Source organism: Saimiri boliviensis, chromosome X (genome assembly GCF_048565385.1).
Source record: "Saimiri boliviensis isolate mSaiBol1 chromosome X, mSaiBol1.pri, whole genome shotgun sequence".
Lineage (NCBI taxonomy): Eukaryota > Metazoa > Chordata > Mammalia > Primates > Cebidae > Saimiri > Saimiri boliviensis.
In genome coordinates this window covers 105,642,387-105,714,475 of record NC_133470.1, presented here as the reverse complement: position 1 = coordinate 105,714,475, position 72,089 = coordinate 105,642,387, and the positions used below count along the sequence as shown (strand labels likewise).

The window sequence follows — 72,089 nt, the reverse complement described above, 5'->3', positions numbered from 1 at the left end:
CCACTCCTTGATGGAGGTAAGTGAATCACTTGACTATGTTAGTAAATGATAATTAAGTTTCAAGCCCAATTCTAACTTCAGAGCCTGCTTCCTTAACCACTACCATATACTGTAACTACTCAAGAGACAAGATAAGACAAACAGTCTAGGTTGCTATTATAGGTACATGTCAGCAACTAAGCTGAGACTTCGGGTGAGGGCTTCTCCCAAACTTACTTACCCTAGAAGCCCATATGGCATTGACCTTCAACTAGCTCAGGCTGAGATAATGATGATGACAAGATATATGAAAGAGAAAGAACAATGTAAGTGTCTGTCTGTCTGTCTTTCTTTCTTTCTTTCTTTCTTTCTTTTTTGAGACGGAGTTTTGCTCTTGTTACCCAGGTTGGAGTGCAATGGCACAGTCTCGGCTCACTGCAACCTCCACCTCCTGGGTTCAAGCAATTCTCCTGCCTCAGCCTCCCAAGTAGCTGGGACTGCAGGCGTGCACCACCATGCCCAGCTAATTTTTTGTATTTTTAGTAGAGACGGGGTTTCACCTTGTTGACCAGGATGGTCTCGATCCCTTGACCTTGTGATCCACCCTCCTCGGCCTCCCAAAGTGCTGGGATTATAGGCGTGAGCCACCACGCCTAGCCAAGTGTCTTAATTTCTAAAATAATTATCCTTGAGGTCACATACACATTGCCCAAAGGTAAGTTGTTACTCAACATTTGGAGCAGTGACCAAGGCCAAACTGGCAACATGCTTTAACTTTCAGGAACAAAACTGTCAGAGCCAGCTAATCAGTTGTGCACTAGCTAGTATTGGTGGTGAAATGCATGCTAGTTTCATATCACTGCAAAAATGAGTGGCTATTGTTTACAGCAAAATATCAATATCAAATATTGCATAAAATGAATTTGCAAGTCAGATATTTCATGTATTGAGATGCTTATGAGGGCATGAATAGTATCAAGAGCAAAAATTGGGACTGCTATGAAAAGTTCGGGGAAGGTGTCCATGATGATGCATGACTTGGTCATCTAGTCATCCACAGGACAAATGGAAATATTGAAAAGGTCAGAGATTTGCTTCATTAAATGTCTTTATGTCTTGCAACTGCAAGAATGATGTCTGAAGAATCCAATTTGGATGAAGAAGCTGATTTGTTCTGGAAGAAACCCTAAACACAAGCAAAGTTTCTATAAAGATGTCAATTCATTTTGAGTGATGAATGAAAACAGAAGGTTTGACATTTGTTTTGAACTTTCCAGGGAAGCTCAACAGAATAAGATGTTCTTGAGTAGAATAGTAACCAGGGAGGAAATATAATTGGACGTATATTGGTTTTCTAGTGTGATTAAGAAATGAAAGTGCTACAATCTTCAGAGGCAAACTTCAGTCTTCCAGAGACCCCAAGATGAGTGGGTGCAGAATCCAACTACGGAAGAGGATAATGGAGTTGTGCTATTTTTCCAATAACCATGAAACTGACATGTAGAATTCACCTCTCAAAGGAAGTCAGTCAGACTAATAGAATAGACATTGTGAAGCACTGGCAGAATTACATGGTTGGCTTCTTGACCATCACAGTGTTATGATTGATATATCACTTGTATAATTTTCGTTGTGCCTAGGCTACTCAATAATCTTTGTGGGTTCAGCTCTGTCCTAGGCACTTGGAACAATCATAGTTTGGCACAGAAGAAATATTAGGAATTCAGACTTACTCTGATCTTGTCATCTTTCGACTTTACTTGGGATCCCACTTAATTTTCTGTAATTCTTCTAGAACCGAAATCTCATATTTGGTCTCCCAATTAACACTCCAGATCCCTGAGAGTAGGAGTCTGGTTTGCCTCTCTATAAGTTTTTTTAATCCTTACTTTAATACTATATTTCTATCCGCTCTTGGGTTTCGTGGATTTCCTCTGCCTATTTCTTGCCTTGACCTCTGTTATTGCCACTTTTCTGTCATCCTTCCAATTTGTCACCTGCATCAGCTTGCTCCATACTTAGACCCATCTTAGAGTTTATGTCTCACTGACTTTTCTCTCTAACCTTCAGATCCTGGCCATCTCTGATTTGGCCCAAGGGTCTGAATAACACTTAACAACTTGTAACTGAAAATGATAGTTGAAGAATCTAACTTATTTAAATGGTACAACTCAACTTAGTCTTCAAAGTTATTTATAATACTAATCTCGAAAAGACTCTTAGCTATTTGTAGCCTGCAAATCTATTCTCAAAATATGAAAGTTAACTTCAGCTAAGGAGGACCAAAAGTCTGTATCTAAGAATCTAAAAAATATACTCAAAAGAAGTCCCCGTGCTTTTTTTTAAAGCATCAATGGAAAAAGTGTGTAGTTTCCCAGGGAACTTCTGTGAAGGGGTGAACTCTCATTTGGATTACAAATTCTGATGGATTCGCCACACAAATATTCCTATTACTTTACCGTTACTGTGAAACAGAGCTTGATATCAGTTTTGTTAAACTCCAATCTTGTATTGAGACCTAAGAGTCCCCACACTCAATTTGTGTCTTCATTCATGTTTATGCCAGCAATAATCTTGCACTGCAGACGAAGTTGGGGATGGAAGGTAAACTTGAGGAGCTTGTAGAGCTTGAGAAGAGGAAGAAACAGACTATAGGTTAAAATTTAAAAATCTTAGGCCGGGCACGGTGGCTCAAGCCTGTAATCCCAGCACTTTGGGAGGCCGAGGCGGGTGGATCACAAGGTCAAGAGATCGAGACCATCCTGGTCAACATGGTGAAACCCCGTCTCTACTAAAAATACAAAAAATTAGCTGGGCATGGTGGCACATGCCTGTAATCCCAGCTACTCAGGAGGCTGAGGCAGGAGAATTGCCTGAACCCAGGAGGCGGAGGTTGCGGTGAGCCGAGATCGAGCCATTGCACTCCAGCCTGGGTAACAAGAGCGCAACTCCATCTAAAAAAAAAAAAAAAAAAAAAAAAAAAAATCTTAAAATCTTAGAGACCCTGACGGGATGCCCTGAATATAGCTTGCCTCTATTTTTGGTTTGTACTACAATTGACCTATGCACCCCACTCTGAATCCCAATTCATTTGGCTGGGCTCCTGATATCTGCCTGACTCTTGGAAGCTCCTTATTCCTCAGGTCCTGGACTCTCTCTGGAGTTCTAATTCTAGGCACACTGCTCTGCAATTTAATTCTAGCTTTGCACCTGAAAATGATTAGTTCTACTTCCCAGAGAGCCACATTGCCTTCCTCCTTCCTAGCCTGGCCCTTTTGTATAGTAATGCGAATGCAGACAGCCCCCTGATGTTGAGGCAGAGGTACTGTTGGCAACTTTCTTTTAGACCAGACCCAAAGCCCACTTTGCGTCTTCTTGTCTCAGACTTGCCTGTTCCAGGTTTCTTCTCCCTCTTTCCTGAGCAGCTGCTGAGGTATCAGCAAGCCATCTGGCGGAAACAGCAGGGTTAAAGTACAAATTGAAACTGGAGCTCTTCTAATCTAGTATGACAGTTTGTACTGATCAGGTTAATGGGGATAATTTCTCTTTGGCTTGTACAGAGACATGAAAATTTAATCTGATCTTCTATTAATTACTCTGTCCAATCATTAACATAGTGTTTCACTAAATAGAGAAAAATCTATTCACATGGCAGAGGCAAGTGTATCAACTAACACAAGATAATAGAAAAGTATTGCCTTTTGTGTCCAGCAAGGAAGCTCTGCCACCACTGTGAGTAGAACATGTACTTTGACACGTTTCTCACCAATAGGGATGGACTGTCCTGAGCCAAACAATCTCTTCCAGTTCCCTCTGGGGAATTACACACATTTGTGAGATGATCAGCAGGGGATACTAAGGTACACTGCGGTTTTGGGAACAGAGTGAAACTAATTGGCTTACAGAAAGATTAAATAATCGCATCTCGAGTTAGAGCAACAAAATGCCCTATCAAGTAAATAAAATGACTCTAGATGGCTCTTTCCCTTTCTTTTACTAACAAGTATTTATTGAATAATTATTCAGTGTTAAGTGGCTGTGCTGGGTGCTGAGGATGTAATGTTCAAATGAAACTGACATAATCCTGCCTTTGTGAAGATTCTAGAGCAAGTAGAGGAGAATTATATATCTATATATTCAGATAATTATTTGATTGCAGATGTGAGAAATTTATAATGAAAGAGAGTCTGGGTGCTCTAAAAGTATATCATAAAGGGACTGGATATGCCCCCGAAATTAGCCAGGTGGAAAGTGGGGTGAGAAAAAAAAAGAAAAATAGTATGTGTGAAGTTACTGGTGAGGCAAGTGGGTCAGGAACTTATAGAAAGCCAGAGGGGGAGGAGTTTAGAGCACAAGAAAAACAAAAAAAGATGAGACTAGAGATTTAGGCAAGGGTTTATATCTTTGTGGACCATGAATGGGTTCTAGATGGACTACATGTCCTTAGAGGTTGTGACAGGTAATGGTGGCTACATCCATGGAGCATTTGGGCTTTATTTTAAGAGCAATGGGAAATCATTGAAAGTTTCTAGGTTTAGTTGATCTTGGGCTAGTAGATATTTTTTTTAAGTTTCCCAATGGCCAACACACTAAGCAAACTCCTCGACCTGTTCCAGAAACCTGGACTCAAAACAAAACAAAAGACATGTGTGGATGGAGCAGGCAAGGCGTTTCCAATCTGCATCTGCACAGAAGTCTAAGCAGAATCCCTGAGAGGCTGAAGAGTAATTACATTTCCACTCTGGATCTGTGTCTTAACCACAAGGAGTGTGTTCTGCAGGCTCTATTTCATAATTGAAGGTAATTACAGAAGTTAAAACTAGATTAGAGACAATTAGACCCTATACAACAGGGAACTCTGTGGGTGGTCAGGAAGGGAGCAGGGAGAAGCAGCTGGAAAAGTATTTCCCCAAGTGCTTGGCATCCTTTGACTCACTGTAAGCAGAGGTTTCTGAGGTGTCTGTCTATGCTCCTGGTATCTTTTTACAACTGGAGAGTGTTGGCAGGTGAAATGAAGTAAACACACACACACATACACACACACACACACACACACACACACACACAAATCATTGACAGTCAGTCAAGACTACCTTTTTCCTCAAGCCAAAGGGTTTCACAGTTCAAGAGCCAATAAATGGGAGCAAAGGGAAAAAGAACGTAAGGATTGCATTACAATTAACTTGACATATTATTTGAACAACTATTTTTTGTCTTGTTCTGGATCTAGAGACTGTGGAGGAGGCATGCTAAGCATATGATCTTGCCTTTAAGGTGCTTCCATGTCTATTTGAGAAGTTTGATATGGCTGGAGCATATATCAAAATGGGAGAAGGGGAATGGTGAGGGGTGATCTCAAGAGATGGCCAGAGGCCAGGCTGAGGAGCTCTGACTCCATCCAGGAGCACTGGGGAACCAAGGAGGACAATAAACAGGGAAAGGACAGGATTGTATGTGGACTCTAGAAAGATCCGTCTGGCCACTGTGGGATGCATAGATGGAGAGTATGGCAAGGGGCAATGTAGGGAGGCTCAGTTGAAGCTGCCTGTGTAGGGAACTGGGGGTGTCTATGACCATGGAGAGGGTGGTAGGGAGGAGAGACCAGTGCAGAGAGAAACAGGTCAACTTATTTTAGTCTCCTTATTCAGTACACACCCATTGCTTTGATTAGTCATTGATTCATTTAATCAACAAATAATTATTTTGCATCTACTCTGTGCAGAGCACCATGCTAAGGAAAATTAAGAGGAATTTTATTTCAGTTTGTGATGGTCCTGATTAAGTGTTCAAGTGAGTGGACTAGTCAATCACCCCTCTAGGATGTTAGAGACAGTTCTTCTGATCAGTGGTGAAGGCGGATGACCTCAGAAATTACAGAAGGTGAGGTGCAGCAGTTGGAATGCACATGAGCACTGAGGAGAGGCACAGTAAAGGGCACTGCTAGAAAGAAGCTAAGAGGGTGTAATAGGAAGGACTGGAGGATAAGGGATGGGTAGGGTACAGCGACTATGTGTGTGTGCAGGTATGTTTGGGGAGTGTGTGTGTGTATACGTATAGACACAAGTATATAATGCAACCAGAAAACCTTGTGACCAATAAATATTTCTATAACATATGTTACCCCCCCCCCACAAACATGCGTGCATGGAGGTAGAGAGAGAGAGAGAGAGAGAGAAAGAGAGAGAGAGAGAATTATGTGCCATGTAGCTGTGGCTACAAGCTTGAGTCATTCTAATTTCCCCTTAAAAGGTATCTATATATGGTAGTGTAGCCTGATGGAGTCAGTTTTGTCTTGGTAAACTTAATCTTATCATGCAGAGTTAAACCTTAAGATCCCAAGAGCATTAGACTGTAGGGCCTGAAGGAGGGCCCCTGGTCTAGTCATTTCCCTCAGAATGAGGAAGCAGCAGTGGTCTGAACCCCCAAGTACTCAGCATACTGCCTGGTCTCCTTCAGAGAAGCACAGGCTTCTGGGAACAGGGACTCCCTGGGAATGACAAGGGCCCATTGACTCATGAGCCTCCTAGCAATTTTTTTAATGTCCTTGCTTCTCAAGTTGTACATGATGGGATTGATCATGGGGTTGAGTACAATGGAAGCTCAAGGAAAGAGATACTAAACAGAAAGAAGTACATGGAAGTTTGGAGATTTCAGTCAATGGAAATGACTCTAAAGATGAGAATGTTCCCAAGCAAGGTCACTATATAGATTCCCAGACATATCCTCAAAATGACAAACTGTAACCCATGGAGACTCCCAAATCCCAGAAGGAGGAATCCTCCTTTAGGTCCTAAAATGTAATGCTCTTGGGATCTTAAGGTTTATCCCTGTGTGGTAAGATTAAGTTTTCTTTGATCATGGTCAGATTAGTCATATCTGTGAGATTCAAGCATCAGATGTGAGAAAAGAAAACAAATCCAGCTAATTGGAAAAAGGGTAGTTAAGAAAGGAGAACAATGGGACCAGAAATGCCATCTAGCAAATACTTCAAAGGCCCTGTTTTTTCTTCCCTGGTATATATTTTCTGTTTTGTTCTACTAGGTGTATTTACCTAACAGTCATAGAGGAATCCAAAAGTATGCCCTGGAGACTGAACACAGGGGGCATTTCCTCTGCTCTTTTCTACTCTTTCCTTTGACATAACCGGTGATGAGTCTACCTCTGGGAGTTTCACAGTGGGAGGCAAGCACTACTAAATGGGGACATGGCGTAGAAGCTTCTCTAAACTTGATATTGCCTGAACTTCTGAAACTCAGGTTTTAAGACTCAATAGAAATGTGAGTGCAAATCCCAAAATAACATCAGAACTCAGACCACCCTATCTCCCACTGAACCCCTAAATCAGGGTGGGTTTCACCCAGAACATAATTGGAGGGAGGAGGGGGAAATCAGGACTATTGATCTTAAAGTATCTGTAAGAAAAACAAGAGTTTCTGCCAGGCTCTGGGAATATGTGGCTGATTGCATCCATGGCATCAAATTCCTATGGAAATTGGGAGAAATGTATGTAAAGTTATTCACTTGAAATGTTAGAGAAAAATAATGTTTCATCCTTCATAAACGAAAATGGCATTCCTGACTCACAAGCAGTAGGATGTGCATTTAGAGTTATTTTTCTTTTCTAGCAGTGATGATGGGTTAGAGTGAGTCATGGATGTAGCCTCCCCTTCCCCACATACCCCCCTCCGCGGTGCCCAAAGACCCATATTTGTGAAATGACTGTCTGGTCTTAGTGATAGGATTTGAGATCAGTCTGTCCTATGACCTAAATTAGAGGTAAGTGTGAGGCCTGAGTTAAGGGCTTAGGTCAATTGATGTTCTAGGCTGAACACTCAGTCTGTAGCCAGGGAATACAGCCAAGTCATCTTTGTTGCTTTCTTTTGGGTAATGGCAAAGTGTCCCTAAAAGCATACAGATAAATAATATTTTTGTTAATTAAATCCTATTTTAAATCCACTTAGGGAACTGGCTATTCAAAGGGCTGTTATTAAGAATGCTTCGTAATGTGAAATAATTTCTTCATAATTTACCCTTTTCATCAATCTGGATTCTTAATACACTGCACATGTGTAAGGGCGAGTCCACCTATAGTTGGGAGATCGAGGACATTTTGACTGTCTAAGGTAGTACTGACGATGATTACAGTGTATAAAGAAAATCAATCAGCATTCAGGGTCATCCATGGGGGTGACAGCTGCTTTCTAATTGGGGGATTAAACTGCAGTGTCCTCTTTACCATTTTACTTTGTCTTCAGAGACTGCCAGTCAGCATTCAGAACTGACATTAACATCATTAGATGTATACCATTCAATCCCAAGTCTCCTTAATTGGTAATGGAATAAACTTCATTTTCCCTTTTGGCTTATAGGCATGCTCCCTGGTACCCCCAAATTCAAAGGCACATCAGCCTCCCTTAATTCCTTCCCATCCTCTCTTTTCTTGCAGTGAGGAGAAGTTAATGTAGATGCAAAAGAGAGGCTTCAGCTCAGGACTCTATTGATTCTTTCATTCTTTAATTTATTCACTCACCGTCTTTGGACATAGAGTTTGTATCATCTGTTGGGAGAAGTAGGCATTGGGAAGATAAAACCATGAACAAGGAAAGCATGGCCCCCAACGTTCCTAGAGTTTACATTCTAGTGGTTAAGGTAGATATTTAACATACAATTTTACAAATAATGGTGATATTACTATTGCGATCAATGCTATGAGGGAGAAATTAAGGGTCCTGATACAAACAATAATACGCATGGAGAGGTGACCTAGTTTTAGTGAGATGGTCTGGAAAGGAAGTGATATTAAAATACAGTAGTCAAGGTAAGAGATGCTGGCTTAAATTAAGCTGGGATGAAGTACGATGGATTGGTTTTAGGGCTTTTTACATAGTAGCATTGTTATGTCTTTGTGTACTTGTCTGTATATATATTATACACTAATTAAAATTTTATGATAACAAAATAACATAGAATGTTGATGAATTAAATAAGGAGAGAGCATGAGGCACAAGAAGGAATTAAGGATGAATCCCAGGATTTGGTTTAACCAACTGCATGGATGATTAGGTCTGTTCCTGAGGTGGGAAGATCAAGTAGGTAATTTAGTTGGCGATATGGAGGGAGGAGGCTTTTTTTTTTCTTTTTCTTTCCTTCTTTTCTTCCTTTTTATCAGATCTAGTGGGTTATGATCCATTTCTGGGATTACAGCTTCAATCCTCATATGGATCAGTAAATTGTTGACAGACAGTTGTGGCCCAAAGAGGCAGAGCTCTCACCTTGGCCACAAAACAAGCTATTAAAAAAAGTCTCGCAAATTATTGCCCTTGGTCTCAAAAGGGAAGAGAGTGAATAGGTCAATGTACTCTTTACTCGCCCAAAACCCAGGATTAGTGGTTGCATATCGGGGACATCTCTTTGCATCTGAAACAAGGGAGATCACATTTCAATTGGGACTGTTAGACTCCCTTCTGTGACGTGAGTCTCCAGAAAATCTTCATTAATGGCAGTGCAACTACCTAAAGATTTCAATTATCTGAGGCCTAAAAAAAATGTTTTGTTTCATTTTGCTTTTGTGTGAGACAGATGAGCAAAAAAAGAGCTCAGTCACGAAAACAATTTTCAGAGGATGTCCTGGGGTCAGAATACATTCAGTCCTACTCTTTCCCTCTTCTCCATCCTTATTTATAGCTCCGGCCAATCAGAATTAACGCTCAAAATGATGGCCGGAGGCTCTAAAGGATTCTCAATCAGTAAAGAGTGATTCAAGTACATCATTATATTCGATTTACTAAGTAGGGACAGTAGACTCCAAGATCTTAACGGAATTTTTCAAAGCAAAGATAATGGAAAGCAGCTTTGTTCTTAACCTCCAGTTGCCCAGAATATCTAATTGACCATAGCCCCTCTGTCTCTTTCTTCTGATAGTCTCTTAATCAGGATTTGCCTCAGTACTAATTCTCTTACATCGTTATGATCACCAGAAGCTATTCATTAGCATGAAAAGTTGTTTGGTGAACATATAAAGTAACCCCCACTCCAGAGTTGATGCCCCCCACCAAGATGTTAATAATTCCAGAAATATAATATAGAAGCCAAAACTGATTACCTCTTCTAATGTCAATTCAGGAAAACCTCTTGGAAAGAGTACGGCTGGACAAGGAGCCCGATGATCTGGTTGTACCAGTCAGGTACCCAGTGATCTCCCTACCAACCTCCACCTCTACCCATTAACCAAAAAGAAAGATAAATAAAAAATACATAAGACTCAAGTATGCTCTTGGATCTTTATCCTCCTCAAAGTGCAAATGTCTGATATCGGGGGCAATTGTTCAATAATAAAGATCAGGGATAGCTGGTAAATATAGAAGATCATTTTAGTAGCCCAAGTCTGACTATTTAGTTCAACTCTTGGTCCAAATACATATTACCCTGTTTCTGAAAGTGCTAACTGAGAGAAATTAAGCTGGTGAGAAGGCAAACTACCCAGCGATAGACTTTGAAAGGGCAGGGAAGAGAAGACATCTTTGACTGGTACTATACCGGCTCTCCTACAAAAAAAGAAAGTTGATTTTGTTCGTCAACTCTCTCCAAAAGTAGTGCTTTTCTTGAATAATTCAATTTTGTGCCATGCAGCAGGAAAATTCAGTGGAAAGTTTCTTTTTTTTCCCTGTGAAAACAACTCGTGGAACATAATAGACAGCTCACTTTTTAAAGGAATTGTACATTAATGTGAGAAGCCCCCTGGTGTCCAGCGGAATGATTCTGTTATTTGTGTTTTCGCACCTTGAGACCTGGACACAGGCGTTATTGAGACCTGGAGACAGGCATCTCCGAGACGCCTCAGACGAATATTATTGAGACCCAGAAATAGACCGGAAGATAGGCATTATTGAGACTTGGTGACAGATATTTCTAATTCAACTATATTCTTTTGTGCCAAATACTTTTTTTTCCTGTTCTGTTCCATTTGTCAACACGACAGACAATGAAACAGGCCAGGAAATATCTTGTGCCAAATGATTTGTGACGTGTCGTTATGTGATATACCTAGCCTAAATGTGAAGAATGATGACAATTATCCAGGTAAGTTGTGCAAAGAATAACGAGCTCATACTTTTGGTCCCAACTTTCAGGATATTTCACATAAAAATTTGGGGAGTCTAAATAACCTAGATAAACACTTAAAGTTTGTCATTTAACCTACAAATATAGACCAATTATGGCTATTATGTAATAGCAAAACATCTGAATCAATGGACTTCAAAGAACATTCAGTCAATAGGAATTCTAAGAAAAAAAAAAAAAACTTGGTCTTTACAATGCCTCATCCTCAGCTGGAATGAGTTTACTTTCTAATCAGTTATATCCTTCGAACTGGCTACTTCTGTTCTTCTTGCTCACTGGGGAAAAATTGCACTTGCTAGATTTTCTATGCCTGCTCCATTCCCTTATACCCAAGAGAACTGGAACATCCTGCTCTATCATTCTAATACTTATCTGGTCATATTCTTATGGTGCTAGCCATCTGAAGTGTTGGCAAGGTACCAGCACTCCGTGTCAATCTCATTCTCATTTTACAATATGTACAATTATGTATACCATTGCTTTTAAGTTGTTCCTTGTGTCGTCCCCCTCAAAAAATTGTAAGTGCCTCAAAAGTAAGTGGAATCTCACAATTTTTCTATTGTTCTCCCTTGATTTTCTCTACATATCTAACACAAGAGGTGAGTGCCTAGTAGGAGCTTGGTAAATGTTTATTGGTATCACTTTTTTTCCCATCCCAGCTGAAATCTGCAAGCTCTATTTTGGTCACTGCTGACAGAAATCCAGAGAGATTTTTCTTACCTCTCATTGTCCTTTTCTTCCCCAGAAGAACTGACCACCTTGTCCTCATGGTCTGGCTGCTTCATGCATCCTGAGAGAGAATGCACCTTCCAGAGCATTCTCAGTCTAGTTGCTTCTCTAGCTGCCCAACTTAATATCCTGCCTTAACTTCCTCCCATTAGGGAATCAGGTCCTGCCTGTTCACTCAGTATGTTTTTCTCATGAAAATCAATTTCCCTGAAGCCTGTTTCCCAAGGGTAATATTTTTCCCCTCCCCTGGGAAAGTTAAACAAAATATTTAACTTAACGGAGCATCCAGACTGTCCTGGGCCAAAAAATTTCTCACAAAACCCTGAGTTCTGAAGTTTGTGGGTTCAGAGGAACCAATTACTACTCTGAAAGCCAAACTTCTCTGCCATGGTAATGAACAGGGCCAACCCTCAGCAACACTGTGATATTGGGAAAAATTTTTCTGCAGCTACATTTCCTCTCTCTTTCTTTAGCACTTTGCACCTTAGCTAATACTTGTTTCATACTGTCTCTGAAACCTTTTGCCATTTCTCCACCTATAGTTCAGTACTCCTAGCACTTCCTTTCAAAATATTTCCTCTTTAAAAATACACACTGCAGTTAAATATACATTGATTTTTAAGGCGCTTGCTTAATATAAAACCAAATATAGGCTTGTAGTGGAAATTTTTCACATAGTAGGCACTCAACAGTTGTTGACTAAACAAAATAAAGGTCTAGAAATATAATTAGTTCCTCCTGAGTATGTTCAGTAATGAATCAATAGCAAACAGAAAGTGTTTTCAAACTTACACCTACTCGCCCTCAGTTCAATACTCCTAGGAGGCCCCTTCGAAATATAGGCCTACAATCAGGCCTTGATTTGTAGTTATATTTCTTGAACCCGTAATGAATTTGAGATTTTTTTAAAGAGGAAGTACGGAGCCTCATTACTGAACTAGCTACGAAGGAAAAATTTACTGAACAAATTCATGTTGTAAACAGGAATGCAAGGTGTCATATTTATCCTCCTTAAGAGAACTGAGCACACCTAGTATATGTTGCTGATTACAAATGACTTATGTCTATTCAGTAAAGCAAATACCTCAGTTATTTGATAATATTTTAAAGCTGTTAATTTAAGTTAGTGAATATACTCAAGAGAAAAATGATTGCATTTTAGATTCCCAATGTATTATTTAGTCAGAAAATATTTACTGAATGCCTACTACATGGATAATATCTTGCTATGGATATATCTTGAATTATATAATGAGTGTGCTCCCTAAAAAGTACATACCTTTAAACTTTTGTAAAACTGCTTCAATTTCTAATGCATTAGAGGTGATTTTTTTTTTTTTTTTTTTTTTTGTGAGATGGAGTTTCGCTCTTGTTACCCAGGCTGGAGTGCAATGGCGCGATCTCGGCTCACCGCAACCTCCGCCCCCTGGGTTCAGGCAATTCTCCTGCCTCAGCCTCCTGAGTAGCTGGGATTACAGGGATGCGCCACCATGCCCAGCTAATTTTTTGTATTTTTAGTAGAGACGGGGTTTCACCATGTTGACCAGGATGGTCTCGATCTCTTGACCTTGTGATCCGCCCACCTCGGCCTCCCAAAGTGCTGGGATTACAGGCGTGAGCAACCGCGCCCGGCCCTTGTGATTTCTAATATAAGACATCCTGTAGGAAATTGTGAAAGAGTGAGGAATGTTTTATAACCACTTGTCTGATACCTATGGCTCTGTTTTATAAATTTAAATTTTTAAGATTTTCTCAAATGAGTCATCTCTGTAATTTAAATTGGCCTTTATCCCAATTACTTTAATCTGGTAATGTGGGACCCTACATTTCTCTGGATTTCAGATGGCATCAGGAAAACATACACCTCTACTCCTCTAAAATCTCTTTGGTAAGACAAATTCAGAAAGCACACTACCTTTTTGTCTAGTACAGTGTGACCTTTTTAGTGAAGGAAGCCCTTAGAAGCAAAAGCTGGCTTCATTCTTCTTAGAATGCATCCTTAGGGAGTTCACTAGATGTATTTTTAGGCCCTTTCCCATATATTTGTTTCTTAGGGTAAAAGCGAGGGATTTCAATTGGGGGAGGGGTGATCACACAGTAGAGAAGACAGACTGTAAGATTCCCAATGATGCTTCCCCAACAGAAGACCCAATTCAGAGATGACTGAGCAGGTGGAGAAAGCAATATGACTTCCATTGGTGATGGGGGATCACGAAATGAGGATGGCAGTGTGGATATTTGATACCAGAGATTATAGCAAAGGGCTCATATCCACTGTGCAAGTGCTAAGAAAAAGAGACTCCTCTGTAGTGCGGGTATTGATTTGTACAGGAGTGGTAGTGGAGTGGAGTGGAGTGGAGACGGCACATGCTTTAAAGTTGGAAAGAATTCATGAAATCACAACTTGGCCTCTTATAGTTGGATGACCTTGAGCAAAATTGCTTAAGTTCAGTGGACTTCAGCTACCCCATCTGTAAAATGGGAACAATACCTACCCCATTGGGTTGTTATGTGGTTTAAATGCAAGCGTCTTATGTGCAAAGTGCCTGCTAAAATAGATGTTCAATAAGTATTAGTTTCCTCTCTCCTCTCCTCTCTTGTTTCTTTGGATGAAAGAAAATGATGATCAGCTTCATTCACAGCAGAGAATGGCAGCTGGAATGCCAGAGTGATGTTGCGATTAGGATATAGGAACTGAGAGAATCAAGATGTCTTGCCAAGTGACATGTAAAATTCAAAGTTCACAGAAGCCTTATTTACTAGGCTATACATTTCTTGTGGGCAAAGGGCTGACTCTATCTCATTTCTCTCTGTATTCACACAGTTCGCTGAATGGCAGAAAATCGTGAGGACGCGAATCAAGCTTACAGGTGATCTCACATGGGAATAGCTCTGCACGTAGTAGGACTTATTTAGGAGAAGCCAAGGAAAGAAACTTTGAAAACTGGACCACTAGTTCTCAAAGTTTAGTTGTATACTAAAAGCAAAGTTCAGGCTAGACAATTTTCAAGAGCTAAAGAATGTTATTGATAGAGAGTGCCATTACATAAAGGAGTCTAATTTCCTGCTCTGTATTTTTATCACAGGTTCGAGATGGAGAATTGGATCATAAGTTTAATGAATCCCTCTTATAAGAATTTGTAGTAGATAGGAGGGTGGTTTTCATCAAAGCTTAAGTGGCAAGGACAAAGAGACAAGATCTGAGGTTGTCATAGGAACCTCTTTGCCCTCAAGGGCCATCAGCGGGATTAAGTAATGACCATGGTTCACGCTGGCAAGACTAATGACCAGACAGTTGGATGAGGAACAAGATGGCAAAGAAAATGAGTGGAAGTAGGAGACAGGGGAAGAGAGACAGGAAAGAAAAAAATGTTAATACTATGACTAGCACCTTTAATCACTCCATAGTCATGGATTCCCTCTACATTTTCTTTTCACCGTTTAGGCGTGTGTTCTCCAGTCAGGCAATGGACATTTACTAAGTGCCTCTTCTGTACCATGTACTGTGATAGGTGCTGTGAGCGATACAGATATAATCAGAACATGGTTAGAGTGCAAAGGAGCTTTAGGTCTGGCACAGAAGGTTATTGCTTTATGCAAAGGTGGGATAAAAAAATGGAGAGGGGGGTTTGAGCAAAGTGCTAGAATTAGAAATAGAGAAGTCTTCCTTGAGGAGGTAACACGTGAGGTGTTCCTTGAAGGGTGCAAAGGACTTCAGTAGGTACGACTGGAAGAAGATATTCAAGGCAGAAAGAATAACTAAGCAAAGAGATGACAGAGTAGGATAAAATGATAGTAAACTTTTTCTGTTGTCTGTGCACCAGACAGTGTGGTAAGCAATACCTCATTTCATCCGTATAATAAGCCTATGAAGTTAATAATATTCTGTTATTATCCCTATTTTATAGACAAGGAAACTGAGGCCAGAGAGGCTGTATGAATTTCCAACGTCACACAATTATAAAATGGCAGAGCCAGGTTTTTAACTCAAGCCTATCTGAGCCCAGAGCCTATGCATGCAATTAACCAATACACTATTTGCAAGTCGGGTTATGAAAAGGAGTGAAAGCATAGTGTGTCTACAGCACAGAACCTGTGGAAAGGAGGAATGGGAGAGGAGATTAGAAAGGTAGCTCCAGCCCAACTGGAGCCTCTTTCCTGGCAGCCTAAGGAGTGGGGGCTGGATCTTTTAAACAATAGGAAACCATAGGAAGTTTTTTTTTTTTTTACAGTTTACGATTTCTTTAATTTTTTTATTGCGTTTTAGGTTTTGGGTTACATGTGAAGAACATGCAAGATTGTTGCATAGGTACACACATGGCAGTGTGGTTTGCTGCCTTCCGTCCCCTCGCATGTATCTGTCCTTTCTCCCCATGCTATCTCTTCCCACCTCCCCACCCCCCCATCCCTCCCCCATTTTCCCCAAACGGACCCCGTTGTGTAGTGCTCCCCTCCCTGTGTCCATGTGTTCTCATTGTTCAACACCCGCCTATGAGTGAGAACATTCGGTGTTTGATTTTCTGCTCTTGTGTCAGTTTGCTGAGAATGATGGTTTCCAGGTTCATCCATGTCCCTACAAAGGACGTGAACTCATCGCTTTTGATGGCTGCGTAATATTCCATGGTGTATATGTACCACATTTTCCCTGTCCAGTCTATCATCGATGGGCATTTGGGTTGGTTCCAGGTCTTTGCTATTGTAAACAGTGCTGCAATGAACATTCATGTGCATGTGTCCTTATAGTAGAATGATTTATAATCCTTTGGATATGTACCCAGTAATGGGATTGCTGGGTCAAATGGGATTTCTATTTTTAGGTCCTTGAGGAATCGCCACACTGTCTTCCACAATGGTTGAATTAATTTACATTCCCACCAACAGTGTAAAAGTGTTCCTATTTCTCCACATCCTCTCCAGCATCTGTTGTTTCCAGATTTTTTAATGATTGCCATTCTAACTGGTGTGAGATAGTATCTCAATGTGGTTTTGATTTGCATTTCTCTAATGACCAGTGATGATGAGCATTTTTTCATATGTTTGTTTTAAAGTAGTGGAGTGACCGTGAAAGTGGTGCTTTAGGAAGATTCATCTGTCAGCAGTGCAGAGGATGGATGGGAGAAGGGAGCGATTGGAGGCAGTTAAGAGGCTATTACAACACAGCAGTCCAAGTGTAAGGTAGTGTACACCCTTTTCTTGAGCTAAGAAATCCACAGTTGAGAACACACAGAGGAGAGACATTGTAAAGGGAAAAGAAAACGAAGTCCGTAACTAACTAGATGGAGAGAGAAGAGTGGTGGTGAGGGATTGGGAGGGTAAAAATTAAATAAGGAAACGGAGGTTTGGAACCTTTGTGACTAGAAGAATGGTGATGCCAGTCACAATGTTGAGGGATGGCTACCCTGGAGAGACGTTTCGACTTAAGAATGAAACTGGGATAAATCTCTAAAAGTGATCTTTGCAATAATAGAAATGAATGAGATCAGTTTGAGAAAAGAGAACGGCCAAGGGCAAAAGTTTGGAGAATGCCTCAAAGAAGGAAAAGAGTAGGGGTGACAAGTTGGAGACAGTGAATCTAAAAAAATTCTGAGGAGAATTTTTGTGGTGAAATTAAGGACAACAACAGATACTTGAAGTGTGCTGGAAGTATTGAAAGATCATCTCAGCGTAAAGATGATCTTAGCACATTTGTTAGCTAAAGGAAAATGTTTGTTAACTAACATGTGTTAGTGAAGATGTCGAGATTAAAGATGTGTGGTGAGGTCAGAGGTGACTGGCTGGAACAAGATTCTGATGAAGGCAAGAAGGGATAGGGTCATGCGCCAGGTGGAATGTTGTTTGGGCAAGTATGGTGGTAGTATCTTCCTTGGAAAATAAAATGAGAGAAAAGAGACCGACAAAAGATACAGAAATATTTGGAGATGAAGAGAGGGCATTAAACTGGAAGCATTCTGCATTTTCAGAGAAGTTTGTCCACGGTGCACTGGCTGGTCTTGGTGTTACCAGCAGATTATCTGTAGAAGGGAAGGCAGGTGGACATGGGACTGAGAACTTCAGGAGTGTGTATCTCCCTCAACTGATACAGTATCTGGCACACAGAAAGTGTTCAATAAGTATTATTTGGAATAAATAAATGAGCAAGATCTACAAAAGCCATTAGGAGACATAAACTATGATGTTACGGAAAGTAAATTTTAAAATTGCAGAACAACATCCACTGGAATAGTTAAGATGAGAAAGAAATGATACCATAGTTGGTGAAGACGTGCCACAACTGGAATGTTTGTACACTGCTAGTGAGAGAGTAAATGGGTACAACCACTTTAAAAATCTTTGGCAAGCCATATCTACTAAAGCTAAATACAGCATGCTTTACGATCTAGCAATTCCACTCCTAGGTATATATCCAACATGAATGAGTGCATTAGTTCATCAAAGACAAGAGCAACAATGTCCACAGCAGGACGTAGAAATTATGCATCATAAAGGTTAAATGGCCTGCTTGAGTCCACTCGGGTTACAAATGGTAGGGCTAGGACTTGTACTCTGGGCTTTCTCGCCACACCCTCCAAAGGCTACTGGATACTGTTTATACAGCCAGAACTTTACATATGTTGTTGCTAATCTGCACAGTATTGCAGTATGTATATTATTGCTCTCACTTTAAGATTAGTAAACTGAGGACCGGTGAATGCTTGCCCAAAGTCACTTGCCCAAATGGTGGGTATATATATTTTCTGAGAATCGAGATGTCAACTTAGTTTTACCTGACTCCAAATGCATGCTTTTGCTCTCCCATGAAGGAGTGGAGGCTTTTCTCAAGTTTCGGCAAGTTGCAAGAAGGAGATACGGTGGGCTGATGTAGCTGAAATCATAAGAGGAGTTCAGTGACAGAATCCTGTCTTGCCTTGTCTTCATTGCCCATAAAACCAAAGCCACAGCCAGGTAATGTCCTCCCCCAATTTTCCTCTGTGACCCACTCACTTTATTATAAGGGCCTGGGAGCCAAGGATGACTCTAGGCATAGTGATGAAGTAGTAACCACTCACCTTCTTTGTCACTCATCTCACCTATTGTAGGCAACCTATTAACACATACATTCAACAGACTCATACATACACATATTTGCATGCACACATGAACACACCTGTAAAGCTATTTCCTTAACAATCTAAATTTTCACTCAAGAAGAATTATTAAACATTCAAAGAAGTGTTCATATTCAAGGTGACTTAAGCTACCCATTGCAGGAATACAGATCAAGAACACTCCTCATTCACTTGGGTTCCTGTTCTAATTCCCTATCTCACAGCGGCTGTGTGGCAGGTATCTCAGGCTCTAGGTTCTCCTCACGCTGAGAGTATCATAACACCTCTAATTCTTCTACATCCTAATGTTTTCTTCCTAAAGAGTCCCCTTCCTGACTTTGAATCATTCATTTTTAATAAAAGCAATTCTGGGGTGAGAGATCCTAGCCAACGTGGACTGAGCCCTATAAGACAAGACAAGTTTTGAGGACAAGTTGGATGTAAAAGCTCTGACCTTTTCCAGCTCTTCCTTTGCTCCCAAACCAGAACCTTGCAATACAAGCTTAATTGCTCTCTCTGTCCCTTCCTTCCCCGAAGTCAGGTGTCTCGGGCTCAGAATATGAGAATTAGTTGTCATGGTAACCTGTAACTCTGTCTGATAGGCTCTTCTCTGGTCTCAGCCAGTTCTAGGGCCTGGACATCTGTTTTCAGTTCACCTCTTCTAATGTTCCCAAATCTAAGCCCAGGACCATATGCCAAGTTACACAGTTTCTGTGTGTAGGTGATAAAGAGGCCTTCCCCCGCATCGAAGGCAAGAGAAACAAGACAGAGAGAATGGAATAATAGGAAACAGTGCTTTAAAGAAGATATCAGAGAACGGGGAGGCCAGGATTACTAATTAAAGTTAATACATACACCTACTATGTACCTACAAAAAATAAATGTAAAACGTTAATTAAGTGGTTACTATCTGCCAGCCATGGTAATGTCTTGGCCATTATTTCACTGAATTCTCTCAAATGACCTTATGAAATAAGTGTTATTATCCCCACTATACAGATGAAGGAAATGGAAACTCAGAGAGGCAAATGGACTTGCCTGACATTGCACAGCTATGATTCCCACTTGGTCCTTATCCAAGTTTCCAAAACCGAATCTCTTTGGATTACACTGGTTTATGGTTCATTTCTTGGAAGGAAAATAAGGGCTGCAGACAAGTCTTTTCTCAGACCCTGTGCCTGTGAGTCCTTCACAGCCTTGCCCCAGGAATAGATCCCCCCTTCAAATGCAGCCCCTCCTCAGACAACTTCTCCATAGGCTTCTTCCTTCCTCTTCAGTAACCTCTTTCTATTCTCCTGAGGCTCTCTGCAATTGCCCTCTGGCCAAATCCTTGCTTTTCCCACTTTCTCAGGTAGATCCCTAACCTTTTCTTTCCCAAGGTACATCTTAAATGGCATGCCAAAGGAGAGTGCAGTAGGCTAATTTCCTGACACAGGCAGAACAGAGGACACCTATATTAGTTTTCTGTTGCTGCTACAACAAATTGCCGAACATTCAGTGGTTGAAAGCAATACAAATTTGTTCTCTTCCAGTTCTGCAGGCCAGAAGTCTGAAATCAGTTTCACTGGGCTGAAGTCCAAGTGTCAGCATGGCTGTGCTCCCTCCAGAGGCTCTGGAGCCGCCTTTTTCAGCTTCTGGAGCTGCATGCCTTATATTCGTTGGCTCACAGCCCTTTCCTTTATCTTCAAAGACAGCAGCGTAACATCTTCAAGCACTTCTTTGCTTCTGTCAAGCGTTTTCCTTTGTTCTCAGATTTCCCTTTGCCCCCCTCTTTAAGGACTCTTGTGATTATATTTATGGCCCACCCAAATAATCCAGGGTAATCTCCCCTTTGCAAAATCCTTAACATAATCTCATCTGCAAAGTCTCTTTGGCCATATAAGGTAATATTAAGAGGTTCCAGGGATTAGAACCCGGAGATCATTGCGGACATTATTCAACCTACCACAGCATCCACGAAATACAATTTTACTCTTGTAGTGGGGACCAGTTTCCTTCATTTCTGGAATGGATGAACCAGGAGTTCAGGAGTTAGAGTGAAAGGAATAAGCATAGATAAAGTTAAGAGAGTTATATAAACTTGAATTTTGCTGAAATGAAGTCAGATAGAGCAGGTGGTTTCTGAGACAGGGTTCTTTACTTACCTACTGCCCCTACAGAAAGAGGTAGAAAGGAAGGTAGGACTGAGAGGTGAAAGATTCTTATCTTCTCCTTTCCAAAACAGTTGCTTTATTTGCTCTCCTGTTTCCTGAGTGGCTTCTCTGGCAGAGAGCAGTTGAGAAAAGGGTGGCACACTGGCTCCAAACACAAAATGAGGAGGCTAGAACTTCTCTATAGCTGACCTCTGTTCTCCTTTTCCACCTCTCTCTTTAGTCTCCTCTCCCCCTCCTTGCTGTCAATCACATGCTTGCTGCTTCTTGGGAAGTGAGGTTACAAGGAAGTGAAGCCTGGAGTAATGAACAGGGAGTGAAGAAGAGGAGGAGGTTTCTTTAGGAGAAGCCCTCATGTCAGCCCACTTCAGGCCAGAGAAAAGCCTTCTCCACCAGGCAGTCTTCGGGAGGTGTGGAATTTGGGATAGCTGCCAAGCCGAGTGACCAAGTGTTACAGGGTCGCTCCTTGATAGCCGTTCACTTCTCTCCCTTGGCACTGAACATCGCTTATCTCGTATATGGGGATCTTCAAAAGCCCCCTTCTACAAGTTTCTCTGCATGATGATGACCTTAAGGAACAACTTTAATCACACCTGGCAGATCTGGGCTACAGCTCTGCAAAATGAGTAGAGAATGGGACTTTGGGAAGCTCAGATTTTGAAACCGTAGAAAGACTGGTTGGGATGGGAATGTGCGGGCATGCCTGATCCGGGACTAAATTTTCATGTTCTTGGAGTGTCAACAGTAGCATCACAAACTCAGTGAAGTTTTGATTTATGAGCACCAGATGCAGAGTTGTGAACGACGTTTTTTGTAGAGTTAGCAGCTGGCTCCCCATATTTTGTTTCTGTTCCAGGACATCATCTATTATGTTGCCCAATGCTCCTCCTTATATAAAAACTCATAACAAATTCTTCTCCAAGTTTAGGGCCAGGAAAAAAAGTTTGTTTCTCCTAGTGAGCATGTCTGCTTTCTCCTGCCAGACAATGAAAGTAATGAAAAGGCACCCCCCTCCACACCCCAGCCAGGAGGTTGACATAAACTCTCCAGCTGTATGAGTTTTGAGTCTCCCAAGGGAAGGAATATCACTGGTGATGGGGAAGCCAGAGGGGGCACTCAGAATTCACTCAAAATTGGGTAAGCAGGGCAAGCCACAACTTCTGAAAGGAAGGCCTGATCATCCACATACCAAGACCAAATGGGGAATCCAGAGAATTACCAGGCAATGAGGATGGCACCAACGAATTCCAGGCTGAACTATGTTAGGGAGTTTTCTAGCAGAAAATCAGGAGTAAGGCCTGGCTTCTGGGGTTAAGAGAAGCCAGGAACATGTGGGAAACAAATCTCAGACAGATCTTCCTCTCAAGGATGAAGAAACTCTGGGAACTGGTTGCACTCAGGCAGAGAAAAAAAAGGCCTAGTTGTCCATGGGATGTCTAGAAAAGTCTCTGATCTGATAGCTCTGCAGAAGTACACAGATCCATCTGCAGTGGGGTTCAGGACATATTTGACTTTCTAAATCCCAGTAACTTCCTTGACCAGTTCAATTATACATTCCTGCAACCCTTTTTAATTGTATGGAACCCTTTTTAATTGTAAGAAATCTGTATGAAGACCAGCATGAATGATATTATCACAAGACAAATGTAAGCATCATCTTTTGATTTTCACCTTTGATGCTAGGAAACTCACCTCTAAATTGTGTGCTTGATTGAACACTCTAGAAGCATAATGGGGTCAGCGTGGGGTCAATATATTTCATCACCATCTTCTTCCAGTTGCACTGTTTTGTTCTTTGTTAAGAGATTTTAGTCTAATTGCACCAAGAATTCACCAGTTGTAAGCTCCCTCAAATTCTTTTTCAAAGTAGACAGGCATATAGATATATGATATTTTCTTTGTCAGCTTGTCAAATTTTTCATATGCCCTTTCTTGGGTTTAATGTGAGAGAACTATTGACCTTGACTTCTTAAGCTATGCTTACCATTGTTCTTCAGATTTGTTGCTGTTGGCCATGAGGGGTTCTGGGCCAGCGTTTGTCCTGCTAGCAGTCGATGGAGCTGTGGCTACAAAGTAAAGAAAGTACCTCATTTTGCTAGGTGTTTTTATTACCCTTGGCATCGCAATAAAGTTTCCTCAGGTTTCTTGTCTTGGGAACACCTAATGGCAAGATGCTCTTGATACTTCAGTAACTAAAGCTCCTTTAATGGGATCCATGATGGACCTGGCTTGTTTTGTTTTATAGTGAAAAATGTTTTAAAGAAGTTGCAGTATATATTATGTTGGTAACGATGTCTTAAGCTATTATGGCCATTTGTTATTTTCTGAAAGCAAGAGAGATAATGCTCCCTGATGAAATTCACTGCACTGCAGGTAGCTCTACGTTGGTTTCCTACGCAGTGCTCTATTGCTCTTGTGGACCTGTTTCTCTTTCATCTTTCTTATGTCCTTATACGATGGGATGGGGGCACAGCATTTTTAGTGCTGAGCAATTGGACTCGGAATCCCAGAGAAGTCACAAATAGGAGCGAGCTGAACACAAACGGCACTCCTTCTATGTAGTCCTCTCCTCTGGCCCCTGTTTGCTTCTCCTTGTTTCCAGAGTCCAGCTTCCTTGGGCCACTGATTTTGGTGTCTACTTGAGGACCCTCTCTTTTATTCCTACTCCTTGTCCATGATTCAGGCATTGAAGTTCCCCTTAACCCAATTTCTCCCCAAATTGAAAATGCAAATGTGCCTGCTTTATTGTCTGTATGTGTTAGGTTTCTACAAGAGGTTTTGTGCTAAACACAGTGTTCTGTTTGGGGAAGTATAAGAAGGTGGGGGTGAAGGGAGCAGAATGGTCTCTGAACTGCCACTGGTCAGCAGCTAGAGTGCTTTGCCCTCTTCAGGCCTATGATTGGAATGAAGACAGCAGAAGAGATGGATAGGGGCAGACAGAAGCAGGAAGTACTGTAGGTATTTCATCATGGAGCCAGGGCAAGTTGAACTGGAGATCTAAGAGCCATCTCAGGGAGAGGAAACCGAACTTTCCATCTCATCACAAATCTCTGGCCACAAAACTGTGTTTACAATTATACTGTTAAAAGCACTTCAGCTCCCAGGAATGGGAGAAAACCACAGAATGTGGTGGCAAGGGAGAAAGGCTGTGAGTTTCCTATCTCCCTTCCAGACCAAATCCAAGACACCAGGAAAATGTACTTTTCCCCAAATGCAATGCTGTATGATGTTATACACAGAGATCTAAGGTCAGTTCTACATGGGTAGAATTCACAGACAATGCTGTGTGCTAATAGTTCACCTATAATACTAATTGAAGATGTTTATTTTTCTAGCTTCTATTTTTAAAAGCCACTGAAAGTTTAATAATATGAAAGTTTCAACTTTGACATCTAATGAATTAAGCCCACGTTAGAGGGCTGAAATTTTATAATCACCATCTGATGGGACTCAAGTGTATGAAAAACAGAGGTTTACACGGGGCCAGGCAGGGATGGTGGTGGTATGCAGTCCATGGATCAACAACTGGCTTCTTTTAACAAAAACATAAAAGCTATTTCAAGCTGAAATTCTCAGAAACACTATAGGAAATTAATATAACTGATTGATGTGATCTCATCTAATAGAACTGGGAGTTGAAGCTTTATCCCTCTAGAACAGGTGATTAGAGGCAAATGAGGGGCAGGTTCCCATGGCAACCATTTGGCTATCTCAGACCCGAAGGAGGCCTCTGAAAGGGAAGCTTTGAGAAGGAATATGGGTTTTCAAAGGGAAAAAATATTAGACCTTTGTCTTCTAGGGCCATGCTGAGGTACACAGGGGATTCAGGTGGTGTGAGGGCATATGTAGAGTTGTTCTGTGAGTGCTGGGGACAGATTTTAGATACTGTTCAAGTCCTTTGAAGCTGAAGAATCACTCCTTTGTTTGGTTACTTGTCTCTCTACAACCTTTTGTGAAGGGATACAGTACAGAAAAGGATCAGAGTGTCCATGGACATTTCTGTAAGCCTGCTTGGGTCATGGTGGATGTGGGTATCAGGTGAATCCAGCATGCCCTTCCCCTCACAAATATCCCCTCTCCTCCTTGAGCTAATTCAAGCAACCATTCTAGCCCAAGATGGGACTGAATGAATCTTTGAGGTGGCAGTGCTGTGCTGAGGGAGGAGTAGCAGGATATCAGATGTGAAGGGCTGTGGCTGAAGCTTTCTGTTGACTCACTGTTAGGAGATAAAGGTTCTGTTTTATGGCAGCCACCAGTGGTTAGGGGTACAACTCAAAATCAAGGGTCATTGATTGCTCTTCTTATTGTGAGGAATTTTCTAACTTCCTCTAATTACTCCTAAGCCCACAACCTCTACCTTACCAGCCTCACTCTTCCTTCCTCTCCTTCCTCTTAGAAGTAAAGTATTACAAGTTCTCCTGTTGTTTTCTTTCCCCAGCTTTTTGCACTTTTCTGTGGTTCCAACACCAGCTTCTATCTGCCCCCCACTCTCCTCTCACACACACTCCCTAGGTCTTTGCTGACATCTGAGACATCAGATTTTCTGAAATACCTGTTTACCTGCCCCTGGAAACTCAGAGGCCCTACAGGATTGTAATCTAGACCAATAGTGCCACTGAAGATGAGGATTTTAGGTATAACATTTTCTAAATTCCTACTATGTGCTTTCACACACGCTGACCCACCAAGTCTACAAAATAGCTCAGCAGAGTAGACATTTTGTTGTTCCTATTCTGCAGATGATAAAACTGATACAAGATTCACATGACTTGCCTAAAGGATTAGAACCTGTAAGTGGCAGAATCAGGATTTGAATCCTGGTCTTCTGGCAACCAATTCTGGTTTTTCTTCCACTCCATTAGGAGAGTGTTAGGGCTTGACATGTTCCGAGGGGCAGATGTTACTGTGGTCTCCTAAAGGCTGATGGAGAATGGGAGGGTGATCTTGGAAGACTCATTCTGTTTAACTGTTTTAACCCCAGGGGCTTTACCTTGGTTCTCATTCAACCAGAGAGTAACTGCAAGTAATTCATTTTCAGTCTCCCACAGGAGAATACCTGGTTCTCACCATAGGTTCTAGAATTACTTGAACCAAGAGTTCTCTCCACCCTGGCATTTTGATTTCCATTAGGGCATTCATCTCTTCATTCATTCACTCATTCATTCATTCATTTGGTCAACTTCATTGAGTATCTCTTAGGTGCTAGACACTTTGCAAAGAGTTGAAGATCCATTGATGATGAAGCCATAGTCCCTACTTTTCTGAAGGATTCAGAAACATCGATAGATAATGATAATAAAACATAGTAAGAGTACTGATAAATCTATAGACTGAATTGCTGCATGGACACTTTGACCAAAGTTGGGGATGAGCCAGTTGTGAGGCATTATCTTTGTAGGAATCAATCTCTCCTGGCTCACAGGTACACCCCCAACCCCCCACCTTCCTTCTCTGGATTCCTATGAGTAGTAACACTCAAAGTCACTATTTTATTTTTAAAATTTGGTTGTTGTACAGGAACAGAAAACCAAATACCACATGTTTTCACTCATAAGTGGGAGCTGAACAATGAGAACATGAACACAGGGAGGGGAACATCGCACCCCCTTATCAGGAGTTGGGGAAAAGGGGAGGGAGAGCATCAGGACAAATGCCTAAGCATGCGGGGCTTAAAACATAGATGATGGGTTGATAGGGGCAGCAAACCACCTACCTATGTAACAAATCTGAATGTTCTAGATATGTATCCCAGAACTTAAAGTAAAATAAAATAATGCATAAAAATAAATTTTTTAAAATTGGGTTGTTGTTTTTGGTGGAAGATGGGGAGATATGTTCATCATATGAATCATCAACTGGAGTGGAGTCTTTCAAGAAAAATATAATGCACAAATACTCTTTATTGAATTTCTGGGAAATATTCTAGGAAATTAGCCCACAGCCAACTAATGTAATTCCCTCTAACAGGAATATATCCAATGAGTCTAGAGAGCTTAGATTGCCTTGGTACATAAAGAAGTAAGTAGAATGCATTTTTTTATTAACCTGCTTTGTAAATAAATGTCCTTGTATGAGAACATGATCTTTGAGTGCTGTCTTCTACACAATGCTCTTCCTGTGTCCTTCTCTCTACGGGTGGCTGCCCATGTGCATTGTAGTGACCTTTTCTTCTCTCTAGTTTTCTTCTTTGAAAGCTTGTTTTCTCTGGTTGTTTTTCTTGGAACAGACTTGATATAGAAATTCACACTGTGGTATGAATGGATAAAAACAACTCAATGCTGTATCCCTTATAAAATATTTGCATTTTAATGAAGACCAGCCACTCAATTTGGAGACATGTGTCTTTCTTTTTAAATTTCCATATTCGTAATCAATCTATTTTTCAGAAACTCATGCACCAGGCCCAAAATTACAGGTCTTCTAGACTTAAATTCTAACGGGAAAATTTTAGGCATTGTAAATTTGACCCATCGGGAAATATTTCAGATAGTGGAAGCTTTTTCTCTTCCCTAACAATTTCCAACTCTGGCACAGCTGCTCAAAGTGACATTTATAATTTCTCCTGACTTCCGAGAAGTACTTTTGGCTCAGCTTACCTATTATGCCTTTGCAGTCAGCCATTGAAGACCTCTAGTCCATGCAGAGTGGAACTGAGAACTGAAGATGAATTTTTGTCATTCTTGGGGCATGAAGATAGGATGGGAATTGACCTGATTCTGGTCAGTTGTTGAGACAAGAATAACTTGGCTTCTCCTCATGCATAAGTTCTGTGGGCAGACAAGCTCATATGTCCCCTCACATGTGCATGTGACCACATGTGGTCTTACACATAGTTGAAACTAAAGGGATTATGGGGGGATTGCTGAAATATGGGTAATGATAATAAAGACTCAGTGTGTTTCAGACACTGTGCTAAAGGAGTTTCGTATCCTCAAAATCTCTGTATGAGATAGGTATTATTATTACAGTTTTAAAGATGAAGAAACAGAATCTCACATATGTTAAATAAATTGCTTAAAATCAAAAATAAAATTTAAGAGATTGGGATTTGAACCTCAGTCTTGATCTGCAACCTATACTTAAAATAAAATCACAATATACTACTTTGCATAGGCTTAGGTAGCTAGATGAGGTACAGTATTCTAAGCTGGAGAGAAATACAAGCTTGAACAATGTCCTAGAAATAAGAAGGGACAGGATGTGCTTTAGAGACACTAAGTAGCCTAGTCCAGTGTAACCAGAGGCAAGAGTCCATGTAGGGCAGTAGAGGAAAGAATTCCCACAATGGTTGTCTGGGGTCATGTTATGGAGGGTACAATTGTTGATCCAAAGAATGGATTCTCTCTCCTTTATTTAGTATTTCAATTATTAAAGACCAAGTTTAAGGAGCTAAAGAGGTTTTCAGAAAGTATAAGTGAAAATATTGCCAGATACATACAGAGGACTTGGAGATAAATGAAATACTAAAGTCCTAACAGAAACATATTTAATAAAAGTAATCATTCAGCCCCATAAAACATTAGATGAGGTCTATTGTGAATTGTTTTCCCTATGCACACACAGAGAAAACATCTAGTGTTGTGATTACCAAGGTAATTTGTCTTAAGGTTAATAGGTGGATGGAGAAAATGATGTTTTGTTGTGTTCCATTCTACAGGGGTCAAAAGGTTCTGTTTGGCCTGTATAGCATTTACAAAGAAGGTACTGGTCTAATAATCCGAAAATGACAATCCCGGCAACATCACAAAATGACTTCTATTGTTGGATGGAACAAGTGGGATTCTAGGTAATGGAAATGGCTTCCTACGTGGCACTCCCTGGCCTGGGAGACCAAGGGCCCGGACTCCAATTCCAGTTCTGCGACTAATTAACTGTGTGATGTTGAGACAGTCACTCAGTTGCTCTTAAGCTCAATTTTCTCACTTACAAAATGTGGGAGTTGCAGGAGAGTCCCTGCCTGCCCTCCTTGTCACTTTTTCTTTTCTGTTTTTAAAATGTATTTTTTAAAATTTCACAGGTAATATGTGGATCTTTTCTCATTATAAAAGCATTGAAGAATACCAAAATCCCCCGTCAGCCCCCACTTCATCTCTCTTTTGAGATACAAATTATGTTTGTAGCGTCATTTTCCAGACAATTATTGTGTATCTATAGTCATAGAGATATGTACTTTGTGGGGTTATTTTAAAAATACATGATATCAAACTGTGTGTATTGTTCTGCAAGTCAATTTTTTCAATTGAACTGCATGTCTTGGGGATATTTTCATGTCAGTACATATAAATCTATTTCATTCTTTTTAACTGCTGCATCGTATGCATATACAGTACCATGATTTGTTTAGCTATTTTTCACTGATAAGTATTTGTTTGCAAATCATCATAGCTACAATTCTGCAGTGGACAGCCTTGGGCATCTCCTTGTATACGTGTGCAAGTGTTTCTTTGGGGTATGTTTTTGATGTGGAATTGCTAGGTTTTAATGTTTCAGTTTTATTCAACACTGTCAAATTGCTCTGTAAATTGCTAGCACCAATTTATACACCTGCTGGTAGGTTCATTACAACTTGATCAACACTTGATGTGGTTAGACATTTTCGTTTGCCAGTCTTATGGATGAAGAAAGTTATCTCTGGTTGCTTGGAAGATTAAATATTTTTCCTACGTTTCTTATCCATTTGCATTTCCTGCTTGCCAGTCAGTTGCTCCTTCATATCCCTTGTCCATTTCTTGTAGTGGGTTTTTTATATTTTTGGTATTGATATGAAGGATTATACTTTTTATATTTGTAACGTATGTGCCAATAACTATAAAATCACACATAAATTATAATTATGTTATAGAATACAATTTCATGTAACTTTGCTTGTGGCGACTATCAAACAGAACTTAAAAATTCTTGATTCTGTCAAATGTATCCATTTTTTTATTATTTCTGTAATTTGAGTCTTGCTTAAAATGTCTTTTTCCTATCTGAAATTATTTCTTCCATATTTTCTTCTAATAACTTACAATTTTTCTTTTTTATAGAGCTCCTTAATCCATTGGGAATTTATTTTTGTTTATGTTGTGAGGTAGGGATCTCTGCTGCTGTCTGACTCTATGTCTCTTTACGTGTGTGTGTATACATATATATATTTTATATATACATGTATATTTACATATAATACATATTTATTCACACATATTCTTCCTTACTGAAGAGTTACATTGTCTCCCCACTGATTAGAGACACTTTATTATTAATCATATACTAAATTTCCTTTTATTTACATGGATCTGGTTTAGGATCCCATGTTCTGTTTCATTGACCTCTTTGGCTATTCCTGTGTCAATACTAGACTGTCGGAATAAACTGTAGGTTTCCAACATATTTTGATATCTAATAGAATAAATCATTTTTTGTTTCCTTTTCCAAAATTGTCTTGACTATTTTCATACAATTTCTTTTCTTGGTGAATTTTAGAATCAGCTTCAAATTCTGTAAACATTCCTACCTAGGTTTTGATTGTAATTGAATTTAATATAAACAATAATTTGGATAGAAATGACATTTCTATAACAGTGATTCATCCCATCCAGGAACATTATAAGTCTTTTGATTTATTACGTTCTTCTTTTAAGACCTTCAGTAAAGTTTAGAATTTCCTTAGATAGGTCTTGAATATGTCTTCTTAGGTTTATTCAGGTTTGAGTGTATTTTATTACATTTCTTCCTGAGTATTTCATTACATTTTTCCTATTGTGATTTTTTTTCTGTTACATTTTCAAATATGTTGCTTCATTTATTTTATTTCTTCAAGAAATATTACTTGGGTGCCCACAATATGCCAGACATTGTTGACCCCAGGGATTAAAAAGGAACAAAACAGACTTAAAAAAATTTCTAGTGAGTTTTTGTTGACTCGTTTGACCTTTCCAAGATAAACAGTTGTATTGTCTCTTCCTTACCAGTATTTGTATTTCTTACTTTTTGTCTCACTGAAAGGCTTGGACCTCCAGTATAATGCTGAATAAAGACAAAGATAGTGGGCATCCATTTTTGTTTTCGTATTTTAGGGGAATTCTTCTGTTCCATTACTAAATGTGATTTTTTGCTGTAGGTTTATGGTAGATATCTTTCACAAATTAATTATATGTTATTCTTTTCCATCTTTACCTAACATTAGGAATAGGGTGTTAATTAGGTCCATGTAAAACACCCATGTATGTTCCTGAAGATTCAGCTGAATTTAAAGTCTCATGGGATGACTGTAGCCAATGATTTTTCCAATCATTCAGTGATTGTGATTATATTAATACTTACGGAAACTGTTTTTAAGAAGTTATTTTTAACGTGATTCTACTCATTCATAATTATATGATGTGTTAACTTAATCGAAGATTCAAAAGTTCTAAGAAAGAAAACATGCTTGAATTTTATATATGAACTCCGAGGAACCACAGAATAAATGTTAATAAAACTTTAGTGGCAAGATCAAATAAACTAAAAGGTAGAAACTAAACGTCAAATCAATAAAAGAAAAACCCCAACATATTGGAGAAATAAATTAAAAGAGAGAAAATACTTAAGATTAATTAATGGAAAGTAACAGATTCAAATTTTCAGTGAGGCATAATCAACAACAAAAAGCATAACTTGGGAAAAATGTGTTACAACAGCAAGCTCAGTCTGCTGACTGAAAACAGTAATGTTTTATCAATACCAAAATAAGATCGGCTAGAATGGTGTATGTTATGTTGAGTATAGCTGGTTTCATGAAATAATTTGAGGCATCTATCTAGGTGATTACATAATTTCTATATTTTAGTATGTTAATGTAGTGAATTACATTAATCAATCCTCTCATATTAGGTCATATGTATGTCATGGGAAAAGCCTCATTGGTCATGACTCATGATGTATTTTTAATACACTTCTGGGTTTGAATTCCTAATATTCTATTTAGCATTCTGAATCTAACTTCATAAGTGAGATTGGGCCCATAGTTTTCTTTTTTCTGCTGTTTGTCCAAATTTTTGGCATTAAAATTATGCTAGACTTGCAAAATGAGTTGAAAATAATTCATTCTTTTTCTACACTCCAGAATGCTTCTGAGAGCATAAGAGTGATTTGTTCCTTGAGGATTTGATAGAATTTGTCTATTTAAATTTTGGGGCCCCATGCCTTGCTTTAGAGGTAAATCTATGACTACCTTTCTGATTATTGGTCAGTTCAGATGTTCTACCCTTTCCTGAGTCAATTTTAGCAATTCATATTCTCCAAGAAAGGAATTCATTAAGTATTGATTTTCAAAATTTTATTGTCATAAAATTATACATAATTACCCTTAATGGAAAATTACATATCTTCCATATATGTAGTTATTTTAACTACTGTTCTAAGCATTGTTTACTTATATCTGTTTTCCTTGATCAGACATCCCCAAAGGTTTAGCTATTTCAGTAGTCTTTTCAGATCCATTGTTTCCGTTTTTTTCCCGTCAGCACTATCCTCTTTTGTTTGTTTGTTTTGTTTTGTAATTGTCAAAATTTCTTTAATCATGCTTTTATATTTATGTTCACTTTTACTTTCTCTGAGTTAACCTTGTTATTTTCCTAACATCTTGAGCTTTCTCTTAAATTTACTTAGGCTAGGTTTTCTTTGAGTGCCATTTGGCCATGCTCCATAGGTTTTGCTATACAGTGCTATCACTCTTGTTCTTTTCTAAATAGTTTGCAATGTTAATTTTAATGTTTTTCTTTGACCTGGAGACATTGACAAGGAATCATTTAACAATTATGTAGAAAATCTTTAAAATTTTTTTGATTAACCATTGTTGCTAATTTCTAATTGTGTTAATATGTGTTCAGTGTATGCAGCCTTAATGTTTTGTGCTTTTCTGAATTTGTTGAGATTTTCTTTGTAATTTTATATATAGTTATATGTAGTCAAATTCTGTGCATGTCCCATATGTGTTTATAGACTAACTATTCTCTGCTTGTTGGATGCATTCATGTACATAGCTATTGCATGAAACTCATGAATTTTGTTCTCCAAATTCTTTTCATCTTTATTCTTGTTTCTATTTGACCTGTTGCCAGGTTTCTGAGAGAGAGGTGTGGAAAATTTTTCATTAATGTTGTGGGTTGCCATTTCTTCTAGTTTTCTTATTCATATTTATTTTCTTTATTTCAAAACTGTGTTCTTATGAATAGTCTAATGATTGGTATATCTTCCTAATGGACTGTACCAATATGAAATATCCCTCTTGTCCCTTTAAATTCTTGTCTTTGTTTTATTTTGCCCCACATTAATATTGCTACATCTACTTTATTTTTGTTTGCATTGCCATCTGCTTTTCTCAGTTCATTAATTTTCAAGTTTCACATGTCATTTGGTTTAAAGTGTGTCTCTTTTAAACAGGATGTATTCCAATCTTGCTATTTGTTTAATCTGAGATTATCTTTTAGTAAGGGGATTCAATCTATTCTGGTTTAATATGGTTGTTGAATTTATGATTAACCCTGCCATATTATTTTACCTTTTCTATTATCATGATTCTTGTTAATTTTCTCTTTCTAGTAATTTATGGGATTGGTGGTGTTTCTGTATTTTATTTATTTTTTTTGTTCCCTAGCAGTTTTTTGGAAGGTTTATATTATATCTCATATTCCAGTGGTAATGCTTAATTTCTTAAAATTTACTCAAAGATATATTCTCCATACATTTCTAGAGTTTATGATTATCTATATACTCATCTTAAAAAGACAACAACCACAGAAATATTTTACCTTCCTTTTTTTTTCTCTTAAACCTCACAAGTTTTCATGTTGAGATCATCTAGAATTTAGTCCATATTGCTATTATTTTTTACAATAATAATTGTTTAGATTTAGTTATGGGTTTTTGCTGGTTTCATTGTTCACCATAGCTCCTTTGACTCCACATAATCCCCTTGAATTCAGTTTTTATTTTTCTAGAGGAAATCCTCTAATAATTCACTCGAAGAGGAATAACAGCTGGTGAAATATTTGTTCTTGCATATCTAAAAAATATTTTCCTTTTGCGACAACCCTCAGCCCTCCAACTTAAATTTGAGTCTTTCTTAGCATAATATTCTTGCTTCCAAATTATTTTTTCTCATAAATTTGACGCTAATCCATGACTATTTCCTAACATGAGTATTGCTAAAGAGCAATCTGATACTAGCCTGGTTCTCTTTCCTGTGTAGGTAGCCTGCTTGTTGCTTTGGAAACTTTCACAGATTTTGTTTTCCTTATCCTTAGAGTTCTCAAATTTCACCATGATGTGTCTTAGGTACAGATAGCTTTGTATTAAAGCATCTTTTTCAGTGACTGGTGTGTGATTTTTATTTGAAGACTTTTGTCTTTCTTCAACTTTGAGAAATGGTATGCTATTATCAATGTTTTAGATCAATTTCCCTTTCAATTTTTCTTTGTTCTTCAACTCCTAGTTACTCTGCTTCCTTGGGCATTAGTCCTGATTCGTGAGTTTGGTGACTCTATTTCATGGTGCTGGTTTTCCCCAAATGTTTGTGAATTTTATGTTAGTGCCCACCATGGGTTTTGAGAATCTCTGTTTGCTTCTAGATGACATTTGCTTCTCACAGCCTGCATACTCATCAAGATTTTGAGAAGGGACAGGCCATGCTGCTGAGTGGAGAGTATAAGCAGTTCATCTTCTGGATATGAAGACTTCCTCTTTCTCCTAGGTGTGGCCAACCACTTGGCCTTGCTTCTGCAACCTGTCTTGCTTTTCCAGCCTAAGCATCCAAAATACTTTTTCTAGCCTGAGAAACCATCTGTGCTGCCCACTACCTGACACAGTTAGGCAGAGGAGAATTAATAAAACCACTCAGTTTCTCAAAATGGGGTATCCTAACAAATAATGATTTTCCTGTGGCTTCCATATACCATCTGTATTTCCTGTCTCTGGGCTGGGAGATCAGCTGGAGTCATAGCCACCTTATTCAGCCATCTTCTACTACATATGTTTTAGGTTATGCTTTTCTGCATTCATCTTATTCCCTTCACCTTTTGACTCAAAAGTATTCCTCAGATGTGTGACATGAAATATACTTCTTATTTTAAATTCTCTTGTGAAAATATTAATTTCAAATGTATATTTTCTACCATTTATAAAGATTAGGGGCTGGAGAGGAAGCTGGACATGTGAGCCTAGTCTACCTTTAGTCACTTTCTACAGGAATAGGCCTGCTATAGTCATGCTTTCTTTCTCCTTAATCAGGGGAAAACCTCCAATACAGAAACAACTTTATGAGAAGTACTTCATGCAAATGATGAAACCATGGGCAAAGTCTAACATTTCATGAGATGATGGTTTGTGAGGAATGTCCTGGGCCCAAAGAGAGTGATTCTAATAGGCCACAAAAAATGAACTACAATCACTTTTAAAGTTTGTCGATGTTAAACCCTGAATCCAGATACAGCACAGAATGTACTAAATTCTTGGGCAACATTGTAGGTTGGTTGTTTTCACAGAACATTGACTAAAGAGACCTATGTTTCAAGTTGGGCATGGTGGCACATGCTTTAGTCCCAGCTGCTTCAGTGCCTGAAGAGGGAAGATCACTTGAGGCCAGGAGTTTGAGGCTATAGGGCACTGTGATCATGCCTGTGAATAGCCACTGAACCCCAGCTTGGGCAATATGCCGTGAACCCATCTCCATAAAAAATAAGTAAATATATACATAAGTAAATAAACAAATAAGTGTGCTTGTATTTAAAGCTTCTACTTGAAAGAATCAAGGAAAAGGTAGTTTGAAAATGGAAAGTTGTAAACATCCAAATCTTAAAAATTCATGAATTTAGATCATATTGGAAGTGGTACTGGTGGTGGGGACGGAGAGAGAGTGTTTTGCAGTGTAAGAGTGGCTTCATTAAATACAAAGGGAGAAGTGATTTGCAGCTGAAAATTCCAGATTCACTATAAAATTAACATACATGCCCGATGGGTTTTCATCTAATAAAACTGAGAGAGTGCTTGGTATCCTAAAGGCAAAACAACTTAATAAAATTAATCTATCGTGCTCCTAGTGCTTAGGTACTGCAAGGCTTCAATGATGCATTTTTCATTAAGTTACTGGGTAAATATAATTCTCTGCATTAGAAAGTCTGAGTCCTTATTCTAATTTATTGAAATTAGAAATAAAGAGCTTACTTAATAACTCATCAGTGTTGGGAAGACAAAAGAGAGGGCATCATTCTACGGTGGCCCCTGTGACTAGAAGACCAGTAGTCTGAATCCTTATTGGGCTTGAACCAACAGAACTCTTTCAGGACTCATTTATTCTTCCCAGACATCTTTGTCCCAATTTTAGGGGCTAGACAAACTCCACACTACCCTCATTTAAATCTTCTAATGTGTGTTGAACTCTCTGCCTTTATGTAAGGGGCAGACTGAGCCAGGAAAAACGAGCTAAGCTAGAGCCTGACCTTTGCATTTCTGTCATGTTTTGCAGAGTAATCCCAGCAAGGGAAAGAACAGACCAGGGACAGGGTCAGCCTAGCTAGTGTTATCTTTGTGTGTGTTGGAAGGAGGGGAGAGGGTGAATGAGAAGGCATCTGCTCGGGTTAATGTGAAAAGAACCCTGGGACAAAGGTCTCTAATCCCAAAAGATATACCTCACCTGCCTGCCCCTTCCACCATAGGTTTCCAACATTAGTTAGTCATTCAGTCCCTTGGAAAAATAGAAGTCTCCTTTTAACATGCAAGCGCTCTCAAGAGGTATAAATTGTTCATGTCTCACAAGTCCTCTCAAGCGCTGGAGTCAAGCAAGACTCATGCCCCCAATTGTCACTTATTTTAGGTAAATTCTTAACCGGCCTTAGCCTCAGCTAAACCATCTGCCAAATGGAGATGATAATCTCTGTCTCGAACGTTGTTTTGTTAAGTGAAAAGCAAATGCGAAAGTACCCAGGAAAGGGCCTGACATGTATCAGATGTGTCCTCAGCTTCGGTCACTTGATCTGTATCAATCATCTGAGGAGGGAGGTGGCAAAAGGGAGTGTCGAAGTGGCTCCCAAAGAAGCTAGAGGAGTAGGCCCAGGCAGGAAAAGCAAAATACAGAAAGGCCAACTCTGACTCAGAATTATGTCCAAGGTTGGGTTTTCTGTGGATCAAAGTGCTGAAATTACATGCAGTAGCAGTTCAAGCCTGCTGCTAAGTAGCGCTAGCATGATGGTACGGAAGAGGGCTTTGTGACTCAGCCTTGGTTCTCAACATAGTGGAGAAGAATTCTGCTCATCAGTTGTATGATACTGGACAACTTACTAATTTGACTGAGACTCAATTTCCTCCTCTGTAAAATTAATGTATAATAGTGCTTTCCTTAGAGTTATTGTTAGGCTTAAATGCATTACTGTGCAACACTAAATGTGATACTAATGACAAGTTACGCTTACTGAGTGCTTACTTTGTGCCAGTCTCAAAGTAAGACTGGCACAAAGTAAGTACTCAGTAAATGTAGCTTGTCATTAGTATTACCAGTATCTCCACTATTATTATTATTTTATCCTCTGGAGTTAATTATTTATAAGTCCCAGAGCATTCAGTCCTAGGATCAGATTTCAGATGAATTTGGGAGAAAACTAAAGATCTTTTTCTAGTGTTATCCTACTTCTTATTTCAGTCTTTTTAGGCCTGGTGGCAGCCTCCCACCCCCAAGAGTTCTGTGTCTGATTTCCCTTTCTATTATTTTTATTTTATTTTATTTTATTTTTGAGACAGTGCCTTTCTTTGTTGCCCATGCTGGAGTGCAGTGGCAAGATCTCAGCTCGCTGCAACCTCCACCTCCCAGGTTCAAGTAATTCTCCTGCCTCAGCCTCCTGAGTAGCTGGGATTACAGGTGACTGCCACCATGCCTGGCTAAGTTTTTTCATTTTAGTAGAGATGAGGTTTCACTATGTTGGTCAGGCCAGTCTCAAACTCCTGATCTCATGATCTGCCCACTTCGGCCTCCAGAAGTGCTGAGATTACAGGCTTGAGCCACCGAACCTGGCCTTGTCTCTTCATAAATTATGCCCTCAGAGTTTCTGAAGGGAAGACTGCAACACGAATTCTTGCTAATATATGAATGGGTGTTAACTCAAATCCTGCACCTTCCATTGAATTTACGCTTTTAATAAGGGCTGTCTCTTAATTTTAGAGACTATTAGTTATTTTATTCCCTTCAACTCCAGGGATAGATTAGTAATAAACAAGTGGGTCATGTACAGACTTTTATGGTCAATTTTTCATACAAATTAGTAAATGAAAAACAACCTGTGATGGAAGAAGCTCAGACCAACTTGACCAGGGCATGTGAGAAATGGCCTGGGCCCAGAGAGAGAGATTCTAATAAACCAGGAAAATGACTTTCTTAGGCCCCATTGTTCATTGATGTCAAGTCCAAAAGCACAAGCCTGGGCGCTAAGCAGGCCTGCAAGTTTACGTCTCACACCATTTTAAGACCCTTCACATTAGGGTTTCTTTTTAGCCAGGCAAAATAGGGGCGACGAATTTTTACAATATGCATTTTAAAACATCAAATCCAAAAGATGCTGAGAGGTTCATCTTGGCCTTTTTATTTTACCATTTGCTTCCCCAAAGTACTTTTATTCAGGTAAATTTTAAGTTTGGGGTCGATAGAGGATAAGAAGGCAAATTGGGTACCAGAATCAACTCTTAGTTTTTTTTTTTTAAAGGAAAACATAATACACAAATGCTCTTTCAAGCTTCAATTCTCAGTGATACTCCAAAGAAATTAGCCCTCAGTTGACTCCTGTGATCTTCTCTAAGTAGTTATCTACAAATATATCCAACAGGTCCAGAAAGTTGAGACTGCTGAGGCTGAGAAGACGTGAGTGGAGTGATGTACTTTGTGATTAATCAGCTTGGTATGTTGAAGTGTCATTGTTAGAACATGAGTTATAAGTGCTCTTCTCCATGTACCCCTCTCACTCCCTTGTTCCCTAGTGATCCCTCTTGTGTCCCTAGATCATCTTTACTTCTTTTTGGCCTTTCTCTCAAAACCTGCTTTTATAGACGGGTTTGTATGTGTGTGGGTGGAGTGAGTGGGGGGGTCGGACTGTCTTTACTTCTTTCTGGCCTTCCTCTCAAAACTTGTTTTTATAGATTGTGTGTGTGTGTGTGTGTGTGTGTGTGTGTGTGTGTGCATGTACACACACATGCACTTGTGTTTGCATCAAATCAGACAACAGAAATTCCCACTGTGATGTGAACGAATAAAGAAACACAGCTCAATCAGATATTTGCATTTTAATAAAGAATATAAAGTCCTAAAGATAGAATTTCAGGCACTAGTAATTATGGAGTGTGGGGCTTCTTGACCAGATAAAGCTTTATTATGTTTCTTTTTACTATGTGCCTGCAATTTTTAATTAGGCTTTAGTCACATCTATCTGGCCGTTTTAATCATCTGGCTTGCATGAGAGGTTATAGGTAACAGGCAGTAGCTGATGAGAAGAAGTCCCACTGGGTTAGCAGTAGACTTAGCAAAATGTGGTACATATAGGCTATTAATTTTATTTAAGTAGGCTTTGTTCACCAACAGAGGACTTTGAAACAGTATCTGGCATTCATCCCACATTCTGGCATTCTGTAATAGCAAGTGCTATCATGTATCAGGCACAGTGTTAAATGTTGAGCTCCAATCATTAATAAGATATGATTATTTTCTTGGAAGAACTCAGTCTAGTGGAAAAAACAAGTAAACATTAAAAAATGCAAAGCGATTGGACAACTGGCTACTACTTGAATAAAATATCTAGATCCCTATGTTACTCTTCACTGAAATAGATTCTGGATTGATCAACAATTTCAATATTAAAAGAAGGAAAAACCATAAGGTACTAAATGAAAACATGGTGATTGCTTTTATAATCTTGCAATGAAAGAAATCTTTCTAAGTAAGCGTGCTACAAAAACTGAATATATAGATAAAGGAAAAATTTGATACAGTTGAGTACATAAATACTATCATTTCTGTATAGCAGTGATAAAGAATTAAGCAAGTCAAAAGGCCAATGACAAACTAAGAAAAAATAAGTTTTACGTAAATGACAGCAGACTACTTTTAAAAATATACCTGAAGCATTTACAGTTCATGAAGGAAAAGACTCTAGAAACTGGAAAAGGAATTTTAACAGAAAAAGAAATATAAATACCCAATGAATATAAAAATTCTGCTCAAATTTGCTTATAGTTGTTTAAAGACAAATCAAAACAATGAGTTATAATTTTCGCCTATCACATTTAAAATATGATGGCGTTTTATAGAACCATGTTTCTGAGGTTGTAGGGATGCAGTAACTCTCACACACAGTCGAAGTAAAACTTGGAGCTTTATAGTTAGAAGTCAATTTGACATATTTATTAAGGTTGCAAAAGGTCATAATCTTTAACCCAGCAATTCTAGTTGTAAGAATTTGTCCTTAGGGCACATGTGCATAAACAAGCAACTATACATTTACAAAAATATGTTCATTATAACATTGTTTGTAATAGCAAATAAAAGCAAAACAAAACAAGCACAGCAGCGCTAAACCAAAACAATAGAAAAAAAAAAGACAGTCTCCTCAACAGGTAAGTAAATCACAGCACATCCATCCTTTGAATATTATGTAACAGATTAAATATATGTGTATATATACCCTTTAGTATGGGAAGCCCTCCAATACATATTGAATAAAAAAAGCAAGGTGTAGAACAGTATGATCTGATCTGTGTGACAACAAATCATATGCAGTTATTCTTGCATATGCATTAAACAATTCTGGAAAAAATGCACAAGAAACTGTTAACGGAGAGCTCATCTCTGGAGATTAAGACTGTAGTAAGAGGCTCTGATATGGACATATTCTACTTTTCATTTCATAACCTAGTGTACTGTTTGCATATTTTAACCATGTGCATTTATTATTATTACTGTTTTGTTCTGTTGACTTTGTTATCACTACTTTATATGTAAGTGAAATAGAATGCACACCAACTCTAATTATAACATATATTAGATGTATAAATATATAGACAGAAAGCTGGACTACTACACAGGCAACTCTAACAGCACTGGAGATGGTCACCTAAGTCAAATTACGTCCCTGTCATGGTGGGGGGCAGGGGGAGGCTTACTGGAAGAAGGTGGTATCTGCATTGGATTTTGATTGATGATTAAGAATGAGTTAGGTGAAGAAGAGAGTTGTAGGGGTTACTCTAAGAAAATACTTGTTATTCTATATTCTACATGTTATTGTAGAGGACAGTAACATAAAGAAATTATTGGTTGGGGGCTGCAGTATGGCAGGGGATGTTAGGTTGGATAGTGGGAGCAGTTGAAGTTGGAGATAGAGACAGGGACTAGAGATTTTGAAGGGCTTTGCCTGTCACGCTAACTACATTAGACCGAAGTCTCAGCAACTAGTTTTCTTGAAAATGATGAATTAAAAGATTCACACTGTGGTATAAATGAATAAAAACAAGCATTTGCATTTTAATAAAGCACAGAATGTACCAAAGGTCCAATTTCAAGCATTGGTAATTAGGGAAGAGGAATGTCCCTCGTGTCTCTCAGTTCACACATTTATGAGAAGATGACACACCTGGTTGTCTGGGTACCAGACTGTTTTGCTCAGTAAAGAACTTGCCACCCTTCTGGAGGTGGGGGATGATTCTATTTTCCAGAAACCCCCCAGTCCATCACTGGTAATAAGAAGCTAGGGATAGAGGGTGGCTCCCATGACAACCAGTTCCCACAACCCTGTAAACACTTGTGGCTGAGATGGGCTGGGAGGAAAACAGGTGTTCTAACCAGCTAGGTCTGCTGATTTCTTTCCATTGCTACCTCATGGTCCAGGGGAAAGTGCACAGATTTTGGAGTAAGACAAACCAGCTCTGTGACTCTGGGCAAGTTACTTAATCTTTCAGAATTGCAAGTCCCTTGTAAGGTTGTGGGAAATAATATATTTTAAGCACTTAGCACAGTGCCTGATGTGTTGGAAGAAATTGATGAGTGTTAGCTTTTATAAACATGATTATTCCCACTTCCACATAAACCCACTAAGGATTAATATAGTCTTTGTCATATTTATTATCATTATCCATTCTTACTCATGAGTCTTCTCAGAACTTTTGTCCTCTTTCTCCAGAAGTCCACCAAATATTACTATTATGATTATTATTCCCTCCCTATGGGCCCACTGTCGATTATTGCTCCTATTGTCATTATTATTGTGAAGGGCACTGATGTTATTATTTCCCCTTCCCTGTGAGCCTCATGACTCCTCCTCACGACTTCTCCAGGCCCCACCACTGGAGGGAGCAGCAGAGCTGAAGCGCTGTTCCTGCCTTCCAAAGCCCCCCTGCTTGTTTTCAGCATGTGGAGAAGAGGGCCAAGAAGGCAGAAGTGAGTGGATTTCCAAGCTCTGCCTCCCCTCCTATCTTTCCTCCTGTGCTCACCAAGGTCTCAGCGTCTCCTACAGTTTGGGGTTTGTGTCCTCTCATCTCTTCTTCATTGGAGTGATTGAAATAAATAAGTTCAACCAATAGGTGGAAACAAGTCAGCTTGAGTTTTCCCAGAAAGCGCAAGAGGACCTAGATGTCAAGAGAAGGTGAAAGAATTCTTCAGATGTGGATGGAGTCTCTGAACCGCAGACCCAGAATTTCTGAGAAGATGTGAAAGTGAGATAATGAAAGTTACTTCTTTTTCCTGAGCTCTTACACTGTGTTAAGCACGTAACATCCTTATTAGTCTCCTCCTACAGATAAGGATGCCGAGGTGGGAGAAATTAAGAGACTTGTCTAAGGTCACAGTCTTGTCTGTCTCCCGGGCCAGGGACTTTAATCTCTTAAGCTGCAGTTTAAAGAGAAAGAAAAAGAAAACAAACGAAGTTGAGCAAGCCTGGGGCAGAGACAGCTCAAGGTTATTTCTCTTCATATTTCAATGATTACCTAGGTTGTGATTTTTAGAATTTTTCCCTTGTATTTTCCTTTTAAATTTGCCATAGCTTTGTAGCCTTTAACTTTTGTTTGCAGTTAGTATCCTTTGAACTTCATTACCTGTTTTCTCTATAATTTCCAAGAGAAAAATCTGTAAGAAAAAACTAATTAAAGCCACCATTTATGGATTACCTTCTGCATGCTAGGCACATTACAGAAATCACAGCGAATCTTCTAACAACCCTCAGGATTGGGTTTACTATTATTGACTTCAGTTTTACATAAAGAGAATCTGAGACTCAGCAAGTTTTTGTGGCTTGTCCAAGGACATGCAGTTGGTCAGTGGTGAAGTGGAAGATTCAAACCCTGGGCTCTTTTGCTCCAAAGCTCATATTCTTCCCCATGCCATAGAACTGTTTGTGTACCACGCTGCCTCAAAAGGGTTTATAGCTTGCTTTTGGTCAGACAAGGAAGAAAGAAATCAATGTGTGTTACCCTTGGGAGGAGGATGAGTGGGAGCTGTTTAACAGAGCACAGAACAATGGCCAAGGCCCATGGAAGAAAGAGGGGAATGGTGAGCAGCTGGCAGAGTAAGACGCATCCCCAGGAATTTGTGTCAACAAACCCTTCACCCCGAAGTTGTTGCCCTCAGTAGTGTGACTCTGGAACCACTGAGTGGCATCTGGAACTAAGATGTGATACCAGATGGGTTATTTCCCCTCTATCTCTGACACAATCAGGCTGACGGAAGGTTTAGAATAAAATGTTGGAACAATTTTGTGATGGTTGAAGGGCGTGAGGAGTAGGGACAAGCTTATTTCTGAAGGAGGGGAAGATAAATGAAATCTCGTGTTTTCTTCGTCTTCAGGAGGTTCTCTAGGAGGGGATGAGTCACTGGAAAATCTTTTGATAGGGCTTTTACTGAAAAGCACTCAGGAACTCCTAATGCTCCCTACTAGGTCTTCCCTGATTAAGTCGTTTTATGTGTGAGCAGTGTGTAAAGTGGAGGGATTTGCCCCAGGTTGACTCTCTGATGTTGTAAAATGTTCAGTCATGTAATAATGATGACCCTATTAGCAGGCCTCGAAGTGGCCCTATTCCATGTTGTCCCGAAGGATTGTCAGGTCTGGCGCCAGCAAGAACTGCTGCTGAGGGAGGAATCTTGCCTAGAACTTTTTTGAGACCTGCCACCATCCAGTCTGCTCTTTGTTCCCCTTTGAGCCTGGCCTCATTTGGCTGTTCTCCCTCTGGTATGCCCCTAGCTGGAGTGCCAGCCAAGCTGTTGCCCTTCACACACCCCACCCGCAGACTGATACGCTTGTTCCCTTTGCTTGACTGCCAGGGAGAGGATTTATATCAAGATTGCTCAACTAGGAAATGTCGAGTTCCATACAATTCCAATGCTTGCTTTCTGTTACATTTTTGTTATTTCATCATCTTGACCTTTAACCTTTACATCAGGAGATCCTTTTGGATGAGTCTACCTTTGAATGATTTGTCTTTCAGTCTCAGGTTTAATATTCTGTATCTCAAATTCTTTTAGATGCCTGGGCTAGCCTACCTCCACTCTCACTGACCCGCTATCAATAAACACAGGGTTTGCTTAACAATAGGCATCTTCCGTTTTATGTGTGTACTCACTGTGATCTAAATAGAGATGTTTACAAGTGGAGTTCTCTATAGAGGTCCAAGCCAAACCACAACCTGGGCATTTCTACAGTACTTTGTCAATTGTTGTGCGAGTGATAGTGTTAGCTAACATAACCCACTGGGGGAAAAGTGAGTTTTTATTGCTATAAAACTACTTCTAACCTAACCTTCCTCCCACACGTATAACCCTTCTGGTCTCTCAATTATGGTAGGAGACAGTGGTAGGAAAGCAAAAGTAACCCTAAAATTACTGACATTGAAATACAGTCTCTTCAGGCAATACTCTTGGTCAACATTTTATCAAAAAAGATGATCTTTTTTGATAAGTAGGCTTAGTAGGCAGCGAGGAACCTACACGTGAGCGGTTGATGAGCCAGGGGTTAGTGTTTGAGGTCCAGCTTCAGAAGAGTGCTCTCAACTTTGGCTGTGCATGGGAATGACCTGAGGACTTTAAGAATACTAATTCCTGGGTTCCAACTCCAGAGATTTTGATTTAGGTAACCTCAGGGGATGGAGCGCAATCGGGTCATAGGGATTTTAAAGAGCTCTTTAGGTCATTCTAGTATGTAGCTAAGGTCTAGAACAATTAATCTAGAGCCTTGTTACACAAAGTATGATCTGTGTGTCAATAGAATGAACATTACCTAGAAGCTTGTGAGAAATGCAGATGATCAGGCCCTGCCCCAGACCTATTGAATCAGAATCTACATTTCAAGACGTGCCCTGGTGATTCATATGCACATTGCAGTTTGAGAGGCACTGCTTTAGAAAAAGGGTCATCCCTTGAAAAGCACACGCTGGAAAGAACACTAGCATAGTCAACCAACCTGCCCGTTGGCATTCTGGGTTTTCTAAAATATGACAAATAAACCCTATAACACCAATTGCAGAGGGAGTATCTACATCAGTCTAAGAAAGATGAACTCTCCCACTACAGAAAAATGAGGGGAAAAGGTAGACAGCCCAGCATGTAGCACTGTTTCTTTCTGGTCTAACTTGTAAGCTTGGAGTCTACTGCTGGTAGTCTTCAAAGATTCATGGATAAGGAGAGAGCTGCCAAAAGACTAAATAAAACAATGAATTTTCCCCCAAAGCAAGGAGAATCTACAAGTGCTAGTGTAGTGAATTTGATGTCGGTCCCCAGAAAACTTCTAGAATAGATTATTAAGAAGATGATTTCTGAGCCCTTAGAAAGAGACTTACTAATCACTAGGAACCAGCATGGGTTCATTAAGAACAAGTCATGCCAGACTAAGCTCATTTCCTTTTGGATGGGCTTATAAGAGGAAGCTGCAAAAATTGTTTATCTGGGTTTCAGCAAGGATCTTAACAAACGTTTCTCTGATGTCCTTTCAGACAAGGTGGAGAAATGGGGACTAGCTGAGAGTATGCATAGTTGAATGTTTAACCTGTTAAATGATCATATACAAAATGTATAGATTTAATGAATTATTGTAAACCCAAAAAGACTCTTGGATCAGGTTGAGATGTTGACCAAATTTAGGACTAAGACCAATCTTGGAGGGATATTTGTATATCTTGTATAACAAAAAAACAACAGTGCTCATTGTTGCCGTCATCCGGTCTTACATTGGCATATACTTTGCTAATTACAAAGCACTTTCACATATATTGTTTCATTTCATTGTCACAACAACCCTGCAAAATTAGAATAGTGATTATGTCCATTTTGCAGATAAGAAAACTGAGGTTGAAAGATTCAGTAATTTGCCAAGTGAACAAATACCTATAAAGATACTACATGTTCTCACTCGTATGTCGGAGCTTAAAAAAATTGAAATCATGGAGATAGACAGTACAATGATGGTTACCAGGGGCTGGGAGGGTAGTTGGGGGTGGGTGGGGATAAAGTGTGGCTAGCTAATAGGTACAAAACTACAGTTAGGTAGAAGGAATAGGATCTAGTAGTTGGTAGCACAATAGGGTGACTATAATTAACAATAATTTACTGTATATTTTAAAATAACTGAAAGGGTGAAATTGAAATGTTCCTAATACAAAGAAACACCAAGTACTTAAGGTGACAGATATCCCAGTTACTTGGATTTGATCATTACACATGTATCAAAACATCACATGTACCCCATAAATATACACATTATGTACCCATAATAATTAAAAATAAAAATGTAAAAAGAGTTTTAAAAGATGAACATAAAAAAATCCCACTCTTACTGTAATGTAGTAGAGGCAAATCTAAAGTTTTTTGTTTCAGCTTCAAAATTAACTGCATGAACTCAGAGTGAAGGCAAGGCTTAGCAGTAATTCTATAAAGGGCATGGCAGTTTTACTTAACTTCAAACTTAGTATGAGCCCACAGTGTTAAGTGGTTGCTAAATACGCTGTTGAGATCTCAGGGGTATATTAATGAAAGTACAATGTCCATCACGTTGAAAGTGATAGCTTCTTTGTTTCTGAAGTTGATCAGAACATCTCTAAGGTACTGTTTTATTCTGATAGCTGCATTTCCAGAAAAGAAAATGAGGATGTTTTATCTGGATAAGTGAAGACTTACTTAAGGAAAAATTTTGTGTTACACGTTTTCTATGGGTCAATGGGTATAAAAGCTGGAATGAGGCAGCTCTCAGGACACTACAAAATTTCCCATTACAGTTACCTGATAGTTGAAGGACAACCCTTCCTTACAGTTAGTAATGCCCCTACCCCACCCGCTTTCTCTAGAAGAGTTCAAGCAGAAGCTGGTCAGCTGCTTGTTTGGTATGTTGCAGAAAGTTTGTGCATCGTATCATCTCTGGTGGCTCTTCCAATTCTAACATTTTCCAAGTCTAGAATTGCTTTACTGTATCTGGGTAAATATGGTCAAGTCCAACTTTGGGCATCAGTCGATGAATTCCCCAACACTGACTGTTGGGGTCAAAATGGAGCAATGACTTGAGTAATGATTCTGCAGATTAAGGAATCATTGGCTAGTTTTGACGGGTTTCTTGCCAAGTGCCACCTTTTACAGGATTTGTCTCAAGCTCAGAATTATTTTTGAGCCTCTAATGTACATGCTACTAGCCTGCGATTTCATGTAGATTGTTCTTGGACCTTTTGCATATGGTACCAAAGATGGCCTTCTGAAGTAACCAGGGATTTTACCACAAAAGTCATCCTTTGTAGGCCAATAACTCATGAATGGCTTGAATTTCTCCACAAATTCTTACCACACCCAGTTGAAAACAGGACTCTAGCCAGGATCCCGTAGAGTTAATTTACCACGTGATATGATTGTTCTGGCTTACGGCCCATTGTTTGGGGTGGGGAGGGACCTGACGGAGTAACTTTCTTCTCCAGGCCTGTTGCCACTAGTCATGCAGTTTTCTTTTCAGGAATTTCCCCAGAATGGGGATCGTCTTATCACATTAGTTCCCTCCTCAGCCTTGGAATCACTTTATCTCTCTTGGGGAGGGAATTTGAAAGTAGCTGGTCTACAGCAGAGCAGAGAAGCACGGACTTCTGGGAGGGAAGAGGAGAAATCAAGACTAAATTTGGGAATGCACGCATCTTCCTTCTCAATAATCCTACAGGCCAGCTTCCATGCATAAGAAGTGGGGCCTGGATTGGATTCCCACAGGAAGGTTGCTTGCTTGTTGGACAGTGATGATGAATTAGGCCAAGGCACCTCCTTCCCTTGAGAGTTGCAAGGTCAGGATCTCAGAGAAACCTGAGACAGCAGAACTTAGAGTTATAAACACAATCTCTAAAGCCAGACTGCCTGGGTCCAAATCTTGTCCCTAATACTTGCTAGCTGTGTGATCTAGGCAGCTTACTTAACCTTTATGTGCCTCCATTTCCTCTTTTGCAAGGAATGTGAATGATTATAGTAACTATCTCATAGATTTGTTATAAGGATTAAGATGCATAATAAATGCAAAGCACTACAACAAGGTCTAACAAACATAAGTACATATGTGTTTGTTCAATAAAATACGTAAAAGAGTAGGTTGAGAAGGTGGTCAATTTAGTAAAAAGTATTTATTGAATATCTACTATATTCCAAGTACTGTGCTGTCCGAGGTTTAGTGTGGGAGAGTCTGGCTTTGGAAGCAGGCAAACTTGAACTCTAATTCCAGCTCTGCCATTGCCTCTAAGCTTGGTGACCTGGGAGGATGGTACTTAACCTCCCTGAGCCTCTGTGTTTTCATGTGTAAAATGGGGATAATAACAGCAAGGAATCTTACACAGGGTTGTTGTTAAGAGAACATGAGACAGTACCTGTAGATCTGACACATAGAGAGGAGCTCACTAGGTGCTGATACATAATTTCCATCAGCTGGGATCTGTAAGATTAAACCCAACAAAAATAAATGTCAAGTCTATATTTTAGTTAAAAACCCAATTTCAAAATAACACATAACTTGCACAAGCAAGAAAGGATCGAATTGGCAAGAGCTTGTGTGAAAAAGCGCTGTGGATTTTAGTTGACCACAAGTTTCCTATGAGCCAAAAGTGTGATCTGGCTGCCCAAGGGCTAATGTAATTTTAGATGGCACTAATAGAAATGGTGAGTTGAGATTCCAGCCAGTGATGGTTCCCTGTCCTCTGTACTCTGTGCTAGCCAGATTGCTGCGGATATAAAGGACTTTATCCTACTTACAATATTCCTGGATGGACAATGACAAGCTCATTGACAAACTGTCCAGAAGTAGTGACCTGGGTTGGGGGGAATTGGCAAGCTCTTTCTTGAGGATGAGATGAAAATAATCTGGGGAGGGAAACACTAAGGCAATATTTGAAACAGTTCTTTCTTCTAGTGAAAATGTTTACAGAACACACCCCACATCCAATCTGTCAGCAAATTCTGTTGGCTCTTTCCTCAAATTATATCAATATTCTGACCATTTCTCATGGCCTCTTCTGCTACTATCCTGACCTAAGCCAGCCTGTTTTGCCAGAATTATTACAATAGTCTCCCAGCAGATCTCTCTGCTGTCACTCTGGCCCCCTCTGTCTGCTCTCCAAACAGAAGGTTGGAGGGCCCTATTTAAATATATCTCCAGTGGCTTCCTATTTCATTCAGAGCATAAATCAAAGTCCTTATAAAGACCTGCAAGGGTTTTCTGGGCCTGGTTCCTATTATCTCTGTGACTTCAACTCTTACTCTCTTCCTTGCTTACTACCCTTCAGCCACACACTCTTTTACTCAAATTCCTCAAGCCAGCCAGGCATTCTCCTGTCTTAGGGCGTTTGCATCTGCTGTTCCCTGTGACCTAGATATTTGCACATCTTGCCCCTTCACGTCCTTCCAATTGTAATTCAAACATTACCTTATCAACGAGGTCTTCTCCACCACTCATTTTAAATTGTCACAATCTCCCCCACAAAACACACTTCTGTATGTCATTTCTCTGCTTCATTTTTCATTACAGCATTTATCATCATGTAATATTCCATATACTTTGTTACTGACTATATTAAAGGTTTGTTTTATACACTAGAAGGGCAGGGATTATTGTTTGTCTTTGTCACTACTGTATCCAATGCCCACAACAATGTTTGGCATACAGACGGCAGCCAATAAATATTTGTAGAATAAACAGATATATAAAATACATCAAAGAGCTGCTCTGTTTAAATCTGGCAGGGATAGGGTAGGCATGCACTCTACCATCTCTGGAACCTGAATAATTGAGAGTTAAGTACATGAACACATTTGCACACGAATGCTAGCCAAACTCTAGAAGTACCACTGAGTGCTACAGGATACGGGGAAGACAACTTCCGTTTTCCAGACTTTGGAGGATTATTATGTATAAGAAGTAGACTCCATCAGGGTTTCAACTCGAGTCAGAACTAGAGCTAGTGAGTATGAAGGGAATACACACAGGTACATACGGGATCAGGAGAATGATTTGAGATTTTCAGGTTGTCTGATGAAGTGGTGAGCTCTCTGTCTTTGGAGGTGTACAGGAAGAAGCTGTATGTGTCTCTGTCAGTCTTGCTATAAAAAAAGATTCTGAACTGGCTGGAGGATTGATTGGTCCTTACCACCTTGACAATCTCTGTAGCTCTGAAATGCTAGAGCCAAAAGTGTGTAAGCCCAAGGGAGAGGGGTCATATATGTTTGTTTTTTACAACTTGGGAGAGGTCTTTGGCCTTTCTTCCTGGAGTCCCAGAGACAAATTCTCCTCTCAAAAGTTCATTCCATCCTAATTGCGATTCCATTTCCCAGAAATTACCTGATGCTGGGCTGATGATTAGTGGCCAGCCAGGGGTAAAGGGACTGATTCCCATGGCAACCAGGTTGAAAAAATTTACCTTGTGGAGAATTGTCAGCCATGAGCTATGTTTGCATTATAAATAGATATTTAATTCATTGAGGTAGTTTGTGGTGACTTCTGCATTATAAATAGATACTTAATTTATATAGATAGCTCTGACCACGAGTACGAAAGTTAAACTCCAAAGCCATTCTTTGTCTTTAAGTATTTCAGAGTTAATTGACAAGTATTTTTTTTCCTTCGAAAACGTGTAGAACTTGGCTCTCTAGGTGAAAGAACAGCATATGTGAGTGTTTGTAGAGAGCTAACTAACAGTCCAGTATCACAATATTTCTATTTGTTTCACACTGTAAGATTTTTCAGAATTTTCCGAGTGGAAGAGTATCTCTGTTCGAATCCTTTTGACACAGGAGACCCCAGGTTCAATGTCTCGATTTCACGTGAGTCATTTCCTGTCATGTTTGTCTCATCGTCACCTTGCTTTTCTAACTCAGAGGCATGTCAATATTTCAGTCCTTGGCCCTCTGGTCTTATCTTCCCATTTCTCTTTCCCTTGGTGAAAGCTAAAGCAATCAAGTTATCTCTTGCTAACTTACACAGCTGTGCTACTAGCCTTGACAACATACACTTTGGAACACCCAAAGATTGGAAAACAGAATCAGACCTGATCAAATGACTTTTATCCAAAACTGAGGACCAACTCTTTCCAGTGTTCAAAATGTATGGCTTGATTGAGGGCTAGAGATGGAGAGTTTGAGGGAAAAAAAGTGGTGTTCAGCAGCAAGCAGCAATTAGTTTTGGCAAAATTCAAATGTAAAAGCACTTTTGAAATGCAATTTTTATAAACACTATAATAAATTAGTATAAGCGACTAATAGAATCTCATCAAATGGAAATCAGAGTGGGACTTTGTACTTTACATTCCGAAGAGCTTAATACAAATTAGTCTATAATACTCGGAGAGTTTCATTCTGTAAGGACTAAGGGAAATGGGATGCATTTTTTTCATTAACTTGCTAGATCAATATGCTCCCTAATGCAAGCATACAGAGGACTTGCTTTCTAAACTTTATTATAACCAGGGTTAAATAACTCACTAGCTGCTGTACCCTTGTACATTGCTCTATTGAACAGCATTAGCTTAGAATTAAGCAGTGTTGGGTGGCAAGTTTAAGTTCTTTAGGTTCAGATGTGAAGGGGTGATGACCCCCCCTCTCAGACCTGTAGGTCACTTCTTCTGAGGTCTTTAACAAGGCTCGAGGAACTAGATAAGCCTCCCTCCCCAATCTAAATGGCCTACTGACCTAATGTGTACTGAATTCCCATTCATGGGGCAAGTGGCCTTCTAATCCAGGGGCAACGGTCAGGGGCTGAAAATGGAAGCTAGTCCCCACTTCCTTATTTGGAATCCTGGGAGGTGACATTGGCAGGTCCCCTGTTCCAAACCATTCACCTCATCTGCTTACTGTTCCTGAGTTCCCATCATTAGATGCACATTCCTTTGGGAAAACGGGACTCTCTTTAGGGCGCGGCAAAGTATTAGATTTGATTACTTGTTCATACGTAAGAATGAATTCATTTACACCCTGTGATTGCTAGGTAAGGACCACAAAGCATGTTTTTCCAGTTTCAAAGTTCTGCAGAGGGCCAATCCTGCTGTTTGGAAGCCGATGTACTATGGACCCAAAGGTAACATGGTGAAATGCATGAAATGTTGGTGCTTTTCCTCCTCAGGCTCAACTCAGAGAGAGTGTTGCCATTCATTCATTCATTGATGGAAGGGCAAAAGGATACTCTGGACAGTGACTATGTGTCAAACCAAATTGGGAAGTAGCTACTTTGGAGCCCCCTCCCTCACCCCCAATCTTGAACAACTTTCTCTTTTCTCATAGCCCTGTACTCTCTTTTTCTGCCAACGAGGTCAGCTCCAATACACCATTTCTAAATTGTTAGTGGAAAACAGACTGATTGATAGAGGACCACAGCCATAGTTTTTGCAGTTAAATAGTGAATACTCTTTTTATTCAGAAGAATGCATTTTTAATAGAATTTCATGCGCCAGTAAATCAGTACAGTGAGGAGTTACAGGGGTGGGGACCCTGTCTTCAGAAAACATCTCACCCTGGCAGAGCTCTCAACTCCCAGAATCCCCTTTACCCAGCTCAGGTGATTAGAGACCAAGGAACAGCAGATGGGGCTGACTTGCAGGGTAGCTAGTTGGATTTACAGGCCTCTGAGAGCAAGAGAGAGGAGAGGAAAGTTCTTGTAAAGGAGGAGATTATTATATTGGAACTGGCAGTTCCACAGAGATTCTCTGCGAGCTTGAGGAGCCAGAATTGGTGGGGGTGCCTGGTTCTCCTTCTTCTTGGTTACACTCTTCAAGGGCAATGGTCTGGTCTCGTCCGTCTGTCTCTGAGCCTCTATGTAAAGAAAAAGACATGAATAAGGGAGGACTGAGAACCTGAAAACAAATTGCATGGTGGGGCTCAGATACCAGGGGAGCATTTGTTTGATTGTTTCTCTAGCACCACCGGGTTCACAGAAGGGGCCACGATGAGGCATTGATTTACCTGGTTCGCAGTCGAGGCCACTTCTTCCACTCTACGGCTAGCACTATCCCCAAGGCTATGACAACCACCACGATCAGCGTACTTCGGACAATGTTCCCCACAGTGCACTCCTGAGCAAGAGGCCCTGTGTTGATGAAAGAGGAGAAACCAAGGCCGTGGAGATGAGTGTGTGTATGTTCTCCTTGATCTCTGGTATTGCCCCACACTCTGGCCTTCTTTGGGATTCACGTGGGAGTCATTCACGTGGGTGGGCTGTGGCAGAGTCTATGCTGAGGCAGAAGCAGCTCTCCTTTCCTTGGAGGAAAGAGGCCTGGAAAGAATCCCACTCACTATCTTCGAATACATTTGAGGTCCTACCTCCTCACCATCCTTAGGAGAAAGAAGACACACTTCAGGTCCCCAGCTCCAGAGCCCCTCCATTCTCCTGATTTGGGATGTCTCTGTGGGGACTGGCCCTGGGATCCCAGGTGTGTCACATCAGGACCATGCAGAGATTATTCTCTTACCTGCTGCCCCCACCAGCTCCAGGGGATCACTAGGTTCTGACCAGATATCAGGGTAGGCCTGGAGGCGGTAGCTGCAGCTGTAATTTCCAATGCCTTTTCCTTCTACATTGTTGATGACAAAGTCTCCGTCCTCTGAAAACTGCTGAGGTGCTTCTTCTCCGTCATGTTCTAGGACAAATTCAACACCTGGCAGGGGTCCTCGGCACTGAAGGGTGATGTCCTTCCCTAGCTTGAACATGGTGCTGGGCCAGGCTGACAGAGAGGGTTTAGGGGGCTTATCTGCAACCAATAAGAACACAAAGTTAGAAGAATGACCCTGAACTTGGCCCTTTACCCCCTTATTGCTAACTGCTAAAAACTACAAAATCGTGACTCATAGTGAAGTCTCCAGGACCTTACCAGTCACCCAGATCTCCAGGGAGTCACTGTGATATGAAGCTGCAAAGGGAGCAGAGTCCAAATAATAAACACAGCTGTAGATCCCAGAGTCTTCACCTCTCACTGCTGGCATCCAGAAGTCAGCCCTGTACCCACTTGGCTTCTGTTGCTCTAAGGGCTCCTGAGTCCCCTTTTTCAACAGGACAAATGTTGAGTCTGGCAGTTCCCCTTGACATTGAAGAGTCATATTTTCTCCAGGGGCCACCATGGGACCAGGCTGGGCTAATAGGCTGGGTTTGGGGAGTAAACCTGGAAGAAATGAACTCCTAGTCAAAGATAAGAGACCGCTTTCCCATGCATCACCCCAGGGACTCTGCTCAATAAACAGAAAAGACAATTGGTTGCCTCCCCTTGAGCTCTCTGGAAACTATCTCCCATGAGGCAGTCTATTCCCTCCTTTCTACACTTTCATGCCCACTTGAGAGTCTCTTCCCCTTACCTGTGACTATGAGTTCCAGGGTGTTGCTAGGTTGTATCTTGATAGAACTGGTCCAGTCAGGGTGGTAGCAGCAGCTGTAACGCCCCATGCTAGCAGCAGATATGTTGGTGATGGGGAAGACCCCATCATTACTGGTCGATCCCCAGAGCTGCATTGAAGTGGCTCCTCCTTCTTTGTGCAGAATGTATCCCACTCCATGGACTGGCCCTTGGCACCAGAGAGTAACATTCTGCCCCATGGGAACCACAGAACTGGGTTCAGCAAACAACCATGGCTTAGGGAACGTGTCTAGAAAGAGATCAATGTTGTCAAGGGGTGAGTATTAAAATTTCCCAGTTCCTGCTTAAATTAACCCTTTATCTTTCTCCCCTTTCCCCTCTGAGGCCTAGCCTCGCCTTCCGGGAGGAATTACCCTCCCTAACCCCTACTCCAATGATTTCCATTCCAGTCCCATGTCCAGTCTGTCCTTACCAGTCACCCAGATCATAAGGGGCATACTGAGATATGACCCCCTGTTTGACATGGTTGTCTCATAGTAGATACAGGTATAGTTCCCAGAGTCCTCAGCTCCAACAGTGTGGAGAAGGAAGTCAGCCGAGTTCCCTGAGGCACTCCGGAACTGTAAGGGCACCTGGGCTCCCTCCTGCAAGAGGGCAAACCTCATGCCCTGGAAATTTCCTTGGCAGCGCAGGGTCACATTCTTCCCAGGAAACACCACGGGACCTGGCTGTGCCAGGAGAGTGGGTTTGGGGTAGAATTCTGAAATTAAAGAGATCACAGAATGAGAGAAATCCAGCCTTCATATCCTGCAAATAGCTTTTTAAAGTGTTATCGTAAGACACAATATACGTTTGTTGTCAAGAATTAGAAAATATAGGGAAAAAAAAAAAACCATGAAGGAAACACAATTCTACCACTCAAAGATAAGTATTTTGAATATTTCTTTGCCAGTTATTCTTTCTATACATTCCCATGTCCATATAGCTATAACTGTTTACAGAATTGGGACTCCACTGTATGCACAGTTGTCTAGTTTGACATTTTTCACTAAGCTTTATATGTAAGCATTTTCCTATAATGTTAAACAGTTTGAAAACAGGCATTTTTAATGGCTGCGTAGTATGCAGCTGACATTTCAAGGTCTTTTCCCTTTCTCTGAGAGCCATCCAGCCCACTGATCTCTGACGGCGCAGCTTACAGAAAACGTGGACATTGAGCCTAAAGCTCAAGGCCAGGCTGCAAAACAGTACAGAAATAGTGCAACTTGAACAGAGCTCTTGGGATTGGACACCCCCATCTGCGTCATTGATTTCCCCAGAAGTGAACTGCTTGCCCTCCGACCCCCTTTGTTTCTTGTTCCTGTGATAATAACATGAGCAGCTGTGTGTCATGGACTGGTTACTATGGCCCAGCCACTGTCCTAAGCACTTTCTTGGCATGTTTTAGAAGAAACATTTCTTTCTCTCCCACTGACAGCCTTCCACCCACTGTCCCCGGGTTGGCACTACCTCTACCTGAAGCCCCCCCTCCTAACCTGTCACCACGAGTTCCACAGGGTCGCTGGGCTCAGACCAGATAGAAAAGTCATAATATCGGCAGCTGTAATTCCCTCCATCACCAATGCCCACCGAAAGGATTAGAAAGTGAGCTGCACTGGCCCCTGGACTTGCCCAGGACCTGTCACTGGATGCTATTTCACTTCCATCTTTGTAAAGAATAAAGCTCATATGCTGGTGGGGCGTGGAGCAATTGAAAGTCACTCGGGCACCAGGGGTGACCACAGGGCTGGCCCATGTCTTGAAGAAGGGCTTAGGGTACATTTCTAGAAGGCAAAACAAAAAAAACAAAAAACAAAATACAACACAAAACCAAATTAAGATCAAGAAAGAGAGAAAGCAAATATAGCAAATCTTGGTTCTAGGAAGCTTCTCTGCTTTCTGTAGTATTTCATTCAGAAGTAAGTGCGGTTCAAAAGTAAGGCAAATCCACTTTGCAGATGGACTTCTTACGCAGGGACCCTTGAACCCCACCCCTCACTACCTCCAGATGAATCCTCCGTGCCTTCAGGGCAGGCAATGGAGGCCAGTGAAAAGATAGAATTATGGGGGCTCTGCTGATTCTCTGAGCCTTAGTTTGCCCATTTGGAAAAGGGGGAAAATGGTACCTACTTCACCCCCATTGAAGAGTTGCTCTATGGTGAAGTGAGATAATTGATGTGAAAATAATTAGAAAAATTAAATCACCCTCCACAAACCCGAGCTATTAATAACGATTATGGCTATTAATATCGTGCAGCCAGAGGCCCTGGCACTCCCAGAGCCACGCCTGCCTGGCTCTAAGATTGGACACAGGCTCCCAGGACCAGCAGCAAAGTTTGCTGCAGGGAGAGGAGTGTCTGACCCAGGGCTTTGCCTCTCCCTCCACCCGCCCCCCTTCCTCACATATCCTTTTCAGCTCTACCTTTTATGACAAGCTCCAGGGGCTCACTGGGCTCAGACCACTTGAAGGGGCGCTTTTCAGTGTGAGTGCGGCAGCTGTAATTGCCTTCGTCTTTATCCTCCATTCTTTTTATTGTAAAGAAGGCTTCTCTTCCAACAGCACCAAGTTGCTGGACAGGTTCATTCTTTCCGTCCTTATACAGAGCAAAGCCCATGCCCGCCAGCCATCCTTTGCACCGGATTTGTATTTCCTTACCCCGGATTGGGGGGGAAGCAGAAATGACAGGTTTGGGGAGGATGTCTGGAAAACAGAATGGGATGAAAAAGGAGTTAGAAGTTTGCAGTTGCCCAGACGGGATACGCGGGGTCACTGTCAGCAAATAAAGACATTTATTCTGGGCTGGCCCTAGGCTCTTCCAGTCAGTCTCCTCGCACTCTCCTTCCCATGCTGCCCCTCCCCCTCCCCCCAACCCCCTACCCTTTCAGTGCCCCTTCTCTCCTATGTGCAGCACAAGCCCGTTTGGTTTCAGGGTCCCTGTGAATTCATTCCCTCACTGCCAGGAGCAGTGTGCGAGTCCCAGGGGCCCTGGGGATAACTACCGGAGGACCCTCTGCCTTTTCTTACCTGTCCCCACCAGCTCAAGTGCCTCACTAGGCTCCGAGACAGCCATCTCCTCCCAGGAATGGCAGTGGTAGCTCCCGACATGGCTCTGGGTCAGGGCGCCAAGGGGGAAGGCAGCCCGGACCTGCGCTGTGGCCGGGCGAGTTGCGATCCACCCGGTCCCATCCTTCAGCAACACAAACTCCTTAGTTGAGCCCGTAGGGCTTCTGCACCAGAGGGTTAAGTTCTTCCACGGGGCCAGAGGAAAGTTGGTCTCTGCCCACAGCTCAGGCTTAGGGGTTGGCATGACTATTTCTAGAAACAGCAGAATTAATGAAGCCATCCTCCCTCCTCCCTCCTCCCTTCCCCTCCCTCCTCCTTGCCCTTGAACCCCCTACCCAGATCACACTGCCCACCTGCCCTTGCAACCCAAATCCAAACCCTTTCCTTCTTTCCTTCCTTCCTCAGGTGCTGGGGAAAGGGGAAGCTAATGTCTTATAGCTGAGCCTCAGAATAGTGCAGAAGCTTGGAGGAAATTTTGTAGGCAGAAAGGCAAAGTTGGAGGCTCAATTTTGCCAGCAGCTTTAGCAAGTGCCCCTTCCTGGCTGTCCTTCCCTCCCAACCAGTCACTCCCTGGCCAATGACACTGACACTCTGTAGTTATTTCGGATCTCCAGGGAGGAATGTCCCAGTCTGGAGCAGGAAAAACTCACCAGTCTCTTCTGTCAATACCCCATTGCACAGTCCTGCAAAAGAAATTGCTGCCAGGGCTCGGCCCCCTCCCCCACGGCACTTCACCCCGGCCTTCTGCCCAGGCCCCTTCCCCCCGCTTGTACTCACCACAGCAGAGAAGGGCCGTGACTATGAAGAGCATGGTGACCCCTTGAGCTGTTCCCAGCAACCAGGCTTCTCTAACGAGACCAGAAAAGAGATGAGAGGAGTTGCTGGGATTAGGGGGAGGGTGGACGGAAGGGGGCGGCAATTTATGTCATTGGCTTGCTTGCTACCCAATGGGGACTGGATATGGCCAGAATAATGGGATATAATCTTTTCTGACATCGATGACTTTTCTTTTTGAGGGCCTCACTACCTACAAACCTCTTACTCTGTCATGGCCCATGTGCCCCCTCACCCCCTCCCCACTCCCCTGCCTATATCGTATGTCAGCTCCCCGTGGCCCCTGATTAGGCTGTTGCTGGAATTGAGATGTCAGATGTGAAAATGCCTTTGTATTATCTGGAGCTCAGTGTGATCGGCAGCTCTGGGTCGTGGGTGTGGGGGTGGAGGGAGAAACCGTGAGTGTTTCTCAGTCATCAAGTTTAAGTTTGGAAGCAGTTGTTATGGCAGTATTGGTCCTCAGACAGACCCACCTGCCTCACCTGCCTTTGTTATGGAAGGGTTGCCTAGGCAGCTGTGATGAATTACTAGAAGATTGTCAGTGCTTAGCTAAGCTTTTTCAGGAGTAGAAACTCTCTCCCCTCACCCAGATTATGACCAGAAATGTGCAGCAGCTTTGGGTTATGGGCCCTGTAGAATTAGATGATATTAACCCCAAATCCATTTGACAATTTTTACTTAGAAAACACTGACCATCCTTCCTGGTCAAGAAAACATGATTTTCAAGCTGCTTTCTCCTAAATCTGGTTTCTGATCTTATTCTTTGATGCAGTGTTGCTAGGCTGGGGTGGGGCAGCCTGCATTTTTTTTTTTTTTTCTCATCACTGGCTTCGGAATTACTCTGAGTATGGGAGCCAGGTCAGGTTCCAGAAAGAAGAGCTTGACCCCCGCTGAAACTTTTTGAAAACTAAAAGGGTGGTGGTTTTTGCAGAAGGCTTACGTGGCTCCTTTCTGGTTGCCCAAGCATTCTGTCCCTCAGATTCCAGTGAAAAACACAGACACACATAATCATAATCCATTGTGCACTGAATACTCCCAGACAAGCTGTAACCACAGTTGTGGGGGCGGGGGTGAGTGGGGTACAGCCAGAAGCAGGGAGTAGGGGGAAGTAGACAGGAGCTAACGACCCCACTAGGTCAGAAGTGGTCATTTCTCTCCTTGTTCCCAGCAGAGTAGCCTGAGCACAAGCCATGGGGATGAGAGAGGCAGATGGCCCAGAGGATGCCATAGAATCAAAGGAAATTGCAGGAGAATCTGTTTGGTGTGAGTTTGTGAGTCAGAGGAAACAGTCTGATTCTGTTGCCTCATTCAATGTCACATCAAATGCCCATCCAGGTCAAGTTTATGTTCCCATAATGCTCTGCACAGGTGGTTGGAGGCCACAGTGTCAGAGATTGGTTACTAAGCCCACTAGGATGGAACACGAGGCTTAATAGCTCTTGAGAGCTAGGGATAGGGTGAAAAGTTGGGATAGGGTTGGATAACAGCCTGGGAGACAGGACGGCATTGCTTCTTACAAGAGGAAAAATCCAGAACAAGTTAATGAGGGAACCATCAATCATCTCTGAGGGGCAGGATGGACTGTGAGGGAGATTTGGGCACCCTCCCAGGGGGATGTCAGTGAATGCAGCTCTGATTATTCCTCCTGCCTCTGAGAACTATGCATTTCTTCACCCTCTGGCTCGAGTGTTAACCCCTCTGTGAGGTGAAAGAGACAGCTGGGATGAGAAAGTCTTGTTCCCTAAGCCCAGAATATGGGAGTGCTATAGGGTGTGCCCTGTGGCTTGTCTCAAATGAGGCATGACTCATTCTTCAGACTCTGTTAGGCTGGGAAACAGGGGGCTGGGACAAGACAGTTACCTGATTCTGAGTCTCCGACACTTCCACCTTATCCACAGCACAACCAACAGCAAGGCAACAAGCTGCATGATTAGGGACAACCTAATAGCTTCATTCAGAACGTAATTCCAGGTGAGATAGCCTGTGACCAGAGAAGACCAGAATCAGAGGCTTTGATGCGGACAGGGGCAGGTGAATACATTCATGAGGTGAGGACGATCTAGTTACTGACATTGCTTATATTGGGAAGGTGAGGCAGAAGTGGCCTTCCTTTTCTCGGAGAATGGGGGCCTTGAAAGTATCCTGCTAACTGCCTTTGAGGAATTATGAGGCCACCCCAGGGGAAGGGTGCTGAAACCCAAGGGCTCTGATTTTCAGGTCCCTGACTCCCCTTTCCACATCTTTCTGGGCACTGATCTTGGATCCATGGGGTATGGAGGGGTATTTTTCTGAAGAGTTATCCTCTCACCTGCTGGCCCCATCAGCTTTAAGGGCTCACTGCGATGTGACCAGATGTTAGGCTGTGTCTCTATGCGATAGCTGCAACTGTAGGTCCCTGTGCCTTTCCCGTCCACGTTACTGATGATGAAGTCTCCATCCTCTGAGAATTTTTGGAATGTTTCTCTTTCTTCCCATTCCAGAGAAAATTCCAGTACTGGATGAGAAACTCGGCACTGAAGGGTGATGGCCTTCCCTAGCTTGAATACAGTGCTTGGCCAAGCTGACAGGGAGGGTTTGGGGGGCTTATCTGAAACCAATCCAGAGACCAGAGTGAGAAGTAACCTCACACCCAGTACCCCCTCCCCCAGAAAATGTTTTTGAACTCCCCATTTGCTCTTTTCTTCCTTTCCACTTCCACTTGGTCAGTGGCTTCAAGATTTGACTGTGCATTGGAATACTTTTGCCTATCTTTTGGTGCTCTAGAGATTCCTGGTTCCCTACCTTCAATCAGGAAGACCTCATACCTGTAAGCTTCCCCTGGCCTAAACAAAAATAATTTCCCCAGGGGTTACAATGGGGCTGTTCCATACTGAGAGGGGGAAGGGGAGACAAGCTTCCTAAAGTTTTTGAAGAAAGTTCTACATCACCTTCCGTGTGTGTGTGTGTGTGTGTTTGTGTGTGCGCGTGCGTGTGCGTGTCTGCACGCGCATGTGTGTGCACGTATGCATTTTGCTCATAACTCTCGGAGGATGGAAGGCTACTAGCTCCTTCTTATAGCACCACAGTGATGATAAAAACAAACAAGTTGATAATAAAAAGAGTTGTTAACACTTGCCTACAACCATAAGCTCCACGGTGTTGTGTGATGGCATCCTAATGGAGGTCTTCCAGGTGAGAAGATAGTGGCAGCTATAGATGCCAGTATCACTGTAGGTTACATTGTTGAGGATGAATGATGTGTTGTCATCGATGCTGGTGGCATCCAAAAACTGAAGTGGTTTGTCTTCTCCTTTCTTATAGAGTGCGAGACCCACTCCATCCACTGGTCCTCGACACCGTAGGCTCACATTCTGACCCATTTGGACCACAGGACTGGGCCGAGCAAGTAGCCAGGTCTTGGGGAAAGTGTCTAGGACAAGACCCAGAATATAAAGCACTAATGATTTCCTTCCTGCTCCCACTCCTTAAGATTCTTTTCCTCCTCTTCCTCCAGACCACCCTTGGAAAAACCTGCCTACACCCAGTTTTACAAATTCTGTTCCCTTCTCTGCTGTTAGCCCTGGCCACTTCTCCAGGGGCACAGAGGGAGATTCATATCCTTAGCCTTTAAGCTAAGATCCATGGCATACCCCTCTCTTACCAGTTACCCATATTTTCAGGACATCACTAAGGAGTGAACCTCTGTATGACCCGTCATAGTAAAAACAGAGGTAATGTCCAGTGTCTTGGATCTTCAAAGACCGAAAGAAGAAATATGCCTCATTTTTTATTGTCTTCTTGTGGTAAAAGGATTTCTCCAAGTCTTCAACCCTCATTACAGCAAAGGTCATTCCATAGATAGGCCCTTGGCACCTGAGATTCAGGCTTTCTCCAGGTGCCATGATGGGCCCGGGATGAGCTGTCAAAGTTGGTTTGGGGTAGAGTCCTACAAAGGGAAGAGACCCTGAAGTTAGAGGCAGGATGATTCTTTCGTGTTGTATTCTGTTTTCCTTTCTTTATTTCTTTAAAGAAGAAGTGCTAGCTGAAGTTTACCTTCTCTTCCCTCTCCCTTCCTTGGATCTCTGCCTCTATAACATAATCAAGTGTAGATTCACTTATGCCCCTTTTCTCTCTCAAGACTCCATCAGCTTCACTGAGCTCTAACCACGTATACGGGTGTATCTCAGTGGAAGATCTACATCCATAATTCCCTGTATCTTTAGGTCTCTGAAATGCCAGATGTAGTTCTTTCAACCACCAGAAAAAACAAACCTCTGAAAAATGACATTGATTTCATCTTTGCAGAGCATGAATGCCACTGAAGTATTAAGGAGAGCACTTGAATACATTAAACTCATTTAAGACAGCACTTCCACAACAAGACTAAAAGAAGCTAATAAGGAGGGTTTGGCCAGTAAGTCTGCAACCCAAAGAAATCTCTGTTACAGGGCCACACATTCCTTTCCATGGACTGTTTCTCCAAGGAGATTGTACACAAAAGTGAGGGCAAATCTGACCTCCTACCACTCTTTCCTACCCCTACCCCAATGCCAGGCACACTTATCTATTCATTATGGAAGGATCAGCTCTGCCATATGCTCACTGAGCATTTAGTATGCATCAAGCCTCATATAGGTCTAGGTGTATATGAGTAAAGAAGACAGTCTCCACTAGCAAAAAGCTCATGAACTGGTGGGGGATACTGGTGAACAGGTAACTACGGAAGTGTGTGTTAGTGGAATCTATGCTGAAAGGGCATGAGTACAGCAAACATTCATACACTCACTTCAAACAGGCAGTTTTTTGTTCTTTGATCCTCAATAAAAAGCTATACTAACAAAATCAATATCTACCATTTATTGAGAACTTATATGCCAGGCACTGTACATATATATTTAGGCAAATCCTCACAACAACCCTGTGAGGTAGGCATTATTATTATACCAATTTTGCAGATCAGGAAACTGAGGCACAGAGAGAAGCATTACACAGTAGATCAGATAGATGCTGTTATCCCATTTTTAGAGTAGAGGAAGCCAAAGCACAGAAAAGTGAAGTGACTTGCTCAAGATCACACAGGGAGGCAGTGTCAGAGAAGGAACTAGAAACCAGGTTTACTGCTTCTAAGTCTAGGGTACTTTCTGTAACACCACAGCTTTTCCCAAGCCTATTTAGCTGAATGGAGAGACTAAAGAAACCTCCAGGCCATGGAGTGGGGGAGTTGGGGCTGGGGCATTTCTGGCATTTTACATTTTGGGAAACCTTCTTCTACATTTAGAGATTGGTGCTGCCTTCCTAGCTCTACTGATAGGGAACCAAGGTGATTTATAAAGCCATTTCTAAAATATGAGCTATCAAATTATTTGTCATTTGGTTTGTTTTTCCTCACCAACACTAGCAATCCATTCTGTTTTCCACACAGAAAAATAACAATTACAAGCAAAATACATTTTCAAATTTAAAACTCCATTTATAAGACTGCAGTGGCAGTGCCTGGCACATATTAGATGCTCAATAAATACCGGTTGAATTAATGAATGAATGCATGATATTCAACAAGTAGAGAACAACAAAGCTGTGATGAGCTGAAGCTGCTGGCCGGTTGGCTGGGCTCCTTCACTAGCCAAATGACTGGCTCCCATACATCTGCCTTGCAGCATGTGTGATTCTAATTTTTATCTCGGTAAAATGCCAAAAGACTCTAGCTCATGGGGCCTTGCAAGGCCTAGAAACTGGCTGAGGAAAGTAAAAGCAGAAACCCTAGCTCAACCAGCCATGATCCCTGGGACAACAATTGCCAGACGCCAGCAGCCATGGCCACACCCACCTGCTACAACCAGCTTCAGGGGGTTGCTGGGCTCTGACCACAGGGTGGGGAGCATCTGGATATGAGTGCGGCAGATGTAAACCCCTTCATCCTCAGGTGTCAGGTTGTCAATGGAGAATATGGCCATTGTCCCAGTTGGGACTTGGTAATCCACGGGCTCGGCGTATCCCTCTTTAAACAGCATAAATACCAAATCCTGCAGCCAGCCATGGCAGAGGATGTTAACATTACATCCAGGAAGAGGAGGGGTCTCAGCCTGGATCCAGAAGATGGGCTTGGGCAGCTGGCCTGGAAGGACAGAATGAACTGGAATTAGGTAAAGCAAGGATAATACTGTCTAGGGAGCAGCAGAGGAGAGCTCTACGTTAGTTGAGGCTCCCCTGTTTGATCCTCGTTTGTCACCCCTCCTTCCCCCATCTCTGCTCCAGAGTCTGCATCCTCCCTCTGCATTGCCCAATACAGAGTAGGCCCTTATTTACTAACTGTGGGAGGCGTGCTTGCGTGCATTTGAGAAACAAACCCTGTCCCGTAAGGCAAGTCTGAATCTCAGGAGCTGTAGTTGATTCTTGAGTATCTCTGTCTTACCTGGTGACTCCAACTCTAGAATTTTACTGGGCTTTGACCAGCCTGTCTCCTTCCAGTAGCAGCACCGGTAAAGACCTGCATTGGACTCAGTAAGGGCACCTAAAAGGAATGAAACTTGGAAGGTCTTGTGGGAAGGGTGGATCCAGGTCATCTGTGTCTTATCCTTCAGCAACAGGAACTTGCTCGATAGCCGAGAGGGGCTTCGGCACCAAAGCGTGATGTTCTCCCAAGGGGCCTGGGGATAGTTGGACTCGATCCACAGCTCAGGTTGAGGATCCATCACTGTCATTCCCGAAGATCAAAAAGATGTGAGCAGTCCAGCCCTCTCCCTCCCATAACATGCCCCACAATGGCCCTTAAAATTAGCCAGGACCCAGATCCCTCATTTTGTCTTCCCCTGGGGACAGGAGTGGGTTCGTGTGGGGCATCGTATAGGAACCCCAAAATATTTGGTCAAGGGGTTCAAATGAGTTGGGGGATAAACCCTGGTGGTTTATTTTTCCTCTGAGATAAAGCTTTTCACCATGTCATAGGAAACCAAGTCCTCTGATTCCCAATCAGCCCAATCTGTCTCTGGAATCTCAGGGTATTACGTCCGGGGTCATGGAGACATGCCAGCGACTTAGATCCTTTAGGAAGGAGATGCCTGAGAGGGCAGAACTCACTTACCTATGGATGTCATACCCAGACTCATCCCTGAAAAGAGAGATTATGGTAAAGGAGGGCTCCCTTGTTGTCTCTGCCCTGCACTCAAACCTCAATACTTTCCTCTCCCACCCCTAATTAGTGGGTACCTGTGACAGGGTCACTTGCCCCTCACCCCTTCCTTGTACTCACGAATGCAAAAGAGCAAGACAGTGAATGTCTGCAGCATGATGGCTCCCTCCCCTGGTCTGTCCAGGGTCACGGGGCCTCTGGTGCTGGCTGTGCGCTCTGAGTCTTGAAGAATTTTTCTCCTCAGCAGGTGGTGGGATCTAAAAGCAGAATTGTTTTTACACAGAGGACTTGTCCAGCTCCGTAAAGTTTAGTTTAGATGGCTAAATTGCACTTGACAACCCTACATTGTACTCCCTCACAGGCATGCAGAGTATTACAAGGTCACCTGCGGCTTCTTCTCCTTGCTCCTTTCCCTCACTTCCCCATCCTCCCACTCAAGGTCTTTGTTGGTATCGAAGATGTCAGATTTGTTGAAATATGGATTTGTCTCTGGGATCTCAGAGGCCCGGAAGAGCCTGCAGAAGCTCCACAGGATAGGCGAGATGGGAGGTACAGAGTCACCTTTTCAGAGATCCTTTTACATATATGTGTATTGAGTCCTCCAACAACTTAGGAGAGGAGACATTACTACCATTCCCATTTTACTGATGAACAAATTGAGGCTTAGAGAGGGTATGTAATTTGTGCAAAGTGAAAAGTGATTAAATATTAGAGCCCAAATTAAAATCCATGTTTAACTCCAAGGCCTATGATCTAAAACAACGATTTAAGCTCCCAGAGGCACTCTTCAGTCCCTCTTCACCCTCCCTCACTCCTCTCAGTTGATCCCTTGGATATCCTTCCCTTCCATAGAATGTTTTAGATCCAATGTTACTCTCATTCTTGTCTCCTGCCCCTAAAAGCTTCATACCCCAGTGTCAAGCTTGTGTTAGAAAATCAAGCTGCTTGAGTTAATTTACATAAAGTGTAAATGATTCTTTGGTTGCCCTTAACTTCTAAACAGTTTTCTTGATTGCCTCTAAGGGAAATGAAATTGTTTGAATTTCAGGAAATACGGCAAAGATATTTGAGTTCAGGGAGGCTTTCCATTCTCCCGGAGCAAAGTCATTATTTACCATAGGCCTTGCATATACATAAGGTAGACTCTTGAGCTTTCATGCCTCTCTCCACCTCCCCCCACAGTAACCTTTCACCAAGGAAAGGTTTGTCCTAGTCACACAAACTCAAGCTAATTCTCTTCCACCAACTCGCTACTGGGAGTCTGAAGTCCTGGCTGACTCCAGCTGTTATTAAATCTTAGCTCAGAAAAGTGAAGAGGCAACTCCCAGAATAGAGAAAGGGGCTGATTTTGCTTTTCCATACTGACCTCAGCCTCCACCTTGCCCCAGTGTTAACACTTGGTAAAATGGAGGAGCAGGAAGAGGAGGGTGTTTTGTGTTCAAAATATCTGGACTGTAGCTAACAAGTGGACAGTGAGAAATTCAAGGAAGCCTGGGTCCATTGTTCACTTTTCACTTTCTATCGAGGGTTTTTCCGATTACCCACTCTGAATTTTCCTTATCTGTAAAGTAGGGGAGTAATATCCACCTAACATTATTGTTGTATTGGGTTAGAGATAATACATGTACAGTGCCAGGCATATAGTGAGCATTACATTTTTAAAAGGTGCTTATTTTTTCTTCTTTTCAAAGAGGGCATCAAACTGGTGTTGGACCCTAAAGATGTCCTTTCCATCTCAGTTCCTAAGGTCCCTTGCTCCCATTCCTCTCGGGGCCAGGACAAAGCTTGGATGCCACCCTGTTGCTTTGTTACCCTGGGGCTTTGGGCCAGGAGTTTTTGGGGGAAGCCAAGGAAGAGGTTCAACCTGGGATTACACCCAGGTGCCATCTGAGGTGTCATCCTTGCCACTTGAACCCCTAAACCAGGGTCTGTGCCTACTGGGAGATTGAGGGGAGTCAGGGAAGCTGGGCTTTTGGGCATGGCTGATCCCTCCTCAATCACTAAGGAAACTGTACCATTTATATTCAGCCCAAATGATGAATCTTATATCGGGGGAACGTGAGAACAGCCCCCAGTGTCAGGTTAGTTGGCCACGCCCATTTTGGCTTTTCACCCCCACCCCCACCCCCAACTTTGGCTGCCTAGCCATTTTACCGTTCCCTTCTACTCCACCCCAAGCACTTTCCCCACCCTTAGGCAGCGCCGCAGTGCTTTTGAGGGTGACATATCCGAAATGTCTAATGGCTCGCCCCCTGCATAGCTTTGAGGGCTCCAGGAATCAAAGGGGTTGGGCTCGGCGGGGTGCCGGGTACAGGCTCCACTGAGGGTTTGGAGGGAAGGTTGAGAAGGAAAAGGGGAGATATCTACAGTGCCCAGAGATTCTCACCGAGGCAGGTCTGGGATCCGGGGAGGAAAGGAGAAAGGCAGGAATGAAGGGGGTGGGGGGACAGACTGGGGAGCAGTTTGATTTACGGCAATTAATTACAGCAAAAAGACTCTTTCGGGGTTTTGTTTAGGATCTGATGGCCAGTATTTAATCTTCAGCCACTGAACTATGCGCTCATTTGCAGGTACTTACGGTAGTTGAAGGCCCGCTCCGATGTTGGAGATTCTCCAGTGAGCTCCTCCAGATGCAGCAAACTGCCCGGCATGAGGAGAGCTGTCTAAGGACAGCCTCTTCGGCTCTGAGCCCCGCCCTCCTCTCTCCCCCGCCTGCCTGCCGGCCCGCCCCAAACTCCTCCCCTCCCGGCGCCAGGCTCTGGGAGCCCACCTACAATAACTCTGCCTGGCACCTGCAGTCCTCTGACGACGGGGATTTCTACGTCCCTCCCAGTTCCCTGCCTCTCTCTGGACTCCCTGCAGAGGTTGCAGAAGCCAAATTCAGGCCCCTACCCCCTCGCCTGTAGCTCAGAGTTTCATTGGGTTACAGTATTCTGGCGGGGAGAAGGCCAGCTCTCAAGAAGATTTGTAGATCCCTCTCTCTAGCTCCCCAATAGCTTTCTCAGGATCTCAGATCTTCCCCTACCCATTTAACGCCCCATTTATGCATAACCATCACCACCACAGTTTAAATGCCTACTATGTGCCCCTGGGCCCTGGGATCCATTATTTCTAATCTTCATAGTAACTCTACAACATAAGTGTTACTCCTCTCAATTTTACAGATAAGAAAACTGAAGTTCAGAGAGGGTTAAGTGATTTGGACAGCCTTCAAAGTCCAGCTTGAGGTAAAAGCCCAGGCTTTTAGAGACATAAACGTTTAGATTTTAGTCCAGATTTTATGTTCAATAGCTGTGTGACCTCAAGCAAGTGAGTAAACTCTGCGTCCCAGTTTCCCCATCTGTAAAGAAAAAAAAAACAACCCAGCAGAACCTATTTCTCAATGGGATGATATAAGTAAAACTCACAGCACAATAGGCCTAGCACATAGTAGGTGCTCAATAAATGGTAGTGGTTGCTGCTGCTACCACGACTACTACTACTACTACTACTACTACTACTAATCTCTAAGTCCTTCCTCAGCTGTCTTAGAGTAACATGATTTTGATAATATAGAGCAATCTTTCACAAATCTTGACCATGAAAGACTTTTTATCATGATAATGTATGAATAAGACATGAATCAAAGCTCCTGACATGTAACATATGATGAGATTGAAGTATAGCATCCAATGGAATAGAAATATCAACATCATAGACTAATTGGCTACCAAATAGCCAAATTTTTCTTTATGTACATTTCTTTTTCTTTTGAGATGGAGTCTCACTCCAAGCTGGAGTGCAGTGGCGTGATCTCGGCTTACTGCAAACTCCACCACCCAGGTTCAAATGATTCTCCTGCTTCAGCCTCCCAAGTAGCTGGGATTACAGGTGTGCACCACCACAACAGGCTGATATTTGTATTTTTAGTAGAGACGAGGTCTCACCGTGTTAGCCAAGCTAGTCTGGAACTGCTGACCTCAAATGATCTGACTGCCTTGGCCTTCCAAAGTGCTGGGATGACAGATGTGAGCCACCGTGCCCAGCCCTTCATGTACATTTTTTACATGCATTAAAGATTACAAATTATCTAATGAAAAACACTTTGTTCAAGAATAAACTATGAAAAAATAAAGTAATAGCTCTCTTAAGGGGCAAATTGATTACCATATCTTCATGCATCAGGTGATATCAATTGTGGCTTCCGATATAAACTTCAGATTATTGTTTAATGAATAGAATAGCCATATGAATACAAAGATGTGTTTCTGGGCAAGTTATTTAGCTTCTCCAAGCTAAATAGGAGATGATAATTGCACTTACTACAATGAAGGGTTTGGGGTAGGATCGAATGAAAACCTTCCTGTAAGTCACTGCATAGCACCTAGGACTCAGCAAGAAGCCATTGATTCAACACATATGTTAAGTACTTTCTTTGTGGCAGGGATTGTTTTGGATGCTGACAATTCACAAAGGTTGTCAGTTTCTCCTCTTTAGGTGTTTGTAGTCTAAGGATAAGTCATACTAGAGAACAAGCAGAGAAGGAGGAACCTTGAGAATTAAAGAGGATTGCAATAGAAAAGATCAGGAAGTAAGTCATGACAGTATGGGTTTGGATAATAGCAAGCACTTGGCTGTTACTGCGTGCCTAAACTAGGGCAGTGGTAGCAGAGAAGGAAGGGATGGCAAGAGTTCTTGAAACATTGAGAAGGCAACATTAGACGAACTTGATGGTGGTTTGGAAGACAACAGTAACAGTTATTTTCTGTTGGGGTGAAAACATCCATGCCAATTTTCAAAACATTTACATTACAGAAGGGGGCAGGGAGGAGACCCAACCAGACAGATTAGGTTCCAAAAGCAAGACCTGATGAGGAGGGGGTTAGGCTTTAGAGGTGGGGAGTTTAAACCTGGAAAGGAAAGCTGGGGCCAACTCACAGAGCTTGGATTTCAACTTAATTTTTGTCAAGCACTTTAATTATTAAGGGCACAGTTTGGGGAACTAAGCCGTTTCCAGAAGCTATAACTGAGGGCATTTCCAGGAGTTTGCAGGAAGCTTCCTAGAATAAATCAAGTGCAAGTGATAAATCAGAGCTAAAACTTATTTAATCAAAATATTCATAGTGGGTTATAAGGCGTTAGAAAGAGGTCTGCATTATCTGGCTTCTGGGTGCTTGTCACAAAGCAAACCAACAATGTCAATACTTAGGTGAATTTATCTTAGGTTTAATGGGTGGAGGGGGAAAATGAGGAGTGTGTGTGTGTGTGTGTTTCAATTTTAGCAGAATCACAAAGTTCTGTTTGGTTCATGTACCATCTACCAAAAAAGTAAGCTACTGATCCACTGTTCCTAATGACAATTCTCTTAGAATCACAATATGCCTTATGTTTATACGAGGAACAGTGTGTATCTGGGTACATGGTGGGGAGGATATCTGTCTCTGCTGTCAGAGCTCCGAAAGTGGGCTGCAAAGTGTTTCAGTATTCCCTTTTCCTGTGTTGGATGAAGTTGGTGGCTCCAGAAGGAAAGGAGGTAGGCTCAGCCTCACTGCCTAGAGCAGGCACAGGTTCTATGAGCAGTTTAGGTCTGACCCAGGAAGGATGCTTCCAGATGCCAGTGCCAGGAAAGCCTTTTTCTGTCTCAGAGTCTGATTTGCCACCAGTGTATCCAAATTGTAGGCATTTGCATGGTGGGCCAGGGGTGTGGGTGGGCCAGGGTTGGGGGAGGATGCCACTTTGGAGTGCAAAACTGGACTCTCTCTTTCTAACATTTACTTACTTGTAATCACGTGTCCAAAGGAAAGTATAGAAGTCGATCATTTGGTTCATTTATTCTTATGTATTTATGATTCACATGTACCCCAAAACCTAAAATGCAATAAAAAAAAAAAAAAAAAAAAAAGAAAAACACACACACACAAAAAAAAACATAACCACCCTATGTAAGGAGGTGGCCCCAGTTAGCCATACGAGGTTAGCATGATGATTTCTGTAAAAAGCTTGTTTAAATTAATCACTATACACTCTGAAACTTCTGAGTTATTTTTCCATACTGTCCACCAATAGTTTAGTTATTTATTGAACAAGATATACTAAAGGATGAATTTTTTTTTTCTGAAATAAAAACAGTTATATAATTAAAATTAAGATGGCTAAACTGCAAGAGAACATAAATTAGCAATTTAAAAACTCATCAT

The 72,089-nt window shown here is 41.6% G+C and overlaps 1 protein-coding gene across 1 annotated transcript; it reads right to left on the bottom strand.

Moving 5' to 3' along the window:
• Positions 1 to 52,915: 52,915 nt before the first annotated feature.
• On the bottom strand, positions 52,916 to 68,584 carry IGSF1 (immunoglobulin superfamily member 1). The gene is made up of 20 exons (XM_010341739.3): positions 68,492 to 68,584; positions 66,034 to 66,170; positions 65,866 to 65,892; positions 65,197 to 65,478; positions 64,612 to 64,899; positions 62,446 to 62,730; positions 61,921 to 62,214; positions 61,114 to 61,392; positions 60,666 to 60,786; positions 58,749 to 58,819; positions 58,622 to 58,654; positions 57,933 to 58,223; positions 57,330 to 57,608; positions 56,404 to 56,691; positions 55,341 to 55,628; positions 54,870 to 55,157; positions 54,392 to 54,679; positions 53,993 to 54,271; positions 53,487 to 53,610; positions 52,916 to 53,336 (listed from the first exon to the last, which is right to left on the bottom strand). The coding sequence occupies exons 2-20, from the start codon at positions 66,068 to 66,070 to the stop codon at positions 53,198 to 53,200; spliced, it is 3,981 nt and encodes a 1,326-aa protein (XP_010340041.1). The 5' UTR covers positions 66,071 to 66,170; positions 68,492 to 68,584; the 3' UTR covers positions 52,916 to 53,197.
• Positions 68,585 to 72,089: the final 3,505 nt, after the last annotated feature.

What these genes read in the sequence shown, in the direction of transcription:
- IGSF1 (XM_010341739.3), bottom strand. Translation starts at nt 66,070, where the DNA reads ATGCTGCAGACATTCACTGTCTTGCTCTTTTGCATTC. An exon ending in TGTCGGAGACTCAGAATCAG is followed by an intron (nt 58,820 to 60,665) that starts GTAACTGTCTTG and finishes TGGTCTCGTTAG; the next exon opens with AGAAGCCTGGTTGCTGGGAA. An exon ending in TGGCCTCGACTGCGAACCAG is followed by an intron (nt 53,337 to 53,486) that starts GTAAATCAATGC and finishes TTCTTTACATAG; the next exon opens with AGGCTCAGAGACAGACGGAC.